The sequence below is a fragment of the Salmo trutta genome, chromosome 20 (genome assembly GCF_901001165.1).
Source record: "Salmo trutta chromosome 20, fSalTru1.1, whole genome shotgun sequence".
In the NCBI taxonomy this organism is placed as follows: Eukaryota; Metazoa; Chordata; class Actinopteri; order Salmoniformes; family Salmonidae; genus Salmo; species Salmo trutta.
Genome location: NC_042976.1, coordinates 44,132,500 through 44,193,447, shown reverse-complemented (window position 1 = coordinate 44,193,447; position 60,948 = coordinate 44,132,500). Strand labels below are relative to the sequence as shown.

Sequence of the window (60,948 nt, the reverse complement as noted above, 5' to 3'; positions counted from 1 at the left end):
TGCGAGGACGATCAGCTGTCTGTCCTGTCTCCCTGTAGTGCTGTCTTAGGCATCTCACAGTACGGACATTGCAATTTATTGCCCTGGCCACATCTGCAGTCCTCATGCCTCCTTGCAGCATGCCTAAGTCACGTTCACGCAGATGAGCAGGGACCCTGGGAATCTTTCTTTTGGTGTTTTTCAGAGTCAGTAGAAAAGCCTCTTTAGTGTCCTAAGTTTTCATTACTGTGACCTTAATTGCCTTCCGTCTGAAAGGTCTTAGTGTCTTAACGACCGTTCCACAGGTGCATGTTCATGAATTGTTTATGGTTCATTGAACAAGCATGGGAAACAGTGTTTAATGGATTTCTACGAATTATCTTTGAAAGACAGGGTCCTGAAAAAGGTGTGTTTCTTTATTTTGCTGAGTTTAGCTACCAATCAGCTTAAAACCAATAGTTTTTTATGTTGAACATACATATTGCACTGTACACTATTTTCTGTACGTTGTGTCGCAGTAAAAGTGGGGTCCATTCTACTAAGGAGCACTTCTAGTTTCCAGCATTATGTACAGTGAAATATGTCCAATATGAAAAATGTACTGAACTAATTAACAATGGGATTTAAAAATGTTTTCTAAAGTTGATTATTATAATCATATTATTAATATTGATATTACTAGTATTAATAGGAGAATTATATAAAAAAGTTACTTTTAAAGCTGTTAACAATAAAATCAATGCTATGATATAATTTGTGCCATAAAGACAATTAACTTTTCCCTTTTTTTCATATTGTTAAACAAAATTCTAAGTTTGCTAACATTTCCACATAAAATGTAATGAAATTCTACAATTTTTATAGATTTTTTACGAGCGTCATGGCGGGACTTTTATTTTGAAGGGAAATCGCGGAGGTCACGGCCTTATTCTTGCTGGTGGAAGGGATCAAATTAGCGCCTTCAGACCTTTGGCATGTGATTGGCTGTTTGGAAAGTCCGTTGCATCCCCACTGTGAAGGAAGCAAGGATTTTTATTTATTTATTTTATTTATTTATTTCACCTTTATTTAACCAGGTAGGCAAGTTGAGAACAAGTTCTCATTTACAATTGCGACCTGGCCAAGATAAAGCAAAGCAGTTCGACAACATACAACAACACAGAGTTACACATGGAGTAAAACAAATATACAGTCAATAATACAGTAGAAAAATAAGTCTATGTACAATGTTAGCAAATGAGGTGAGATAAGGGAGGTAAAGGCAAAAAAAAAAAAAAGATAACTAAAATAAGATAACTAAGTACATCCGGGTCATGGATTTTTTAACTCCTTCAGAGTAAGAGTTATGATCTGTATACTTTGTCAATTAATAAAATGACAAATGTGCAGAATTACTCATATATTTTATACTAGCTATCATACAAAGAATAATTAAAAGTATTTCCATAAGATATGATGTGATTCATTTGTATATTTTTTCAAGCCTAAATGGTCACAATCTTTTTTTGTGTGTGTGTGTGTATTTCTTAGAATTTATTGCACCTACATTGTGTCACAGTAAAAGGGGGTTCCATTCTACTCAGTAGCACTTGTAGTTTCCAAATCCACAGAGTTTATACCCCTAGGAGCGTTGCTGCTGATTTTGCCAATCAGTTTAAATGCAGTACTTTTTTTCATATTGAACATACATATTTCACCATACATAATTACATAATTGCCTGTGTGGGGGTCCATTCTATTCAGGAGCACTTCTAATATGTCATTCATACCATACATAGATTCTGTAGAACCTACTAAGTACTCCCAACCCCACTTTTACTTCGGCACATATAATAGCTTTTTATTTTTTCAGCCAATGTGTAATTTATAGGCCTGTAGGGGCCGATTCCGACTAAGGAAATGTAAGCCTTTTCTATGCACGCCTTTCCTCAGCACTTCTCAGTAGTTAGTATTCAGACACCTTATGCAGGTGCTTAACGGGCTTCGCAGGCGTGGTTCCCTTAAGCGCTGAAGACATTTCATTCATCACTGAAAATCCCCCACTTGCTTGCCAACAGATTTTCTTGTGGCATTTTCATTCAATAGGGTTTTCAGTACATTTATCTTAAGCCATCCCTATAAATATGGTGTACCTTTAATTAGAATTTTGTCAACAGACTCACTAGAAGACATCGAGAGAACAGTGTCAGAATATAGGGATCGATGAAAGAAAGCCATCTAAATATATGCATATTCGTCTCCGCCTCAGTACCAACTGGTAGATTTAAAATACTCTGATCTTGTAGATTATTTAGGCAAATTTGAAGGTTAGGAAAGTATGTATGAATGATAGAAAAAAATATTTGGAGAGACTTTATACACTATAATATATTGAGGAATAAAAAATACAGTGGTTTGAATTCATCCAGACTGTTATCATATTCAAGTTCAATCCATGGAACATTAGAAGGTGGATAAAAGTGTACAATAGCGGTTGAACAATAGTCCTATAAATCTAACCTAATTGTCACTAATCATGGAACTGTATGACAACGGTGTAGTTGTGAACCATGCACCAGGTTTCATAATGATTCCATAATGATTCAAATTGGCTGCACGTCCCAAATTATTGCACAATGTTAGCATAATATGATCCACTAATGCTAGCGACCCTCAGGAAAAACAAAGAAAGGTAAATGGAATAGAATAGAATGATGCAAAAAGATAAGCTACAAATTGAAGAAAACAAACACTAAAGTGACAGTTATAAATGTATGTGGGTATTACTGACGGTGGCTTCCTGAAGTGGCTAACATTTAACATGATACAAATTGTAAAATAAAATAGAGAAAAGCCTGGGCATAGGCTATAATTAAAACATTCTTAAGTGCATACATCCTCTCAGCAGGTTCAGCCCAACAGAAGCCTATAGCTAGGGTGTCCGAATTTCATCCACGCAAATTATGAGGGCACACAATTAAAATTCTGAATAACGGCACAGCTATTTACAGCCTATTTCACAGTGGAAAATATGTCATGTTGATATTATTTTCAATTTGATTCCATATGGCTGGTTTCACATTCATCTCCAGAAATCATAAGGAAAATGTCTCTAAAACAATTGCTATGTGTATTTACAATCCTCTTTACCTTACTAATTTACCTAGCTCTTATCAATAGCTTGTATTATTAAGGTGCATGGAGAATGCTGTTATTTATATCAGAAAAAATAAAGTAGATACCTTTTCCCACTTGGAACCGGCCGGTTCGCGCTACCTTATTCATGGTTTCCTTGTGTGTAAATGTGGTGGAATTATGAGGACATTAAGTCAAGGTCAGAACACAGCTTATCTGTAGACACCTCCAATTCCTAGATCTCCACCAAGAATCAATAGCGGGTGAATAACTCAAACTTAAATTCAAGGTCAGAATACACAGAGAGAAAAGTGCATTATAGGGAATAACGTTTCATTTACGTGCGCTTAACTCGGGTCGGAATCAGGGCCATAGAGAAAAGTGCATAAAAAGTGAATTATGTTCCATTTATGCACTGCTTAACAAGGGTCGGAATCGGCCCCATAGTGTTTTGCTTCGGACCAATGGAGTGGGTGGAGTAGAAAGTGCTGCTAGGTATTTAGACCTCAATCCCCCAAGTAATGACACCATATATATATATATATATATATATATATATATATATATATTCTACAGACCCTACTGTGTAATCCAAACCCTACCTTTACTTCGGCACATAGAATAGTTTTTTTTTCTCTTATAAGCCAATATGTAATTTATAGGCCCATAGTGTATCGCATTGGGACCAATGGAGTGGGTGGAGTAGAAAGTGCTGCTGAGTAGTTAGACCTCAGTCCCCATGAAATAACTGCATGTATCGATACTACAGACCCAACTGAGTATTCCCAACCCCACTTTTACCTCAGCACATAGAATCGTTTTTTCTCTACAGCCCAATGTTTTGAACATACCAATCTGAACATTGTATTTTTCGATAGTGGTCTTATTTTAATTTTATTTAGGAGACTATTTGTATAATTGTTTCCATAAAGTCCTCCTTGCATTTGCTTATACGCACAATTTTTTAAAAAAAAGACATTGATTCAAATGTAACATCTTTGAATGAGTTATCCACATTGCAATGTTTCGAAAGGCTTTTTTTTTTTTAAAGGATTCCTAATTTCAACTCAAAAGTGACGTCATCGTTTGTGCCGCTAGTGAAGGGGAGCTTGGCCTTCTGTCGTTCTTACTGCCACGTTTAAAAACCGATTCATAACAAGGTACTCCGGTAAGTACATGGCCATATCTGTGTTGACTGTTTGTTAAAATATTTGATAACACTATTGATATGCAAATATTGTGACTTACGTATTCCTATTTTCACGAAAAAATAGCTAGCTAGCAAGTTAGCAATTCAACTGGTGTTGTTTCAAGCGCACAACACTTCACTTGACTTGTTGAAAGTAGCTGGAGCTTGGCTGTTGGCTAACGTAAGCTAGCTACTTAGTTTCCAGCTGAATCATTAGCTGACACTTAAAGAAAGGTGAACGTAATGGCAGTTACCTAGCTAATGTTAGCTAGTGCGGCTTAGCTAGCTAAGCTAACTAGAAATTAGCCATTGATCGTGACTCTCAGTTCCATTGCATTAAACATAAGTCATTGGCTGAAGGCATCTTCTGCACGGGGGCGTTTTGTTAAGAGCCCCGACGCTCGGTCTGAACATTAATACGCATGGCTTGCGCTACAGTTTTGGAAGCATAAGGATCTTATCTTTCATAGCAGTCAGAACCTTTTGTTTTTTGAAAAGTATTTAAGTTGATACACACCTTTTTTATAGGGTTAGTGTTCCCACATGGCCATATCTCCATGTTACAGCGCTTTGTTTTAATGGAAAACAGATGGGAGACAGGCACCACCTGTGCTAATTCGCTATCTAACGTTAGCATGATCGGATGGGGGCACCCATAGCTGTATGGATCTGTGCAAAACTGCTACAATATCTTCTTTTATTTGATGGATTTTGTTTATCTCCGATGAAAGATGAGGGCCATATTGACATGTATACATATACTTATAATACATCAGACTTCATATGTTTATGGAAAATGATGAAAAAATATATATAAAAAAAAATGCATACAAAGCGATTAAAAAACCACCCCTTAGTACCGCAGATCACAATACATCTAATCCCAGCCTATTGCACCAAACTACAACGGGAAGATGTGGTTAAGAAAGTGGTCAGAAAATGTGAGAATGATGCCAGTGAGACCTTAGAGGGCTGCTTTGACTGTGCAGACTGGAGTGTGTTCAGAGGGAGCAAGTCTTGAGGCCACAAATTCTGTGAGGATATTATTGTTCCTTCCAAAACTTAAAAGTTATTTTCTAACAACAAACCCATGATCACAAAGGATCTGAAAATAGCATTTACCACTGGCAACAAGATTGAAGGTAAACTAATTCAATCCAAATTAAATAAACCGATGAAATGGGCCAAGAGAGTGTACAAGGAGAAGGTGGAAAGGCTCTTTCAGGAAGGTAAAGCCAGAGGTGCTTGGAGGGGTGTTTTTTTTTTTTGTAGATTTGACCAATAGTACTTTGCAATGGAAAAGGAGCTGATCTCTGACCTATCTAACATGTCACACACTGTAACAAATGTTGTGCTTCAACCAAAAGATGAAGACGCTGTATTTAAAAGGATAAAGTACCTTGGCCAGACAACATTAGTGGTTGCCTACTAAAGATTTGCCATAAGCAACTGTCAGGTGTTTTCTGTGAGCTTTTTACCCGCACTCTGGCAGAACACTCAATATGGAAATCATCCACCATATACCCAGTACCTAACAAGAGCAACCCCTACTGCAACAATGACTACCGCCCTGTAACTTTAACATATTTGGTGATGAAGCGCTTTGAACGGCTGATTCTCCCTCAGCTACAAAAGGAGGTATGCTCTTATACAGACTCGCTCAAGTTTGCTTACACAGGGGTGTTGATGCAGTTCTGTCCCTACTGCACTGTGCCTACACCCACCTGGAGAAACCCAAGACATGCGTCAGGATGGTATTTGTAGATTTCTCGAGTGCCTTTTAATATAGTCCTCACTTAATGGGTTAAAAGCTCCAGAACATGAATGTCAATCCATATCTGATTCTCTGGGTCCTCTCCTTTCTGACAAATAGAGAACAGCTGGTCAGATTTAATTGTCTCATTGCAGCTTGTCCAGAACCATCTTTACAGGATCACCACAAGGTTCCGTCATCTCACCTGTTTTAGGAGCTCAGACCCAGAGATGATGTTCATCAAGTATTCAGATGACACGGTAATTATGGACACTGCAGGCACCTCCAGGCTGAATTGGACAAGTTTTTACTGTGGTGTATACAGAACTACCTGGACCTCAATGGAACCAAAACCAAAGACCTGGTCATTGACTACAGAAGAGACCAACCTACCATCCCCACCACTGGAGATTAACAGACAGATCATTGAGCGAGTGGAGGACTACAAATTCCTAGGAACCATCATTGGCAACAAGTTAGCTCTCCTTCAAAAGAAACATTGAACACATTCACTCAATGTCAACAATGCCTGTTATTTCTATGGAAATGGAGGAAGTTTAATGTACAATCAAGCCTCCAAGCATTTTATGCAGTGCGTTCGAGAAGTATTCAGACCCCTTGACTTTTTCCACATTTTGTTACATTACAGCCTTATTCTAAAAAGGATATAACCCCCCCCCCCCTCAAATCTACACACAATACCCCATAATGACAAAGCAAAAACAGATTTTCAGACATTTTTGCAAATCTATTAAAAATAAACATACCTTATTTACATAAGTATTAAGACCCTTTGCTAAGAGACTTGAAATTGAGCTCATGTGCATCCTGTTTCCATTGATCATCCTTGAGCTGTTTCTACAACTTGGAGTCCACCTGTGGTAAATTCAATTGATTGGACATGATTTGGAAAGGCACACACCTGTCTATATAAAGTCCCACAGTTGACAGTGCATGTTAGAGCAACAACCAAGCCATGAGGTCAAAGGAATTATCCACAGAGCTCCGAGACAGGATTGTGTCGAGGCACAGATTTGGGGAAGGGTACCAAATCTTAGTCCCGGGAGGTGACCAAGAACCCCATGGTCACTCTGACAGAGCTCCAGAGTTCCTCTGTGAGGATGGGATAACCTTCCAGAAGGACAACCATCTCTGCAGCACTCCACCAATCAGGCCTTTATGGTAGAGTGCCAGACGGAAGCCACTCCTCAGTTAAATACACATGACAGCCCGCTTAGAGTTTGCCAAAAGGCACCTAAAGACTCTCAGACCATGAGAAACAAGATTCTCTGGTCTGATAAAACGAAGATTGAACTCTTTGGCCTGAGTGCCAAGCGTCACGTCTGGAGGAAACCTGACACCATCCTTACAGTGAAGCGTGGTGGCAGCATCATGCTGTGGGGATGTTTTTCAGGGACTGGGAGACTAGTCAGGATCGAGGGAAAGATGAACGGAGCAAAGTACAGAGATCCTTGATGAAAACCTGCTCAGGACCTCTGACTGGGGGCGAAGGTTCATCTTCCAACAGGACAATGACCCTAAGCGCACAGCCAAGACAATGCTGGAGTGGCTTTGGAACAAGTCTCTGAATGTTCTTGAGTGGCCCATCCCGATCAAACATCTCTGGAGAGACCTGAAAATAGCTGTGCATCAATGCTCCCCATCCAACCTAACAGAGCTTGAGAGGATCTGCAGAGAATGGGAGAAACTCCCCAAATACAGGTGTGCCAAGCTTGTAGTGTCATAACCAAGAAGAATCAAGGCTGTAATCGCTGCCAAAGGTGCTTCAACAAAGTACTGAGTAAATGGTCTGAATACTTATGTAAATGTGATTTCATTTTTTTTTTTATACATTTGCAAAAAATATATATACTGTTTTTGATTTGTCATTGAGGTATTGTGCGTAGATTGAGGTAAAAAAAATACAATTTAATCAATTTTAGAACAAGGCTGTAATGTAACAAAACTTGAAAAAAGTCAAGGGGCCTGAATAATTTCTGAATGCACTGTATGTTTTATAGAGTCCATCTTTGCCTATAATATTACGGGTTTTAGGGAACATTTTAGGGAATGTTGTTTGGTGCTCTAGGGACAGATCAGAACCCATGTAACAGGGTAATAAGAGTCAGTGGGAAGGTCATCAGAGCAAGCAAGTGTCTGCCATAGCATTGTTGCTGCACTTTTCAAATGAAAAGCCTCAGTGCAGCTGCTTTTGAATGCATGACCCTCATGGGACATTTGCAAGTGAATAGGTTGGTTTCCCCTTTGATGCTTGAAAGAGAAAATGCTACACACTTTCTCCAAATGGCTGAGATACCAGCTAACCCTATTCCAAGCATACTGTTATATGAACAAGGATAGCTACTTGCCCACAGTTAAGTTTTTCGACATCACCATTATCAAGAACTTGAGAAATCTGAGAATTTATGACGCAACTTCAGACTTTCAATCTCAAGCCAACCAATGGTCTGAAAAGCAACTCTCAGACAATTAAAGTCCAAATAGGTTACATATGTCATGTTGTGGAAAGCGTCATTTTAATGATTTGTCTGAAAACAACAGCAAGAGGTATTGTTGTGCAAGAAAGGTGAAAGTGTACTACATAGCCTAAGCAGATCATGTTCATTATATTTGCGTAATCTATCTTGTACCTGCAGGCTATGAACTTTGTGTATTGCAGTAGTAATTGGCTCCCTGTTGGGATAATTTATGAGTGACACATTTTTGTGATGTTTTCAAAGGAATAAGGTGTATTCATCAGTAACACAATCCTCATACTTCTCTTGTTCACAGAAACAAAATGAATGTTGGCGTAGCGCACAGTGAGGTGAACCCCAACACTCGGGTCATGAACAGTCGAGGGATCTGGCTCACCTATGCCCTCGGTGTTGGAATGCTTCACATTGTGCTCTTGAGCATACCCTTCTTCAGTGTACCTGTGGTGTGGACTCTCACAAATGTTATACACAATTTTGTAAGTCATTTCTCTTCTCACGCTTTAATAACCTATTATTAGTTTGTTGTTCTTACTTTCAGCCATATCATGGTAACCCCCCCCGTCAAAGTTGGTGCCTAGACAATTGTTGCTTCCTCAATGCACTGGCCTCTCATTGTTCCTTGCACAATCTGTTGAATAAAGAAGCAAGGTCACTGACATGACAACTCACTAAGTTTAACTGTTGTCCCCATATTGGTAAAGTCTTCTGTATCATAGCCATAAGGAAGGCCATTAAAAGGGAACCACAATATCCTGCTATTTTAGTTCAGCAGCTTATTGTTTACTGTATCTTTTGCTTGCCATGAACTGCTAGTTCAGCTGGTATATGAAGACTTTTCACAGAACCCTGTTATTTAATAGAATGTAGCATTCTCATTCAAATGACCTGATGTTCTCAGTGCCAAGTGTTGTAAAGGAACTTAGGAAGTGAATAACCAGAACATACTCACTCCAATGTCCCACTTATGACCTAGTAGTTAATAAAGTATCAGTTGAGGTAATTGTGAGAGGCTTTGCACCAGTAAGCAGATTTCACACGCACTCCACTTCTTATCATAAATACAGTTCTGATTCTATCCCAGCTCATTCCAAGGAAGGGTGAATTAAAATAGCTATTTCCTTTTAATGAACCAAAAGGACACATATTTGTGCTGCAACATCTACACTCAGTCTCAGGCTCCATTTGCTACTTTATGATTAGTTTTGTCTTGTCTTAGTGGACTGTCTCTCGCCATTCAAGATTTGGACTCATTCACTGTATGTCTGTGTCTTGCAGGGGATGTATGTCTTCATGCATGCAGTGAAAGGCACTCCGTTTGAGACCCCAGACCAAGGCAAAGCCCGGCTCCTGACACATTGGGAACAGTTGGACTACGGCGTGCAGTTCACGTCATCCAGAAAATTCTTCACCATCTCCCCAATAATTTTGTACGTCGCCTCCCGTCATTTAGAACAAGAGGTTCCATTTTTGTCCATTGGCTTTAGATACCCATTTAGCATCCAATGCAGAAATAATTGCAAACTGTATGGGACGGTTTCCCGGACACAGATCAATCCTAGTCCTGGACTAAATACCACTTAAATCCTCCATTGAGAATGCGTTTTAGTCCAGGATAGGCTTAATCTGTGTCTGGGAAACCGGCCCTATAAATTCCAACTGTTGACCATGTTGCAGAGCTTTTTTTAACTGACACATTTGCTAACTTGTCTTATTTTTTTCTCCCCCTAGATATTTTCTTGCAAGTTTCTACACGAAGTACGACACAACACACTTTGTCATAAACACTGCCTCCCTTTTGAGTGTGCTGATCCCCAAATTGCCACAACTACACGGAGTCCGCATCTTTGGCATCAACAAGTATTAAGCCGAGTGTTGAGGGTCAGTGGTGTGACAAACTCTCAAAGGAGCTATTGGCTCATAGCAAGATGAATAGTTAACCCTATTTACTCTGTACCACTGGAGTTTGTACTGAGCAGTTTTGTACAGTATGTGTAATTGTCACTCAATGTTTAGAGACGCCAGGTTAAACTATAGTGGGAGACTTAGAGAGCGACGATAATTCCATGTGCATTACTAACTTAAGTAAATATTTAATTATTATTAATTTTTTTTAATCTACATAGACCTGGGCTGGCCCATGTTTAAAAAGTGGAGCTTTTTTTGTTCTGTTTTTGTTTGCCCTCACTTCACACAGTGACACAAAGATTGCGTTCCTCCTTGTTACAATAAATGTTTCTCATCGTAACCGAAAGCCTTGGAAATATCAGATGCATTTTTGAAGATAATTTCTCCATAAAAGTAGGGGCCTATGGTTCAATGTTTGACACTTATTTTTAGATGGGTTATCATTGCTGAAAAGAACTGAACAATATGAAATACACATTTTGCATGATTTCCTTGGTATATGAATCATTTCTCATTGTTACTCAGTTATATAGGGCAGGCATTTTTTTCAGTGTATATAGTTGTATGTATAGGTTCATGTCTTTCTAGATGATTTTTCATAAGATGTGTTGTCAGATGAAAGTGTTTACTGAGACGGGTCTATGGTTTGCCTATGTACCTATATTCATGTAGCTGTACTTGTTTAGGAGATCTCCTGGACGGTATTACCAAGGCAGCTAGTCCTGTTTTGTTTGGTCATGGCTTATCCACGGTATTCTTGGAGCTTTGTCAGCCCCTGTATCTAACATCATTAAAACATTTGTGCCCTTAAAAGCAGTGTATGTCTTAACTGGCAAAATTTATTGAGGGAAATGGATGGAAACCATATTTTGACATGCACTGACTAAAAACAAGCTGTGAATGCTTTTAAGTGATGTCACAGTGGCAAAAGCTTTGTTACAGTTTAAAATGAAATGCAATAAAGTAAAACAATTTATGTAATCCAGAATGTCGTTACACCTTGATCTTATTCATAAACCGTGTGTGCATAGTAATCTGACATGTGAGACTATCCAATTATAAAGGTAGAGCATTCCTGTAACAATTATGTGAACCTTAGGAATTCATTTTGGTACTGTTGGCCCAAGACTCCTTTGAAAACCTCAAAGTGGTGAGTCTAATATTTCTGAGCATCGATTTTATATTTAGTCCCAAATCGGTAGAGGCTGTTCCATAGAAGACTGCCTATCCTGGACTGGACTAGCAGCATGGCACAAATAATACAAGGCTCTCGAGTTACATACAGGTTGTTCCCGGTGCAGATGTACGGCTGACCCCTCTCCTCTGCACTGTCCTTGTCCCGCAGGACCCTACAGGTTGGCATGGTGGTGACGCTATGTATTTGAGGGTATTTCAGAGGGTGAGGAGTCGGGCAAAACAAACTGGCAGGCGGGGTACTTATAATAGGTGTAGGCCCCACCACACTGCCCACGTGCCACAAGGTCAATGCAGACCATGACAGCGTGATTAAATGGGTGAACGCCTTTCCAGCAGTCATGTCCCACAGCAACAATCCTCTCTGCCTCTGGCTCAACGACTGCAGCCCCCACAGCCTCCATGCCTCTCCTGCCCTGCTCTTGCTGCAGCCACAGCAGCCATCATGTAGTCCTGCATCTTGGCTTTCATAGAGGAGGTGAACAGCTGGCCTTTTAGTGCCACCGTCACTTGCTTGTCCTCATAGGAGGTGGGGCAGTGTTTCTTGGCCTGCTCAAACTTTGATCTGGTCAAAGGAGGGCATGCTGGTGTCTTGACCAGGAAAGGTCCCCTAGACTTCCACAGTTTATTCTACCTGAGGACGACAGATCAGATATGTGCATGTCCTTACTGCAGTCAATGTCTGGTGCATCACTGGCAAGGCATACAATGATCTCCAGAGGGTGAGGTTTGCCCTTATCCTTGCATGCCTGTACTCTCTTGATGTGCGTCAGTCCAGGTAATGGGTACACTGTGGCTAACTCCTTTATCAAATGAGAGGTTTCTTTCTTGTTGATGATGGGAGCCGCAAAGGCCTCGATTAGCTCAGCGTCATGTGAGTGAACGTTGGACAGCACAGGATAAGCGACCCAGGAATCTATGTCACACTCAGATTATTTGATGCGTTTGGACTGTGGTTCCATTTCATAGTACCTGTGTTAAAATCTGGTCAAAGAACTCGGATCCAGACAATGTTACATAAATGGGTGATTCTGCAACTTTGGGCACTTTGGCCCTGTTAAACTTATTCAAACACCATTTTACCAGTATTTTAATTGTCTTTGATTTGTCTAGAAACAATATCTGATAATTGCTGCATTTGTACTATTTTTGTCATTTTTCCCAGACAGCCAGACAAATGTAATTTCCATCATGTCATTAATCATCCATTTTAGTTGAAAATGAAATGAACTTATTTTTAACACATTTCTTATGTGTACATGAACTTGTATTGAATATTACTTTAAGTGATTAAGGTTTTCCTAAAATTAATAATTCAACACGACGCCTGAATGTATAAACTTGCCTTGGCGACAGCTGAAAATATTTTGCATTAAAAATATTTCCACCCAACCTTTTTGTGAGATTATGATAACAACCATATGATTTCCCTGTCTAAAACAAATCAATCAATGTAAATTATACATAATATACTAATTTACCTCAGAAATATGTGTTGTGGTGGAAATGACATATAAAAAAAGAAACTTAGGAAAACAATATTTTAATGCTAACATTTTGAACCACAACCATTGTTAAACAAATAATATAAGACAAAGTAAGATTCTAAAACACGAACTAGCATCTTTTTAACATGAGAACAACGTTTTGTCTTTGACAACACTTAGATGCAACAACTAGAACTTCCAGCACCTATATATTGAGGGAAAAGTTAATTGAGAGCTGCACGTTTTATTTAATGCATGATTTTATGTCCTGCTTTCTACTGTATATGAGTATCTAAGGCTTAGAAATAGAGCCACATTCCTCTCAGACCAACCATGCTCCATTTGCCTTTTGGTCACCGGGTCGGATTCAGGGGCAAGTCCAAGCACATGCTGTGGTCTGTACCATATGATGTTGTCTCTCATTGGCCCCAAAAAAACGGTTGGGGCCAACGCGACTCATGGTTTTAACAAGAGCACCACTCTCTGTGTGAACGTCTTGCACGATACCAGGGTAAACGTCCTGATCATACTCCACCACACACCACTTTCCAATCAATTCTTCACTTAGATCTTCAACGGGCTGGAAGGCGCTGTGAGATGTGTTGGATTTTCCATCTTGGTCTGCCTCTATTTTTTCAAACAGAGTCACAGTCTGTGGAGTGCAGTGATGTGAAAAGGAACAGAAGCAACCGAGTATCCTGTGGACCGTCGGTGACGATCTGGAAACAAGAAATTCGAAAAGTTATGCACATTCAAAATATGTAATGATAGCATAGTCTAGTGATAATGTTTGTATAACAAATGTGAGATTTGACATAAAATAACCCACAACTATTACCTGGTGTATCTTCATTGTCCCACAGATTGTTTCCAGGTGATCTGGTGGGAAGGCCTCCAATGCTCTTTATCGCCTTTGAGATATATAAGAGCTTGACAGCTGACTGAACTTTTGACAATTCCTGAAATACAGTTCTTCCATTTGGGAGGTCCTTGCCTTGTGCCACAATTCCATCTGCTCTTTGTTTCACATATGCTCCTACCCCATCAGCTGGGCCTTTTCCATGTCCGGCTTCTAGGAAATTCCATGTGACACTCTGGAAGCCCATTTCAAACGGAAGGGTGGAGCGATAGTATAAAAACAATGTTGACCTATACTGGGTTGTAGGCCCATCACTCACAAAGTGTACAGCAGTAGCCGATGGGCAGAGCACAAGAAAGTTGGCCAGTGATTTTGAGAGATGGGCCCAGATAGCAGAGGGGTCATCGAAGAGCTCAGTGAGCAAAGTGAAACTGTATAATTGTGGTATATCCAACACAGGTGTGGACAGTCACCTGCTTGTATGAATCACCAAAGTGAACTGCCTAGATTTCACTGGTGTCTTTACACAGGTAGTTCTCTGCAAAGTCAATATACATGATGATCTCCTCTTTCTCCAGATTCACTTTTCATTCTCACCAGTTTTGAGTATTGGTGTCAAATGTTGTGCACGTGTTTCCCCAACTTCTCTTTCAATCCTTTGGAGAAGTCCTCCAGTAGAATCTGCAGTGTGCCACACACCTTTTCTTTTACTGTCAAATGTCTTTGTTTTTCCTCTCTCTCTCGTCAGCATTGTTTTCCCACTCAAACCACCATGTCTGATCACCAGATTCAAAGTCAAATGTTTTTAACTATTTTGCTAGACAAAGGGAGCACACTGTGTACATGCACTCTTTCTTCAGGTTCTCACAGCACAAAGACTCAATAAGGTTCTCAATGTTGCTGCAGCTGATCACTTTGTGATGCTGTAGTTTGTCCGCCATGAACTGGAGGTTGGCGTGGGTTTTGCAGAGGCATGTGTCCCTATTCTGGAATGTTGGCTTGACAACCCAAAAAGGATGTATTTTGCAGAATGGATAGTAGGAAAAGGTTCTGAATTATGCCATTAAAGAAGCGCTTCTGCTTTTTCTTCTTGTTCCTTCTTGGTGTGTCCTTATCCCGTTGTTGCTCTACTGTTGTCATCACGTTCATAAAATCAAGTGATTTTCTCTTCTGTGGCTGTGCTAATTCTGTTACACTGCTTTTTCCTGGAGTATTGAAGACTTGTTGGCCTGTTTTCATTTGCCCTCATTGATTTTGTTGAAACTCCAAATAATCTGTTTGCGGCTTTGACCAGGCCACACTTTCTCAGGATGTTGCCTCTGAGCATTTTTTAAGCCACTTGTTTGTCCTTGGCAATGCACATTTTTTGATATTTTTGCTTTAACTCTGCAATGATGGCATTTTGAAACAAAAAAATAAAATCCTTCTCAAGTTCTTCAGAGTTCCCTTCAGTTCCCTTTCTTTTTGTCTTTGAGGAATCTTTCTCCCCATTTTCTTCATCAGTTTTTCTCAGCTTTCCGTAATGCATTATCAGGTTTGACATTGTCATGCAAAGATCTGTGTATGTTTTTGAGCGACCTCTTCCAACCTTTTCCCTTCCAGCAAGTATTTGACTTCTCATTCCTGCTGCAGACGTTGAGGAAGGGGTATCAGGGTGTGCATCAGGGGCAGGTAAGTTAGGGGCAGGTATGTTAGCCTCATGTTCTGGCTGCAAGTCATCTGGTGACTGAGGTGATATGTTGCCTGATAGGTAGGTCTCCATTGAAACTGTTCTCTTTAAAGTCTGTCTTCTATTCCGTTGGTTGCATTTCCATTGCCTTCTCTTGCTTCTTTGTTCTCGCTTTGTCAGCTCAGAGATAGATTTCACTTCTCCTTTCTCCTTTTTCTTCCAGCATCTCTCCCTGTCTTATTGCAAATGTTCCTGGTATCATATAGGATCATTTTTTTTGTCATGTCGGTGACCTCTGTGCTGTTTTACGTGGCATCTTCTAAAAACAAAGAAAAATACACACCTTGGAGAATTTTCGAGATTAAACAAATTTAAACAGGATTAAATAAGCCTAAAGTTTAAAACGAATAAGAGAATGTTTTTTTGTCATTTCCACCACTGTTATGTTTGTAAAAGAAATTACTGATGGAAATTATGATTCTACAGTTTTAGGAGAAAAATGACAGGCTGCTTAGCATGCTTTCACTAGTATTACAGCTAGCATATAGTTTACACTAAATACATCAAATATGAAAAGAAAATCTAAATACATTTATTTTTTTAAGTATAGCTTGTTTGGAAATGACTGACAATAATAATATTCTGTACACAAGCAATATTTACCTAGATTTTTCTTCAACTTCTGGACATCACATCTAGAACAACTGTAAGCTGCAGCCATGTGCTTCAGTGTCACAATAAGTTTCCATGGTAACTAAATGAAGTCTTTTGAAAAAACTTTATTAATGAGGAATTTGTCCTCAGTGGTGGAAATTACACGACTACCAACGGACAGGTATATTTTGTGTAAAAAAACAAAAACAATATAAAAGGGCATACTCACAATAAATATTGATATAGATTTCATTTCATTGACTCTTTCTCTAGTAGATAACATTAATAATTACACATTATACAATGTTTTCCCATAGAAAAACATAGTAGAAGCTCAACATTCTGGGTCAGGGACAAGGGCAAAAGTGAAATGTAGGTATAAAATACATCTGAAAATATGCTAAAATACTTGATAGAGAGGTGTTAAAAAAGGTATGGGGTGATTGTCGTGTTAACTTAACATATAAAGAATTAAAAAATTCTATAAAATTCAAAAAATGTATTACCCCAAGGACATAGAAGTGCCCGTAGTTGCAAAATCATCCAAATAAGATAAACATTGGATGCAGTGCCGCAAAGATGTGAGGATACTTTTACATCAGACAAACAAAATAAACAAGTACACATTTTGAATTCATATCGCATATTGACTGCCGAATTAAATGTGCCTTGTGGACCAGCTTTGATTAGAACTGTAAAAAGTGACATTTCATCCAAATAGCTGGCTCTACATTTCCGTCAATGCTTGTTGATGTCCAACTGCATATAATTTCCCCCTGAAACAAAGGCTATCACTATTCAGAGCCACCCACAGTTTTGTTTTCTAGGTTAATAAAAAAAGTAGTTATTCAATTAAAACAAATTCCTGTCGATACCCACAAAACATTTAAAATGTTCTTTCACATTTTCAACTCGGAAAAATGTAACTGGACCTAACTGGAAAACTATTTGATGTTTCATGGAGGAATTGTTTACATGTGACACAAGCTCCTCAGAAGTACAAGCGTGAGGTCGTGGACCTCCGCACAAAAAATAAAATCAGCATCGCAATTTGAGCTTTTGCGACAAATGCAAACGTATTTAATTGTCACCTGACAGTGGCATTGTCGTGACATACCTTTAGAAAATACTAATAGACCATCGTAATGGTCCCTGGTAGCAGAGCTATTTATCTCGCCTCTTGCGATGCTCTACGGATAGCGGTGCTTACCAAATTTCAGTAATTTAAACATGTACTTTGGCTAGTGCAGGACAATTGGGTTTAGTGAAATAAAATGTTTGCATTTAAAGCTTCGGCTCAACAGGGCACACGTATGTTTAGAGTCAAGATTTTAAGCAAATGTGCTTTTAGAAGAAAAATGAGTTCCAGGCTTGTTCTCGGCATTGAGACAAGCTGCGACGAGACAGGTGCGGCTGTAATAGATGAAACAGGCTTAATCCTTGGAGAATCTCTTCATTCACAAAAAGAGGTGCACATGAAGTGGGTACAATCTTGTATTTGTTTCATGTTCATTCGACAAAAGTGATTGTCTTATTTATCAGTGCAATGCCCCCTTGGTCAAGAATCAAGATAAAACCTTGCAAAGGACATCATGTTCTCCATTTGTATTTGATTGTAGGACTGGTGGGATTATTCCTACTGTTGCCCAGCGGCTCCACAGAGAGAACATAGGCCGTGTCGTCCAGGAGGCCATGGAGAGGAGTGGCGTCACCCAGAGTCAACTGTCTGCTGTAGCCACCACAGTGAAGCCGGGCCTGGCCCTGAGTCTGGGGATAGGTCTGGACTTTAGCCTGAACTTTGTAAAGCTACACCAGAAGCCCTTCATCCCCATCCACCACATGGAGGCCCATGCCCTGACAGTCAGGATGCTCCAGCCTGTAGTATTCCCCTTCCTCGTCCTCCTAGTCTCCGGGGGTCACTCTCTCTTGGCTCTGGCCAGAGGAATCGATGACTTTCTTCTCCTGGGTCAAACACTGGATGAAGCTCCAGGGGACACTATGGACAAGGTAAAGAGTATAACTTTGAGAAAACACTTATCAGAGGCCGGTGGGTTTTCTTGGCCTTGAATTTGTGACGTTTGTGTATTCACAGGTGGCGAGACGTTTGTCACTCATCAAACACCCAAAGTGCTCCATGATAAGTGGGGGTCAAGCAATAGAGCTTCTGGCTCGAGATGGAGACAGGTTGAAGTTTCTCTTCAAGCCACCAATGGGAGCGCACTATGACTGTAACTTCTCCTTTGCTGGTCTGCGAAATCAGGTGACGATGTCAATACAGAAAAAAGAGAAGGAGGAAGGTAATAAATAATTCATGAAGATATAATATGCATTTATATCATAACCTTTCCCTAATCAACTAATATAATCAGATAATTTAAATTGAAGGACAATTAGTCTATTGTTGATATTGGCCCAACATGTTTTGCATGTCAGCCAGCCATCAATGTTTCGAGATATATAACTTTCAAAATACAGAAGTCCCAGCTATATTTCTTTATTTTGAAAGTTATATATTGATCCTTGATTGCTGATATGCAAAACATTTTGGGACTATATCAACAATTGACTAATGAAACAAATACCAAAAGAAAATTTTTGTGTGAAAATGCACCTACATGTTTTTTTTCATCCAAGGTGTGGAGCAGGGAACTTTGTTGTCATGTGTTAATGACATAGCTGCTGCTACGCAGCACACAGTGGCCTCTCACATTGCCAAGCGCACACATCGTGCCATTTTGTTCTGTAAGGCCAAAGGCCTCCTGCCTTCCTGCAATCCAACACTGGTGAGTGAAATCCCATCATTGGATAGTGGTTTTCACAGCTATCAAGATGATCTAATCCACAATATTGCATTGAATTATCTCCTTCAGAAAGTATTCACACCCCGTGACTTTTTCCACTTTGTTGTGGATTTAATTGTCTTTTTTTTTTGTCAACGATTTACATAAAATACTCAGTGGAAGAAGAAATTCTAACATTTGTAAAAAATGAATAAGAATAAATCACTAATATACACTGAGTAAACAAAACATTAAGAACACCTGCTCTTTCCATGACATAGAATCCAGGCGAAAGCTATCCCTTATTGATGTCACTTGTTAAATCAGTGTAGATGAAGGGGAGGAGACAGGTTAAAGAAGGTTTTTTAAGCCTTGGGACAATTGAGACATGAATTGTGTGTGCACCATTCAGAGGGTGAATGGGCAAGAAAAAATATGGGTATGGTAGTAGGTGCCAGGCGCACTGGTTTGTGTCAAGAACTACAACGCTGCTGGGTTTTTCACGTGCAACAGTTTCCTGTGTGTGTCAAGAATGTTCCACCACCCAAAGGACTTCCAGTCCACTTGACACAACTGTGGGAAGCATTGGAGTCAATATGGGCAAGCATCCTTGTGGAACGCTTTTGACACCTTGTAAAGTCCTTGCCCCGATGAATTGACACTGTCCTGAGGCCAAGAGGAACTCAATATTAGGAAGGTGCTCCTACTGTTTGGTATACTCAGTGTACAATGAGCTCCAAAAGTATTGGGGCAGTGACACTTTTTGGTTTGCTTTGGCTCTACTCCAGCCCTTTGCAAGGCATTGGAAAACCTCCCTGGTTTTTGTGATTGAATCTGTATTTGAAATTCACTGCTCAACTGAGGGACCTTACAGATAATTGTATGTGTGGGGTAGAGATGAGGTAGTCATTCAAAAATCCTGTGAAACACTATTATTGCACACAGAGTGAGTCCATGCAACTTGTTAAGCACATGTTTACTCCTGAATTTATTTAGGCTTGCATAATTTGTAACAATTTTGAAAAACATAATTCCACTTTGACATTATGGGGTATTGTGCGTAGGCCAGTGACACAAAATCTCAATTTAATCCATTTTAAATTCCGGCTGTAACAACAAAATTTGGAAAAAGTAATGTGGTGTGAATATTTTCTGAAGGCACAGTATTTCTACAAACAATGGTATGGTGTCCATACGGTGTCCTAAATGTTTTGCTCTGTTAGGTGGTGTCAGGAGGAGTTGCCAGTAACCAGTACATCCGAAAGACTTTGAAAATTGTCACAGACACCACCGGATTACATTTGCTTTGCCCTCCATCCAAGTTTTGTACAGACAATGGAGTCATGATCGCATGGTATGTAGAAGACTATTAGTTATTTTGGTTCTGAAAATGTATAGTTAGTTTTATTGTCACATGCACAAGTACAGTGAAATTCTTAACTTGCATGCTCTACCCAACAGTGCAGTACTCAATATCAAAATAGTATAACTAATTTAAAAAAATATATATACACACTCATTCAAGGGTTTTTCTTTATTTTTACTATTTTCTACATCGTAGAATAATAGTAAAGACATCAACACTATGAAATAACACGTGGAATCATGTAATAACCAAAAATGTGTTAAATAAATTAAAATATATTTTATATTTGTCACGCCCTGACCATAGAGAGCCCTTGGTTCTCTATGGTGTAGTAGGTCAGGGCGTGACTAGGGGGTGATTTAGTATGTCTATTTCTATGTTGGTGCTAATATGGTTCCCAATTAGAGGCAGCTGTTTATCGTTGCCTCTGATTGGGGATCATATTTAGGTAGCTATTTCCCCACCTGTGTTTTGTGGGATATTGATTGATTGTTAGTGTGTTTGGGCACTACGTCCTCACGGTCTTTGTAAGTTTGGTTATTTTGTTAGTTTCCCTTAAATAAATATGTGGAACTATACTCAATCTGCGCCTTGGTCCGATCATTTTCAAGAACGTGACAATATTTGAGATTCTTCAAAGTAGCCACCCATTGCCTTGACGATAGCTTTGCACACTCTTGGCATTCTCTCAACCAGCTTCACCTGGAATGCTTTTCCAACGGTCTTGAAGGAGTTCCCAAATATGCTGAGCACATGTTGGCTGCTTTTCCTTCACTCTGCAGTCCAACTCATCCCAAACCATCTCAATTGGGTTGAGGTCGGGTGATTGTGGAGGCCAGTTCATCTGATGCAGCACTCCATCACTCTCCTTCTTGGTCAAATAGCCCTTACACAGCCTGGAGGTGTGTTGGGTCATTGTTCTGTTGAAAAAAAAAAGATCACCTCGCATAGTGAATTCTAAATCACCGTGTCACCAGCAAAGCACCATCACACCATCTCCTCCATACTTCATGGTGGGAACCACACATGCGGAGATCATCCGTTCACTTACTCTGCGTCTCACAAAGACACGGTAGTTGGAACCAAAAATCTAAAATTTGGACTCATCAAACCAAAGAACAGATTTTCACCGGTCGAATGTCCATTGCTGGTGTTTCTTGGCCCAAGCAAGTCCCTTCTTATTGGTGTCCTTTAGTGGTTTCTTTGCAGCAATTCGACCATGAAGGTCTGATTCATGCAGTCTACTCTGAACAGTTGATGTTGAGATGTCTGTTACTTGAACTCTGTGAAGCATTTATTTGTGCTGTAATTTGAGGTGCAGTTAACTCTAATGAACTTATCCTCTGCAGCAGAGGTAACTCTGGGTCTTCCTTTTCTGTGGCGGTTCTCATGTGAGCCAGTTTCATCATAGCGCTTGATGGTTTTTGCTACTGCACTTGAAGAAACTTTCAAAGCTCTTGACATTTTTCGGATTGACTGACCTTCATGTAATGGACTGTCGTTTCTCTTATTTGAGCTGTTCTTGCCTTAATATGAACTTGGTATTTTACCACATAGGGCTATCTTCTGTATGCCATCCCTACCTTGTCACAACACAACTGATTGGCTCAAATACATTAAGGAAAGAAATTCCATAAATTCTTTTAACAAGGCACACCTGTTAATTGAAATGCATTCCAGGGGCATCATTTATAAACGCTGCATAGGCACAAAAGAAGGCGTACGTCACTTTCTTAGCAAACTTTTTGGGGTTTATAAAAAACAAACTTGACGGGAGAATGTGCGGTCCTCCACAGACACTTTGACCCATACGTACGCACATAACCTGGAGAAATTAGAAACTGCAACTCTTGATGGCAGAAGGATGAAACTCGAAAAACTTGTAAAAAAAATCTAAATATTACCTCACATATGACGAGTTCCCTGGAGTGTACACAAATAAAAATACACAAAAAACATTTAGGATAAATATAAATGGAGATATGTTTTTGCAAAATAACCCCTCATGTTGTACAGTTTAATCAGGAATCATATTTAATTGGATCTGTCAAAGGGTGGCTACTTTGAAGAATATAAAATATTTTAATTTGTTTAACACTTTTTTGGTTACTACATGATTCAATGTGTTATTTCATAGTTTGTCTTCACTATTATTCTACAATGTAGAAAATAGTACAAGCAAAGAAAAACTCTTGAATGAGTAGGTGTGTCAAATGTTGACGGGTACTGTATATAATAAAAACGTAAGCTATAATACACAGCTTATATATGGCTTTGGAGTCCAGTGCATTCAACCACACTTTATTTCAGGAATGGAGTTGAGCGACTGAGGGAAGGAAAGGGCATCCTGTCCCATACTGAGGAGGTCAACTATGAGCCCAAGTAAGTAAAAAAGATGACTAACTTCTATTGATAACAGTTCTATAGCTTAATTGTTGCCCCTTGTGTTCTAGAGCTCCCCTGGGCGTGAACATAACAGCAGAAGTGAAGGAGGCAGCTATCAAACTTCCACCATTAAAGCTGAGGATTACGGACTGACGTTCACTTATGTGCATATCCATGATGCATATAATTCCTACTATTTACGATTAAACTTTTGAAATACATCCTGGCAGAAATGACTCCATTCTGTGTTAGGTGTTTCATTTCGTTTTTTTATTCAATTGACTTCCAATATATTATACCATTAAGTCAGTAATTTCCATTAATAATATAAATGTAATATATTCATCTTGAACATAAATAGAATGGCTCCCTGAGTCATAAGTTCACTACTACTTTAAGCTAGCCCAGTCAGGCTAGATCCTAGGCTGACTTCCAGGGTCACTGCCTTTGCCGGGGCCGCCCTTATCCAGCCTCAGTGACTCCAGGGTGGGCTGGGAGCTATGGGTTGGCCCCTCTCCCTGCAGCCTAACCTTGGGGTTGGCTGTCCTGCTCCTCTGGGGTTGAAGCTGGAGAACTGGGGCCGAGCTGCTCCTCCCAAAGTGGCCTGCAGACACTGACAGGCCAGGAGTGCGGCTTGTCTTTTTGGACAAACCTGACGTAGGTAGAGGCGACAAAGACGATTGCGACTTTTATATGAAATAGATTCAAATAATTATGTACAGCATAACAAAATGTACCTTTTTTGTTGCGCTGAGGAACAGGTGGGCCACCATTTATCTCCAAACTGTGTTAAAAAGGACAAATGATTGATAGCTAGAAATATGAAAGCATTGATTTTTTGGGGCAAAAAAAACAAACATACCTTAATGATGGCAGCCCCACTATTTTCTGCCTTTCGAACTCCGCAGTAAAAATGTGTGAGATCTTGGCGTCCTCGATGAGATGCTGGGTCAAAAGGTCGTACATAGATGGAGTGTTTCGACATTCCACCAACAAGAGGCGATGTGCGTGACGGTTAAAGGTGAGGTAGCCGAGGGCACTTGAAGATGCCGTTCGCACCTGAAAATATTCAAGATTTTATCACCATGCTTGTATCGAATCTGCACATCGTAACCTGAAATATGTAAAGTTGGATAGCATTTGATGGTTGTAGAATGAATTATCTTGATAGTCTGTTAGATTTCAGGCAATAGTCATAGACAGGAATACCACAAGTCCCATCCTTACCTCTTCCTCCTCAGAATACAGGTGAGCACATAGGTGACCAACAGCTCCCATGGTGACAATAGCATCAGGAATGCCTGCCCGGGTGTGAGCCAGACTGGCTAGCAACTGAGCTATGGCAAAAATGTATGCAGTAAGGTAAGACTAGTGTTCTATACTGAACAAAAATATAACATGCAACAATTTAAGATTTTACTGAGTTACAGTTCATAAGGAAATCAGTCAATTTAAATAAATTAATCTGTTGGTCACAGATACCTTAAAAAAAATGGGCCTCAGGATCTCATCATGTATTTCTGTGCACTCAAAACTGCACATTTGAGTGGGTTTTTATTGTCCCCAATAAATATTAATAATAAATAATGATAATAAGTAATGATCATGCCGTTTAATCAGCTTCTTGATATGCCACACCTGTCAAGTGGATGGATTATCTTGGCAGAAATTCTCACTAAACAGGGATGTGAACAAATTTGTGCACAAAATGTGAGAGAAATAAGCTTTTTGTGCGTATGGAACATTTCTGGGGTCTTTTATTTTAGCTCATGAAACCAACAGTTTACGTTGTTACGTTTTATATTTTTGCTCAGTGTATATAATGTTCTTCCCATACATAGTACTGGGCTGAAGTTACCTGTCAGGACCACAGTGTTGGGATTAGTGGACTGCAGAAGGTCTACAAGGACAGTCACCCCTCTGGCAGACAGAGTCACCTGGTCCGTGTCCGTGATCACTTTGGCCAGCACAACTATCTGGAGAGACCAGTTACCAGGAAACGAAAAGGTAGCGATAAAAGGCATTACCTAACGCTAATTTCGTGTCAAGTCGGAAAACACATAAATCAGCAGCTGCTAATGACTCATTAATATTACTGTGGCCATCAGGTGATTTTTTTCCCTTTTTTTTATGATCTGCTTCATGGCTACCTGAAAAGCAGCTTTGGCCCTCTCCATCTCGTTCCTGGAGTTCAAGAAGGGCTCGTACATGGCTATGGGAATGCCCCCATTCTGCAGGATGGCTGCCTGCTGGGTGGTGTTGTTGTAGGCAAACAGAGACAGGGCATAACCAGCCTCCAGGCAGATGTCCTGCTGGGAAAAGGCAAACATGACAAATTGCCATGGGGAATGCACTTTACGGAGTGTCTACACCCCTTAGTGCTTGAGCAGTCCTTGACCATTAGGTGCCAGTAGTTCATTGCACATTGAGATAACAGTATTGAATCTTGGATGCTTTTCTTTCAAATCTCTACTAGACCCATATCTTGTTCCACCTCATCTTGTTAGTGACTGTGTTGACATACCGAAAGGTTCTGGGCTAAAGTTGGTTTGAAGTAGCCCACACCTTTCAAATGGTTTACCTGATCTGGCACTCGCAGCAACTCTAGAACTGTTTCGTAGGTAAACTCCTCTTTTTCCCAGAAGGTTGTTTGTAGGTCCTGGTTTCCAAGCAGCACACAGGCCAGCGTTTGAGCCACTTGGACCTGAGGGAGAATCAACATGTCACCCAAGCCTCAATTTCTTTCAATGGAAAATTCTATTATTGGACACCCTTTGTTTGTGGGAGTTTTGTGGCACTACCAAGGACATTTAAGAGGAAAGAACGCATTTTTTTTGTGTGATCAATTTCCAATGTATTTACCTTGACCTGCAGTGATTCTTGGTGCTTCACAAGTTCTAACAGAGTTGGAATGGCTTGCTCCTCAGCTATGACCCTCTGGCTGTTTGGGTTATTGGTGTGTGCCCCTCCTAAAATTAGATGTACGAAAAATGCATGCACTAGAAGTCATGGTATATTATTAGCTTGTATGCTATGACCTGTTTCCAAGTCAAGTCTGAAAGCCATGTTACTACTGTAGCACTGTTAAAACATCAATAGGCAATAGTATCATGAAACCAAATCTCCCATTGATACCAATGCATGGTTTATGCAAACCTTTGAGTGCATGTACTGTGTGTTTCACAAGATAAGATTAAGGCTACAGTGAGAATGTACAAACCAATACACAGGATGCCCAGGGATCGTATAACGCTGAGGAGGGTACTCTCCGTGGTCCGGGACCCCCGTAGTAGACGAACCAGTGGGGGCACCCCATTTTCTTTACACAGCCCGTCCTGGTGGCTCCGACTGTCCCTGCTCAGTGCTATAACTGCCTGGCAGCCTGAAACACAATAGTATTTGTTTACACTTTACCAAGCTGAATTGTACGTAAACCTTGACTTGAATTCTTTCATAAGGGCCCTCTCTGGCCTGACCAGATCTGAAACCTCCACACCACATTTGACAATTGGTGGCAGTGCTGGGATGTGAGTGAGGGATGCCTTTATGGAGTGTCGGCCAGCAGGGGTGTCCATCAGTAAAGATGACAGGACGAAGGCATAAGTTGCTGTCAGCTCATGAAAGTCATGGCGGAAAATATTATCTAGGTAAGCTAGTTGGCTAGAGTTATCACCTGTCAATTAGTTGGCCCTAATAACAATGTTGGGTTAGCATAGTGTAAAGTTAGTCGCTAGGGCTGTAAGCTGACATTAGCGGTCATGACTGTTATGCCATTACTATGATGGCGTTATGTAGACTTTGTGACAAACGGTTCAATCTGTACATTCACTTTTTAAACCATTGGTCGGGGTGTTATTGTGGTCAGGCGCAGGCCTACCATTTCCACATCATTAACCTCAGTTCGTCTCCCTTTTAAGAGAACGACAGGCATTTTTTTTGTGAAAAAGAAGGCTGGAATTAAAGAACCATCTGTCGTCTTGTCTGGACAGAAACTATTTCAGAGGCTGCTGTACAGATGTTCTGTAGACATGTGTGACAGCCCGAGGACCTGAGGGAAGAGTAGAGGCTCTTAACATGTTACAGCAAAAAAAACACCCGAGAACACGTGTTCAAGGAATGACAGAGGTATGGAGAATGACCCATCCCATTCCAATTGATACCCCAGTTTTTCCAAATCAACTTTGGGATATTGAAATGTGTGTCACATTCAATTTTGTTTTCCTCTTATTTTCAAGGTGTTGGGATTCCCAATGGAGGGATAGACAGACAGGCATTCCTGACTGCATGCCTTCCTGTGCTCTGGCTGAGAGTGATGAGTCTAGCAGAGGAAAGCCGTCTGGGGGTAGGAGGCGGCTGATCTTGCGGTGACAGAGGTGAGCCTCGCTCCAGCACAAACCTCAGGGTGCCTGTTTATGGTACAGTCAATCATTTATCTGCGTCGCCTGTCAACAACGCATGGAAGTTTCGTTGTTTTACGACACTCAGTGTTTAGTTTCATCGATCCCCGGAGACTGCATCCCCTTGACTGAATAAAATGTCTGGAAAAGCTTGATGTCAGCGAGCCAACTCTGTCCATGAACCGATGATTGCCATTTAACATCCTCTTGTGAGAGAGATTACTTTGGTGTAAAAGACCTCTTTTGCGTAAGAGACTTAGCAAGTACAGAGCAAGTACATTTAAAACAAAAAATATGAGAAATGAGAGAACCTACCGACGTATTGCATCCTGTCAGAGGAGGAGAGGATGAGCTCGAGGATGAAGTGGTAGCCGATGTGCTCTGCCATGAGTCTCTGTTGCTTCAGAGTGTGTCCTGCCAAGGCCCATAGAGAGACGGCCCCCTGCTCCCTCGCCTCCACCTGGAACACCTGGGTCACGTTCAATAGGGAGAAAAAGATTGAAATGGGGAGGTACTATCTGAATTTGTCCCATAAGAACACAGATGTTCATTTTCTGTTGCAAAACAGTTTGATACAGCATGCCCTACTGAACTCAACCCTGAACATAGCCCAGGGGACACAAGTTAAAGTACATGAATATAAAATGTTCAAGAATTCCATAAGCATATTTAGAAATGAGGGAAACAATGATTTGACTTGCTCAGGTCCTACCTTTAAGAGTCGTAGGAGGTGCTTGGCGGCCGACTTCTTCAGAAAGCGGGCCTGTATGGCAGGGTTGTGATCGGCGATGGCCTCCAGGGCTCTGGCCGCCTTCACCTGCGCGGCCATCTTCCTCCCCCGCAGTATGAGCACCAACGGGGCCACGGCGCCCGCTCCACAGATGGTGTCCTGGTTCTCCCGGTGTCCCTTAGCCAGCTCAGCCAGAGCCGCGCACACCTCCTCTTGCAACATTTCTGGAGATACATGGCCAGAAAGACGATTCATCATCATGTTCTATATCATCATCGTCTTACTCATGATTTAACAGTGTACCTGATCTGACAGTCAAGAGCTCCACAAGTTGTGGAATCCCCCCAGCCAGAGCCACGGCCGTCTGGTTGCCGGGGCTATGGACACACAGCGCCTTGATGCACCGCACAGTGTTCACCAGCACATCATGTAGGTCCGAGCCCAGGAGCCTCACCAACGGGGCCACTCCACCCTGGACACACAGGAATAAACTGTCAAACACGCATGCACGAATCGTCAAACATACACAAATACAGACAGACACACACACACACACACACACACACACACACACACACACACACGTGTGCGCGCACACACACACCTGGTTATAACTGAACCCACCTATTAGTTACAGCAATACTAACCAGATGGGCTATGGGAAAGACTGATTATATCAGTAGTACTAACCTGCTGGGCTATGAGGGACTGGTACTGGTCACTGTGCCCTGCCAGGTCTGCCAGCATGAGGGCACAGCGGGAGTGGAGCTCGGCCTGCTGGCTGCCCAGCAGATTGACCAGCACCGGCACGGCACCATAGCGCACCAGGGCCTCACACACGGGCGTCCTCTCCGAGATGTGACACACCACGGCGGCAGCCATACGTTGCAGCGCTGGTCTTGTGCTGCGCATTAGCTCCAACAGGGCCGGGATCCCTCCTACAGAATAGGTCAACTGCTTTAGGGTCCTTCGATATTTTGATTCTATTGCAATTGGCCTAGCTTTGTATTCCGTAGTATAACTTTTTTTTTTTAATTATGTAAAGTTAATGCTGTAAGTATAACTCCAAGCATGGTTGTAAATTGGCAATACAAAGCTAGTATTCAAGGCTATAGTATAAAACAAGGCATTCCTGTCTGATATAGGCCCAAACCCTCCAAAAACTCACTCACCTGCATCCATGATATCCCTCCAGAAGGACTTGGCTGTGACACACAGAGCTTCCAGGCAGCGTATGGCCATCTCCAGCCTGCGGTGGTCCTCGCTGTGCAGCATCTCTGCTCCATCACACACACACACACACACACAGGCCTCCGTATCAGTGCAGACTCATCGAACGAATACAACCTGCGACCCAAACATTGGCCTCGCTTAACCCTCGCTCGCTAGCTAATTCCCCATCTCCATCTTTTCCACCAGGCAGCGTACCTACGAGGATCTTCCAGACAGGCAGGTCCGGCAGGCCCAGCGAGATGAGGTGTCTGAGGACTTTGGGGTGGAAGTAGAGGGCGGCCAGCTGCACGACGTCGTTGCCCTTGCTGTCCCTCCTCCGCCAGTCGGCTCCTGCGGACAGCATGTAGTCCAGGGCCTCCACGGAGCCCGACGTGGCCGTCAGGAGCAACGGGCAGCTGCGGTACCTGAGGAGACAAAAAAACAACACCGTCAACCTGTGTGCACGTAGAAGATGCATCCGTACCGCCTCCGGTGCATTTTGTGGTGTCTGTTACTTGTATGTCAGTGGAGGCTGCCGAGGGGAGGGCGGCTCATAATAATGGCCGGAATGGAGTCAATGGAATGGTATCGACGACATGGAAACCACGTGTTTGATACCATTCCAATGACTCTATTCCGGCCATTATTATGAGCCGTCCTCCCCTCGGCAACCTCCACTGTTGTATGTGCTGATTACAGAGCAATGTCATGCTAGTGTTACATTAAAATGACACTGAAATCATCTGTGTAACGGTGCCAGTGGCCTGCTGTTGCATCCTATTGATCCTTGTTAGACATGTCATGTATTCTAAACCTAGAAGTGTCTCCTCACTCACTCGGCAGTGGTTTGCATCTCCACCAGCTCTGGGTCTTTCCTGCAAAGGGCCTGTATGCAGGCCACCTGGCCGTAGTAGGCAGCAAAGTGCACAGCCATCCAGCCCCTGCGGTCCACTAGCCGGTGGTCGGCCTGCAGAGCCAGCAGACAGCTGATGGCCTCCAGGGAACCACACTGAGCAGCCAGGTGCATGGGAGTGGAGCCTGGAACAGGTACAAACAAAGAGTGGAAAGCCGTGTCTGAAAGCCCTATTTCGTTACAGTAGAGTGAGGCTGGCATGTTCACACTGGTATGTGCTTACCAGCTCCTTTTGGGGGCCCAACACCACCTCCAGATTTCACTGCAAAATAAAGGTGTTTGTAAACAGTTTTGAGGACAGTGTGTAAATGAGAGTAAGGGAGAAAGAGGCATGTCTCTGACCTGTGCGGCTGAACCTGCCGCTGCTTGTCTGGTTGAGGTTGACCCCGGTGGTGGCCAGCTGGCAGATGATGTGTGTGTGGTTGTGTTTGGCGGCGTGGTGCAGCAGGGAGTAGCCCTGCTCGTCCAGGACTCCCAGGTGAGATGGAGAGTTCCGGCGGCACAGCGAGTAGAACACAGCGGATAGGCCGCGCTCTGCCGCAGCACGCAGGCCGAATGGCACACTCTGACCCCAGTGAGAAATAACACACACGATCATACAAGCCTTTTACATTTACCTAATACTAAAAAAATAAGAAAAAAAGAACATTCCTATATTGCTATATCTTCTTTTTCATCATCACCTTGCAAATTATGGCCTTTTTGTAGCCAAATGTCTTCTTGAACTGCTCATGCAGCTGAACGTCAGAGAGAGGCAGTCTCTTCCCTCTCAGGGTTTTGACGGCAGTGTTGAGGGCCTCCCACCATGGGACCACGTTAGGCTGAGGGTAGAATGAGCCCACCTCAATGGAGATCACATGATAGCTGCCAAAAGACATCAAGCAGCGCGTAAGAGCCTGACCATTGGACACTGAAAAGCACGGGTTTGTGTTCTCTTACAAGTGCATCTGTGTGCGAGTGTGTGGAGTACAAGGCCGCCGTGCTCAATGTAAGTGAGATGTGTGTGTCTATGCGTGCATGTTAAGACAGCTTCTCTGCAAGTGAACTTAACATACTTATTGCCGTTGACCTTGTGGACTGGTACGGGGAAGTGCTCTTTGTAGGTGGTGTCCTGACTTCGCAGGTCTCTTAGGTGACCCACTGCAAGACTCTGCAGTGCAGCAAAGGCCTCCTGGAGGGAACCACAAGACAACCTGATTTCATTATGAAACTACGGCCTCACTGTGGAAGTCGATAGCTCTTAAGTGGATTGTGACGGCTCACTAGTAAGTGAATCTAACTCTCACCTTTGTTTCTTCAGAGACCTCCTCTAGCTGAGGGGTTCCGATGTCAACTTCAATCCCACCGTGAAGGTGAAAATACTCATCTGACTTGTACGGAAAATGTTTACAGGCGAACGCAGGTCCAAGGAGCAACGGCGGTAATTCCCTCTCCGTCTTCAGTTTATCATCTACAAAAACAGAATGAAAACAACGATAAACACATCTGTTGCAACCCCAGAGTCAATGGTATGATAGCCATAGGGAACCTAGGCACGAAACGTGGCAATGCCTTCAAATTATGTAGGCTTCGCCACACGCATTAATGTTAAAACATTCCAAACAGTACCTACAAGTCAGAATGTTGAATAAACATCATTTGAACTTACTCTGCCGATTGTCTGTGGCGTTGGTCCTTCAGTTGGTTGAAATGTGAGGTAATGTCCAAAGGAAAGTGTTATTAGCCTCTCTGTGTGTGTGGCAATTAAGATTTGTTTGCTTGTGACCAAAGGCATGTGCACAAGGCGGAAGTACAGTAACCGAAGTCTGCAGGTGTTTACATGGTTTTACACGTGTCAGGTGATATACATTTCGACAGCAGTACTGGCGCTCTAAAAAAAAAGTTGTGAAACAATGCTGTGCTGTGGATATTTTGTCAAAAGTTTCGAGCAGCTGAAGGACCAACCACACAACCGGTAGAGTAAGTTAAAAAGGAATTGTAGTCAACATTCTGGCTTATAAGGAAAACTATTTTGCATTGCTATGTTTCAGACTGTATATTAAGTATTGGTATAAAAGTCTGATTTATTAGGCAACAGGGAACCTAGTTGTTTCAGTGACAGAAAATTGGCCTCAGTCTAGAATTCAAATAGCATTATGAACACAGTAAGTAAGTAGCACAGAGATGTAGCTAGTGTTGCTCATGGAGATCCTGTAAGTTATATTTCATTGTTGCGCTGTAGCAACCGACCTGAGTAAGCCGGCAGCATCTGCGCCAGGTCTGGGATCTTCATCCTCTTCTTTAGCCCTACCAGGAAGGGCACCAGGAAGGTGAGGAGGCGCAGGTAAGCCAGGTCTCTGCACACCTCTGCCTTCCTCTCCAAGCAGCCCCTAACCAGGCCTGCCTGTAGACCCAGCCTCTGCTGCAGCCTCTGGTAGGTGGCCAGCTCCAGCCTCTCCTCAGTCAGCCTCACCACACTGGCCAGACTGTGGGCGCCCTCGAACACAAACAGGTTGCCGTGCTGTCGGGCAGAGGACAGGTAGGATGTGAGCTTAAGCAGGATGCTCTCCTGGTGTTGGGAAAAAAGGCTCTCCTCCTCTGCACTGTTGGGGTCGTAGGTAGGATCCACACTGACTTCCATGTTGTATATGCCCTGGTAACAGGGCTCCTCTGAGATGTCCTGAAGACCTGGAGGATGGAACAAGCATCACCAGTTGAGGGGAATCTTATTTCTAAAGTAGGCATGTTCAATTGAATCTAATCAACATCATTATTAAAAAGAACGGACACAATTTTGCCTCAAAGTTAGGGCATGCGTTTATCTATGTCAGTATTGATCTTGCATTACATTACATTTCTCTGTCTGTCACCCAAATACCTGCAGTGAGAAACTCTGCAAACACATCTTTCTTCGTCTGGGGTACTCCATTTGAGTCGACACCCATGCTGCTTCTCCAGAGTTCAGAGAAGCGAATGCGATTTTCTCTAGGAATATAGGCTCCATGCCAAAGAGCCTTGATAGTGTAGTCAATATTAACCAAAATTTGACCTACTTTCGTATCATAATACGCTGGAGACAGTTGGCACGAGGTGCTCTGGTCAAAGTTTGGCTCAAGACTTATAAATGGCACTTGGTTGAAACAATAGATGCCAACTGTGAGCTCTCGGACTATTTGATGGACCACCTTGTAATCAAGAGGGACTCGGGCATCCACAGGTGCGAGAATGATGCAGTTTGAGTCGGTGAAGTTCCTCATTTGTTTGATTATGCCTGGCGGCATTTCAACTGGCTGAGTGAAGTCATCGCCACCCAGAAACCAGTTACAAGAGGTCAGGCTCAGCAACTCCTGAACTTCACCCTTTTCGTACTTCTCAAAGAAAGCGTTGGCATTTCTTTGAGCTGTCAATGCAGCAAGGTAGGCCGTGTCATCCTTCTCCTCTTCAACAGAAGAATGTTGTAATCTGGACGAAGAACTGGATGTCAGTGAGCGCGACATTACTTCCATAGCTTACGTTAGCTAGCAGGCTATTTGAACCTTTGCTTACACTCTAAATGACTTGCATAGACCGTTTTAGAATAACGGGTGAAACGTGTTGGTACCATCACAGCACATCGTTGCCTCAAAAGTCCAAATTAATGTGTAAGATTCTTTGCTCTTGGCAACCAAGACGCTCTTCCTTGGTTACGGGCGCGCGATGTCTAGACAGACTTGGGGTGCGTTCGTAAATTCGTCAGTTATTCTGCTCTCTGGCATACTCAAAGAGAGTGCTCTGAAATCGTAATAGATAGCCAGAGGGAGTTTCCGAACGCACCCCTGATCTCCTCATAAAGTTTTCCAATGTATGACATATGGGGGCGCTGTTCAATTACTTTTGAAGACGTTGCTTTGTTGAGACTTTGTACTGTAACCTTTACCCCCCCAACAAATATTTTACGTCGTGGAAGAATGAGATTCTGATTGATACAGGTTCGTGTATTCACTATTGCACACAGATGTGAAGTCGTATGTTATAATTGCTGCTTTGAGACGTTTACTTGACCTATAACTCACTGCTTTTAGGTAACTGTTTACAGCAACATTTGAACTAGCGTCTTATTTAGCCACCTAGCTAAATAAGTGACTGACGCTAAGTAGCCTACTCTGGCACGGTTGTTTAAATGAAAGCGGTTATTCTCGCTGCGGGATATGGAACAAGGTTGCAGAGAGATGTCGATAACGACACGAGCGGAAGATTCAAACATCTGGCTGGCATTGCCAAGCCACTGCTTCCTGTGGGGCACTGTGCCTTGATATCTCACTGGGTCCAAGCTTTGACTACCACTGGATGCGTGGACACCGTCTTTGTCATTGTAAGTATCAAAGTACATTAAGAGTATTTTATGTGAATTATTTTTACTCCACGTGTAACTGTACCTGGCCAACATTTTGAACCTTCATCAGTTCATTGGAAAGTAAAACCCAATAAATATTTTAAGAATTTCGAAATACCTAAATTCATGTTTAAAGGACTGAGATTATGATGTGTGGTGATAGTCATCGTTGACATTATCTTTTTACCTTATCAGACCAATGCCCTTCACCACAAAGCATTTGAGGAGTGGGCCCTGGACTTCCCTAATGTCAAAGTCCTAAGTGATGGAACAAAGAGCAATGAGGTTCGTCAGCTTGCATGATTTCCCCTGGGATAGTGTTGTCTCATGTTGATCCATGTGCATTGTCCAGGTCAAATATGAATTATACATTTGACCATTTTTATTCCACAAGGACCGTCTCGGTGCTGTCGCCTGTCTTCAGCTAACAGTCAAGCACTTCAAGATCGAAGACCATGTAATAGTTATCGGAGGGTATGTTTGAAAAAGCCTTCACTGACTCAATGTAGAAAACATTTACTGACTCATGCTGACAGGCTCTTCTCCACACAGAGACACTTTGTTCAAGGAAGATTTCAGTCTCATTAAAGTTAAAGAGAAGTTTTCTGACCTGCAAGCAATGTGTGAAGACAGCAGTCTGGTTCTTTCCTACCAATGTAAAGATGAGGGTGAGTGAAATGTCAGATTGTGTGCTTTTGAAGTTGTCATGCTGGCTATAGCCCCAAAGAACTCAAGAAAAACTATTTTGTATCTCTATCCTGTTTTTTTTTTACACTAAAACCTTTCAAATGCTGCACTAATCACACGAGTTGTTTGAAGCACATCCAGCTGGATAACATTTGTGAGCGATTATCATTACATATAATAACATTACATACATACTGAGTATACCAAACACCTTCCTAATGAGTTGTATTTCTGTATTTGCTCCCACAGAGACACAGAAGTATGGTATTTTGGAAGTCGATGAAGACCTTCAGGTGCTCTGTATGAAGGAGAAACCTCTTCCCTCTGAGACAAAATCAAGGAGAGCAGTATGTGCAGACTAACACTTTTCTGTCCCTTCCTACAATATATACCCAAACTCAAGACTTTTCTTGCTTTGGAATGTTTCTAATTGCAACGTTAAACACAGCAGATAAACCTTTGGTTTATGTTAAGGGATCAAACTAGGAGCAAGTAATCTATTTGCTGATAAGCGCAAGAAGCATTCGACTTGCTACTAAACTCCCCAGTTTCCCACCGTGTTTACATATTCACCTATTGATAGTGTCTGCCTTCTTTTTTTTGCAGTGTCCATGTTTCTACTTGTTTTCTAAGAAAATCCTTCATCTATTGGATGCCTTCCTTGATGAAAATAAGGTAAACAGTAATTTCCTTAATATCTGCTGGTCATCACTTGATATTAATCTAAACTAAAGCAGCTCTTTTTTCAAAGGAAGCACCAATCGAGGAAAAGGACGCACCTGGAAACTTTTTGTCATGGCTCATTTCAAGGTACTATTTCAAAATTGATGATCAACATTGATGGCTGCAAAAACAATGCTTTCTCTCAGTACACTTTTCCTTTTCCCACCACAGAAAGCCTGTGTATATTCATCAGATTTCTGGACGTTTTGATGTGGGAAACCTGCCCTCCTATGTTGAATGTGACCGGTACTTCAGAGAAAATCTTCAAGATGTGAAGTCTTACATGATGTAGCGCACAGAGCCATGTTTGAGATTGGCAATGTGAAGAAAATGGGAACTTTATAATTGTGCCTTGAATATTAAACATTTTGAAAAGATTCAAATTATATTACAATCAAAATGTGTATTTGTATATTTATCGGATATTAAAACATGTTCATATTGTGGCTCACTGTGACCCTAATTAAGAGCATGACTTAGTTGCTTTATGTCAATACAGTGTAAAAAAAACAAAAAAAACATTCCTGATTAAATGTTATGCAGATCTAAGGTGTGAGGAGTCTCTTGCACTTGTCTGAGGCCTTCTCGTGGCTGTTTTCCATCTTTGCAATGCGGGAACCAAACTGCATGGCTCTCTTAGGCAGTAGAGCAGAGGCCCCCAGACCCAGTTTCTTGGCAGCCAGCCTCAGCAGCAGTTTCTCCCCTACACCTCGAGGCAGGGACAGATCTGCCTTATCAGACACTGGCAGGGCATTCAGGAAACACACCACATCCTCGTCCAAATAGGGAAACCTATACAAAGCCAACAAAAAACATCCAGCATATCACCATTAATTCAAATACAGAAAAGTATGTGGACACCCCTTTCAAATGAGTGGATTCTGCGATTTCAGCCACACCCGTTGCATAAAATCGAGCACGCGGCCATGCAATCTCCAAAGACAAATATTGGCAGTAGAATGGCCTTACTGAAGAACTCGGTGACTTTCAATGTGGCACCGTCATAAGATGCCACCTTTCCAACAAATCAGTTGGTCAAATTTCTGTCCTGCTAGAGCTGCCCCGTTCAACTAAGTGCTGTTATTGTGAAGTGGAAACGTCTAGGAGCAACAATGGCTCAACCGCAAAGTGGTAGGCCACACAAGCTCACAGAACGGGACCGGCGTGTGCTTTAGAGCATAAAAATCATCTGTCCTCTGTTGCAACACTCACTACCGAGTTCCAAGCTGCCTCTGATAGCACCTTCAGCACAAGAACTGTTCGTCTGGAGCTTCATGAAATGGGTTTCCATGGGCAAGCAGCCGGACACAAGCCTAAGATCACCATGCGCACTGTCAAGCGTCAGCTGGAGTGGTGTAAAGCTCGTCGCCATTGGAATCTGGAGCAGTGGAAACGTTATCTGGAGTGATGAATCACGCTTCACCATCTGGCAGTCCAACAGACAAATCTGGGTTTGGCGGATGCCAGGAGACTGCTACCTTCCGAAAGCATAGTGCCAACTGTAAAGTTTGTTGAAGGATGAATAATGGTCTGGGGCTGTTTTTCATGGTTCAGGCTAGGCCCCTTAGTTCCAGTGAAGGGAAATCGTAACGCTACAGCATACAATTGCATTCTAGACGATTCTATGCTTCCAACTTTGTGGAAACAGTTTGGGGAAGGCCCTTTGCTGTTTCAACATGCACAAAGCGAGATCCATACAGAAATGGTTTGTTCAGATCGTGTGGAAGAACTTGACTGGCCTGCACAGAGCCCTGACCTCAACCCCAGCGAACCCCTTTGGGATGAATTGGAATGCCGACTGCGAGCCAGGCCTAATCGCCCAACATCAGTGCCGACCTCACTAATGCTCGTGGCTGAATGGAAGCAAGACCCCATAGCAATGTTCCAACATCTAGTGGAAAGCCTTCCCAGAAGAGTGGAGGCTGTTATAGCAGCAAAGGGGGGGGGGGGACCAACTCCATATTAATGCCCATGATTTTGGAATGAGATGTTTGACGAGCAGGTGTCCACATACTTTGTCATGCAGTGTATTTTTGGTACTGGAAAATCTGCTTGCTTTTAATGTCCGAGACTTGCCTAGCCTCCTTCCCGTGGTCCCCTATGATTCTGTCATCTCGACCCAGATTCCTTGTGGAGATTCTGCCCAGCTCCATGGCCAGCTCTTGGACCAGACCCTCTTGCCCAGAGGTCTTGAAGCGGACTCGGTGTCTGGAGTACCCTGCCAGCTGCTCATCCGCTCCAATACCGGTCAAAATCACCTGCCGTCACAAAGCAGTGGAACAGACAATTACTTGAAAGGTTGTTAAATGGGTCTGATTTATACCACTGCAAAGCTAACAATTTTCAACAACAAAAAAAGGAGTTAGAATATGAAACAGACTTTATTCACAACTTGTAAATGGCATGTTCCTTGTTATTTTACCCATTTGATACTCTACCTTGGCAGATGATGTGAACCCCCTCTCTTCGTTGCCTTCTGTGAGGAAGCCGGTTCCTCTCGCCGCAAACCACACAGCACATCCAATGCTGTCATCCAGCACGGTATCCAATGGGTGCACCAGGTGACAGATGTGCTCCTGGCGCATTTTCTGCAGCTCTTCCCGAGAAATGTTGATTTCAACAAAATTCCATCTTCTCTCTGGGTTCAAGTCTTGAAGCTCTTGCAGACCTGCTCTACCAGTGATCCTGTCTGGAACGCCGAAGGGGTTATACACATTGGAATCAGGAATGTCCGTTTTAGAATCCATTGGCTTTGTTTTGTGCTTTTTGCTTTTTTTGGTAGACTCCTTCACAATTTTTGGTTCCGGCAGTTTGAATGCCACATTCAGAAGGTCGATTGGTTGGTGGGTTGGGATGTGGCGGTCGGCCAGGGCAGCCAGAACCATGGAATCAATCCCTCCTGAGAAAAGGATTGCAATTGCTGCCTTGTCATTGGTCAGTGGTGATGTCACCTGTGTATCAAAGGGAAGACATTGCACACGCCTCCGTACTGCCTCACTGAGAACATCAATGAGACGATTTACCACAGGCTCTCTCACACAAGACTTTAGCAACACCTCCAGGTCTTCAACTGAGGACTGTGAGCTTGGATCATGTTCCATCTCCAACAACTGAGGGATTGACATGTTCAGTGGGCAAACTGGGGAGGTAAGGGAGAGACCTGAATTGTTCATCATTGCTGAGGTGCAACTTGGTATACCCTCCCACTTAGATTCATGACTAACAGACGATAGATTCTCGCCTGCGTGAACCCATGGATAAACCTCAAAGGTCAAACAGCCAGACTCTGCAAACGCCCTCAGATCAATCCTGTAAACACCAACTGCTGGAACCTCTTGCCACTGTGGAGGTCGGTCAGAGCCAGGGAGACAGGCAGCCACAGACGTCAGAGTCAAAGACTTCTCCTCAGCATCATATTGCCAAAGCAGGCTTCGCCGGCCAAAGAAGTCTCTCCCAAACCAAAGATAGTGACCAGCCTGTTGGTAATAAGTGAAAGCCCAGGGTCCTCGGACATTGGCCAGGACAGACAGGATCTCTGTAGGGCTATGGCAGGCTGCGAGGTGGTGGGAAAGAACATCAGTGTCATTCTCTTCTGGTCTCAATAACAGTCCTCCAAAAACCTCTCCATTCCACATCAATACATTGCTGTTACGGTCTTGTGCTGGCTGAGGGGCAAGGCAACCTCTCATGTGAAGTACGTGAGCAGAGAACAGACACTGGTAGTGGGGATTTGAAGCTGTTTTGGTCATGTTACAACTGGAGTTAGGCCCTCTTTTCCTTAGGTTTTCATGCACACTCTTCTCCAGCACAAGCTGGGAGGGGGACAAGCTCAGTACACAGCAAATACCACACATATTTATAGCTAGTAAGGTCTTATTTGTAGTTCCATCCCAGATTGAGTAGATTCTTCTACATATCCTTCTTCATGTTGTCGAGTTCCTCTGAGGGAAGAGAAGTTCACATGTAGTGTATCTAAAAAAAAAAATGGTTAAGAGAACACAAAACTTGTACACAAAAAATGGTATTCTTACTTTTGCATGAAGCAAGAGTCTGCCCTCTGTCTGCCAAGAAGAATATGTTACTGTTGGGCTGTTGAACATAGACCCTCTGAAAGGAATATGCATCAAGATTAGCATTACCTTCACAGGAACATCACATCTTAAGGAAATTAAACAGCTAGGTTTTACATTTTAACCACTTCTTACCCTATTTTTCTTCAGATTGGAGAGCTCATCAAACACAATTTTCTGTTCCTTGATCTGCAGAAACATGACTTTCAGTGAAAAAAAACATAGATAATATAGACATGAGTTCAGTTCAGAGAACTTTCATGAAAAGATGCCACAACCAAAGAGAGACGGCTATTAGCCTAAAGATTGACTTCACTGTCGTAATTTCCCTGTAAGACAAGCGGGTAAAAAAAAGCTCAGAATTAGCTTCTATTCAGTCAGAGCATAAAACCGCTTCGGCAGGCCAAATATACACACTACTTTCTTGAAACAATATCTTAACAGCCTTTATATCTATTATAGACATATTTGCGCAGTGGCGAACGTATAGGGCTTCAGTGTGTGACAGGTTTTTGATTCTGAAAGGACAGAAACCATAATACCAGCGCACTCATGTTTTCAGTGGGCATTGCATATGCTCACTGCTTAATCCCTACTGATGCGTATCAAAGTAGTCTAGTGGAGGAATATGACATATCAATTATGTAGTACAATAGAGAAATCATGCACAAAGTAGCATTGCCTTTAAAATGGTAGCATTGCCATTGGTAGCATTGCCTTTAAAATTGCTTAACTTGGGTCAAACATTTTGGGTAGCCTTCCACAATAAGTTGGCTGAATTTTGGCTCATTCCTCCTGACAGAGCTGGTGTAACTGAGTCAGGTTTGTAGGCCTTGCTCGCACACGCTTTTTCAGTTCTGCCCACAAATTTTCTATGGGATTGAGGTCAGGGCTTTGTGATGGCCACTCCAATACCTTGACTTTGTTGTCCTTAAGTCATTTTGCCTCAACTTTGGAAGTATGCTTGGGGTCATTGTCCATTTGGAAGACTCATTTGCGACCAAGCTTTAACTTCCTGACTGATGTCTTGAGATGTAGCTTCAATATATCCACCAAATTGTCCTTCTCATGATGCCATCTATTTTGTGAAGTGCACCAGTCCCTCCTGCAGCAAAGCACCCCCACAACATGATGCTGCCACCCCCGTGCTTCATGGTCGGGATGGTGTTCTTCGGCTTGCAAGCCTCCCCCTTTTTCCTCCAAACATAACGATGGTCATTATGACCTAACAGTTCTATTTTTGTTTCATCAGACCAGAGGACATTTCTCCAAAAAGCACGATCTTTGTCCCCATGTGCAGTTGCAAACTGTAGTCTGGCTTTTTTATGGCGGTTTTGGAGCAGTGGCTTCTTCCTTGCTGAGCGGCCTTTCGGGTTATGTCGATATAGGACTCGTTTTACTGTGGATATAGATACTTTTGTACCGGTTTCCTCCAATATCTTCACAAGGTCCTTTGCTGTTGTTCTGGGATTGATTTGCACTTTTCGCACCAAAGTACGTTCATCTCTAGGAGACAGAACGCATCTCCTTCCTGAGCGGTATGACGGCTGTGTGGTCCCATGGTGTTTATACTTGCATACTATTGTTTGTACAGATGAACGTGGTACCTTCAGGTGTTTGGAACTTGCTCCCAAGGATGAACCAGACTTGGAGGTCTACATTTTTTTGGCTGATTTCTTTTGATTTTCCCATGATGTCAAGCAAAGAGGCACTGAGTTTGAATGTAGGCCTTGAAATATATTCACAGGTACACCTCCAATTGACTAAAATCATGTCAATTAGCCTATCAGAAGCTTCTAAAGCCTTGACATTTTCTGGAATTTTCCAAGCTGTTTAAAGGCACAATCAATTTAGTGTATGCAAACGTCTGACCCACTGGAATTGTGATTCAGTGAATTATAAGTGCAATAATCTGTTTGTAAACAATTGTTGGAAAAATTACTTGTGTCATGATCTTCATTGTAAAGGGTTTAAACACTGTTTGCCATGCTTGTTCAATGAACCATAAACAATTCATTAACATGCACCTGTGGAACGGTAGTTAAGACACTAACAGCTTACAGACGGTAGGCAATTAAGGTCGCAGTTATGAAAACTTAGGACACTAAAGAGGTCTTTCTACTGACTCTGAAAAACACCAAATGAAAGATGCCCAGGGTCCATGCTCATCTGCGTGAACGTGCCTTTGGCATGCTGCAAGGAGGCATGAGGACTGCAGATGTGGCCAGGGCAATAAATTGCAATGTCCGTACTGTGAGACACCTAAGACAGCGCTACAGGGAGACAGAACGGACAGCTGATCGGTACATCCAAACATCACACCTGCGGGACAGGTACAGGATGGCAACAACAACTGCCCGAGTTACAACAGGAACACACAATCCCTCCATCAGTGCTAAGACTGTCCGCAATAGGCTGAGAGAGGCTGGACTGAGGGCTTGTAGGCCTGTTGTAAGGCACGTCCTCACCAGACATCACCAACGTCGCCTATGTGATCTTCACTGACGAGTCGCGGTTTTGTCTCACCAGGGGTGATGGTCAGATTCGCATTTGTCGTCGAAGGAATGAGCGTTACACCGAGGCCTGTAGTCTGGAGCGGGATTGATTTGGAAGTGGAGGGTCCGTCATGGTCTGGGGCTGTGTGTCACAGCATCATCGTACTGAGCTTGTTGTCATTGCAGGCAATCTCAACGCTGTGCGTTACAGGGAAGACATCCTCCTCCCTCATGTGGTACCCTTCCTGACATGACCATGCCACCAGCCATACTGCTCGTTCTGTACGTGATTTCCTGCAAGACAGGCATGTCCGTGTTCTGCTATGGGCAGCGAAGAGCCCAGATCTCAATCCCATTGAGCACACCTGGGACCTGTTGGATCGGAGGGTGAGGGCTAGGGCCATTCCCCCCAGAAATGTCCGGGAACTTGCAGGTGCCTTGGTGGAAGAGTGGGGTAACATCTCACAGCAAGAACTGGCACATCTGGTGCAGTTCATGAGGAGGACTGTAGTACTTAATGCAGCTGGTGGCCACACCAGATACTGACTGTTACTTTTGACCCCCCCTCCCTTTGTTCAGGGACACATTATTTAATTTCTGTTAGTCACATGTCTGTGGAACTTGTTCAGTTTATGTCTCAGTTGTGGAATCTTATGTTTATACAAATACTTACACATGTTAAGTTTGCTGAAAATAGAAGCAGTTGACAGTGAGAGAACGTTTCTGTGCAGTCATGAACCACTTGGATTATTTTGTTGCCTTTTTAAATGTTTGCTAAAATTCAAAACATCTACTTTGTAGATGCTGAAACAGCCTTATTAATTTCGAGCTAGATTATTATCTCTAAACGAAATTAACACTTTCTAATATTTGTTTGGCTGTCTTTTGAGGAAGTGAAGTGGGCAATATAGAATATATAGCGGAAGGGAGAATTAGTGATTAATCACTTCATGGATGTATAAACGGAGCGCATCCGTAAATGACATGGACAACGGCAGGGAATAAACTGGTAAATGTAGAGCGTGTCAATTACAAAATAAACGGTGCAGAGAAATAACATTACATTTGTTACCAGGACGGGGCTAGCGAGTTGTTTTTTAAACATTTGACCAACTTGAGCACTGAGATCTCAGTTTACTAGATAGCAAATCCAACCAAATACACCTTAACAATCATTTAACAACACAAGTACTTCGACCGATTTCTCTGTAAAACAACGTTCGATCCAGTCTATGACATTAGCCAGAAGGCTCTGATGCTAGCAACCAGTCAGGTCTATGGAAGAGGCTAGCTAGCTAGCATCAGGTTTGCAGTGGTTATAACTACTACTATGTTGAAACAGTTGAAACACTCGTTTTAAAATGTCCTTTTAAATTATGTGAATATAATTTAGTAATTCTAACGAATTTAACGAGATATCCTCCCTGTTGGTTAATGCCTGGCGCACCGGAAACGGCTCCCCCAGTAAGAGGGCTTGGAAAGTTCGAGCGTGTAACGTGTATTGAGGCAATTTAAAGTTTAGATGGAGTATTTGGCTGCCAGAAAGTCCGATTCTGACTAATTTAGCTGGCTATCTGCTAATTTCTCACACCAACAATCTGGCATTATCTAACGTTACCTTTTTGTTTAATTCCTCCTTCAGCGTAGACTCTCCCTCAGCAATGTTTTCGTTCTCTCGCTGGTTCTTTGCGGACATTTTGATAAGGTAACACACAGCGAAGATAATATCTTATGTATTACCTAGCTAGCACTAGCAGACGAAAAGCATTGTACAAGCAAGAGACGTCAACGAGGACTGAGTACTTTTATATATCATGGCGATCCGCAAACAACCGTTTAAGGTGCATGCCGCCACCTACTGTGTTGGAGTGTGCGATCAATCATGTTCTGCCTAATTCTGCACTACTACGAAAATAAAATTTAAAAAACAAATAAAACTTCTACCCACCCGGGCGGTTGATGTCTTCGATTATCTGTTTTTCCACTCTGTGATATCAGTTGCTGTAGGTGTCCTGGAAGGCAGGCAGTGTGCCCCTGACAGGATGCTCTCAATTGTGCATCTGTAAAAGTTTTTGAGGATCTTAGGGGCCAAGCCAAATGTCTTCAGCCTCCTGAGGCTGCCATGAATGGAACGTATCAAACATATGGAAACCAAGTTTGACTCCATTCCGTTGGCTTAAATGCTCCATTCCAGCCATTACAATGAGCCTGTCCTCCTATAGCTCCTCCCTTTGAATTATTCAGCATGTCAATAACCATTTCGACATTAACATATGTTAATTAATAATTATTTTGCCATATCCACTATGATCTTCAATCTGACATTTCTGCTTTCCACATGTTGATAACCTTACCAATGAAAGCTATGAAGTTAACTTTATTCACTATCAAAGTGTCCTCTGACACAGCACATTCATGATCTCAAGATTTCTGAACAGGTCTCGAAAACATGCCAGGACCAGCAGAAGCACCAGCCCCAACAGTAGGTCCACTTAGAACAGGAGCAGCCATGGAAGCGCCATCAGTCCGCACTGTAGTTCCACCAATGTGTCTTACAGCCTGTGCATATGATACGTCATGACTGATTCTATATCTCTGAGCCTCTCTAGCCTCTCTCTGAACCTGGCATCCACCAAATGCTGCACTATTCCCCCCCCCCCCCCCCATTACAACACTTAACCTTCACATTGCTCCCACATTCACCATAATCATGTTGCCCTCCACACTTGGCACATATTTACTTTCCTTTACACTGAACATGTCCCATTCTTTGGCATTTGAAACACCACACTGGGAATGAGAGAAATTCTCTGACAATGAAACTAAAGAATCCTATCTGTACTTTTCCAGGAAAAACCTTCTCAAACCTCAGCAGCTCTGATAAACTTTCACTTCTTTGACACTCTTTCCTACTGATCAACCTTTTGGCCTCAAACATACAGAATCCCCCTGCCGAGGGTGCTGTGGGACTAATTTCCAGCGCATGTTGTTGTTTATGTCTGGCTGGAGCTGCAGTGTCTGACTCTCACCCGTCCTCACCCTTTCTCCCACTCACTATAGAGATCGATATCTCCTCCAGCTCATGGCTTCATCCAATCGGACAAGCCATGTGTCTCACCCCTGTGCACGCCCTGATTGGCCAGCCACCCTGACCCATGCTCTCAAAGGAAGTAAATATTGCCCGTACATGAACGGTATTATTCCAGTCTTTGAGTAGACATATGTGCATTGAATGTGTGACTATAAAGTAAGCCGGCCAGAGGTAGGCCTGATCACCGACAATAATGAGACAGCCTATAGGGAGGAGGTCAGAGACCTGGCAGTGTAGTGCCAAGACAACAACCTCTCCCTCAGTGTGAGCAAGACAAAGGAGCTGATCGTGGACTATAGGAAAATGAGGGCCGAACATTAACATCGATGGAGCTAAAGTGGAGCGGGTTGAGAGTTAAGTTCCTTGGTGTCCACATCACCAACAAAAACTATTATGGTCCAAACACACCAAGACTGTTGTGAAGAGGGCACGACAACACCTTTTCCCACTCAGGAGACTGAAAATAATTGACATGGGTCCCCAGATCCTCAAAAAGTTGCACCATCGAGAGCATCCTGACCGGTTGCATCACCACCTGGTATGGCAACTGCTCGGCATCTGACCGTAAGGCGCTACAGAAGGTAGTGTGTACAGCCCAGTATATCACTGGGGCCAAGCTTCCTGACATCGACCCGCTCCACTTCAGCCCCATTGATGTTAATGGGGGCCTGTTCCCCAAGAACACAGTGGCCTCCATCATTCTTAAATGGAAGAAGTTTGGAACCACCAAGACTATTCCTAGAGCTGGCCGCCCGGCCAAACTGTCGGAGGAGAAGGGCCTTGGTCAGGGAGGTGACCAGGAACCCGATGGTCACTGACAGAGCTCCAGAGTTCCTCAGTGGAGATGGGATAACCTTCCAGAAGGACAACCATCTCTGCAGCACCCCACCAATCAGGCCTTTATGGCAGAGTGGCTGGATGGAAGCCACTCCTCAGTAAAACGCACATGACAGCCCACTTGGAGTTTGCCAAAAGGCACCTAAAGGACTCTTAGACCATGAGAAACAAGATTCTCTGGTCCGATGAACCCAAGATTGAACCGTTTGGCCTGAATGCCAAGCGTCATGTCTGGAGGAAACCTGGCACTATCCCTATGGTGATGAATGGTGGTGGCAGCATCATGCTGTGGGGATGTTTTTCAGCGGCAGGGACTAGGAGTCTAGTCAGGATCGAGGCAAAAATGAACGGAGAAAAGTACAGAGAGATCCTTGATGGAAACCTGCTCCAGAGCGCTCAGGACCTCAGACTGGGGCGAAGGTTCACCTTCCAACAGGACAACAATCCTAAGCAACAGCCAAGTCAATGCAGGAGTGGCTTTGGGTCAAGTCTCTGAATGTCCTTGAGTGGCCCAGCCAGAGCCCGGACTTGAACCCAATCAAACATCTCTGGAGTGACCTGAAAATAGCTGTGCAGCGACACTCCCCATTCAACCTGACAGAGCTTGAGGATCTCCAGAGAAGAAAGGGAGAAACTCCCCAAATACAGTTGTGCCAAGCTTGTAGCGTCATACCCAGGAATAATTTAGGCTGTAATCGCTGCCAAAGGTGCTTCAACAAAGTTCTGAGTAAAGGGTCTGAATACTTCTGTAAATGTGATATTTCAGTTTTTCTTTTTAATACATTTGCAAAAATGTCTAAAAGAATGTTTTTTGTCATTATGGTGTATTGTGTGCAGATTGATGAGGGAAAAAGACAACTTAATCCATTTTAGAATAAGGCTGTAACGTAACAAAATGTGGAAAAAGTCAAGGGGCCTGAATACTTTCCGAATGCACTGCATGTTCATCTTCTCCTTTGTGTGATTAAAGTTCCTTTGTGTGTTAACACTTGGGCTGCTTTATTCCTCTTTGACCTGGGGCGGTGTCAGTAAGTCACAAACCAGTAAAATACGTAGAGCCAGGTCGCTCTCTTTCACAATCACTCTGCCTCCCTTCACATTTTCTTTAATATCATCTATGGACATATGGCACCAACGGAGATGGCAGCATCACGACTAGCTCTTAGGAAACTTTGCAGTATTTTGTTTTTTTATGTACTAGGCTCTCCAGAGGGTGGTACGGTCTGCCCAACGCATTACCAGGGGTAAGCTACCTGACCTCCAAGACATTACTCATCTCATATGTATATACTCTATTCTATACTATTCTACTGTATCTTAGTCCGTTCCATTCTGACATTGCTCGTCCATATGTAAACTCACCAAAAAAATAAACGTCCTCTCACAGTCAACTGCGTCTATTTTCAGCAAACTTAACATGTGTAAATATTTGTATGAACATAAGATTCAACAACTAAGACATAAACTGAACAAGTTCCACAGACATGTGACTAACAGAAATGGAATAATGTGTCCCTGAACAAAGGGGGGTTAAAATCAAAAGTAACAGTCAGTATCTGGTGTGGCCACCAGCTGCATTAAGTACTGCAGTGCATCTCCTCCTCATGGACTGCACAAGATTTGCCAGTTCTTGCTGTGAGATTACCCCACTCTTCCACCTGGGGGGAATGGCCCTAGCCCTCACCCTCCGATCCAACAGGTCCCAGACGTGCTCAATGGGATTGAGGTCCGGGCTCTTCGCTGGCCATGGCAGAACACTGACATTCCTGTCTTGCAGGAAATCACACACAGAACGAGCAGTATGGTTGGTGGCATTGTCATGCTGGAGGGTCATGTCAGGAAGGGTACCACATGAGGGAGGAGGATGTCTTCCCTGTAACGCACAGCATTGAGATTGCCTGCAATGACAACAAGCTCAGTCCAATGATGCTGTGACACACCGCCCCAGACCATGACGGACCCTCCACCTCCCGCTCCAGAGTACAGTCCTCGGTGTAACGCTCATTCCTTCGTCAATACATGCGAATCCGACCATCACCCCTTGTGAGACAATACCGCAACTCGTCAGTGAAGAGCACTTTTTGCCAGTCCTGTCTGGTCCAGCGACGGTGGGTTTGTGCCCATAGGCGATGGTGTTGCCGGTGAGGTCTGCTAAGGACCTGCCTTACAACAGGCCTACAAGCACTCAGTCCAGCCTCTCTCAGCCTATTGCGGACAGTCTGAGCACTGATGGAGGGATTGTGCGTTCCTGGTGTAACTCGGGCAGTTGTTGCCATCCTGTACCTGTCCCGCAGGTGTGATGTTCGGATGTACCGATCCTGTGCAGGTGTTGTTACATGTGGTCTGCCACTGCGAGGACGATCAGCTGTCCGTTCTGTCTCCCTGTAGCGCTGTCTTAGGCGTCTCACAGTACGGACATTGCAATTTATTGCCCTGGCCACATCTGCAGTCCTCATGCCTCCTTGCAGCATGCCTAAGGCACACTCACGCAGATGAGCAGGGGTCCTGGGCATCTTTCTTTTGGTGTTTTTCAGAGTCAGTAGAAAGGCCTCTTTAGTGTCCTAAGTTTTCATAACTGCGACCTTAATTGCCTACCGTCTGTAAGCTGTTGATGTTTCTATTTTTGCTGAGTTTATATAGTCTTAATTCATTCCTACTTAGATGTGTGTGTATTGGGTATATGTTCTGTAATTTGTCAGATATTACTTGTTAGATATTACTGCACTGTCGGAGCTAGAAGCACAAGCATTTCGCTACACACAATTAAATAACATCTGCTAATCACGTGTATGTGACCAATAAAATTTGATTTGATTTGAGATATTGGAACCCCAGTGATGACTCCCCTCAACCTAGCATCAGGGACATGGCTTTTAATCTTCTTCCCATTAAGCTTCCCATTTTGGGCTCCCGAGTGGCGCAGCGGTCTAAGGCACTGCATCTCAATGCTAGAGGCGTCACTACAGACCCTGGTTCGAGTCCAGGCTGTATCACAACTGGCCGTGATTAGAAGTCCCATAGGGCGGCTCACAATTGGCCCAGCGTTGTCTGGGTTTGGCAGTAATTGTAAATAAGAATTTGTTCTTAACTGGCTTGCCTGGTTAAATAAATAAAATAAAAAAGCTTTTCCATTTGCAGAATCTTCCCTTGCTGAGCCTGGCTACCACAAAGTATTAATAATCTACTATTTCCAATGAACCGGGCTAGTTTGACTTCACCTATCTCTTCCTCTACGGCTTAGTTAGTTGGATAGGGTATAAATGAGACCCTGTGGTCTCATCAAACACCATCACCACTTTCCACTCCGACACATTATTACTCTTACTTTGTACCTTGACCTTCTTTATGCTTTCTTTATTAGACGCTCCACTGCTTTCAGTATCTTTTTCCTGTCTTTCCACTACAGACCATTCAGGTCCTTGACCCTAATCCTTCTGCTCCATATCATCAGAACTGACACCCATATTGTTCGCATTCCAACACAGCTCGTTTCGCCAACCTTTCCCCCATTTCTTCGACACTGGAGAACTGATGACGTTGCACACATGGGACCTTAAAGGGCCAGTGCAGCACTATTCTTGAGTGAAATAAGAATGTTTATTTAATTTACCTAGCTAATAAAGTAGTGATGAAAAGATTAGAGGGATTGCGTTCTAGATTAAAAAGGTTTCCACTCACTGATCCCTATCTAGATACAGTATGTGGCCTGTGGAGCGGACACTTAGTTTTTGATAAAAACTTAATTTTACATGATGTTGGAGCTCCAGTCCGCCCACACTAAAGAGTCATATTTTCTCGAACATCTACCAAGTTTCAATACCGGGAATATTTCAATATTATATTCAATATCAATATTCATATTTATCCAGAGTCCTGGGAAATACCGGCAAAATCGTGCCGATTTAAAGCATTTAAAACCAACATATGGTCACTTGTATACTGACTACATTGGCATTAAATTGATTGTGAGTTAATGGACGTGTCAGATTTAAAGCTGCACAGGTTGTCCTTTCATAAGTGGGTGAATGAGTTGTTGAATATAAAGTATGGAAACATCTGGTAATATTTTCATTTTAAGTGAACTATCCCTTTAATCCTGTCATGGGACATGATTTGCTGCCCTTAGATAGTACCAAGTTGGAGATCTACCCCTATAATCCACTAGGCTACCTCTTGAGGGAAGTTTCACACACAACTTTGGATGGCCCATCTACTTCCATGCACTAAGATAAATGGGATATAAACTTACCTCTACAAATTATTATTATGATATGCAGAATTATTAATCAGTAACTGATCAATTTAAACATGAAAAGTCCATCTAAAGAGCAACAAGTGAACTTGGCTATAATCATTCATTAATGATGCATGCACAGCCATGATTGTTGAGTCAAGGACTTTGAAACCATATCTACAGCTCCAACTGCTTATTTAACCCCTAATTCACCTTCCCCTTTCAACTAGACTGCTTGCAAAAGAGGAGATATATTGTGATCTCATCATTCCATGACTTAGTTCAAAGTCAACTTGTGTAAAAAGCCCCTTCATATATGTGGTTCGCTATTTGCTGTGCTGCTTACTCAAAAATGGCTGACGATTGTGGCTGTTTGCTCTGCCATTACTTGCTAGAAATGTTGATTTTGATCCACATGCAACGGCATGAGAGGTCAAGCACACAACCTCTGCTCTCAGCTGGCAGTAATGTGACAAACACTTTGGCTTCATTTGTCTGCTGCCAGATGAACAGTTTTCTTTATCGATCAGAAACACCTGTCAACACTAAGACAACGGTGGGTCTAATCCTGAATGCTGATTAGTTAAAACCGTATTCCAGCGGGTGTCTATTCCACAAGTTAAATCTATGACGTTAAAATGCCTATTTACTCTGTTCCATCTGAAGGCGCAATTCACTATCTCATCAGCCCAGCCAGGCAATTTCTAAACTTGATCTCCACTATAAAAAGCATCTAGACAAAATCACATTTCTTTTAGTCTAACATTTCGTTTAACAGTGGAGATTTGTATAAACCTTGCTGTCTCTCCGACATTTGCAACATTGTTTCAATATACAAATTCAATCTCTGGCTGTCACATTGTAATGAACTGTAACATATACACAGGGAGTCAGGAAGCAGGTGCGCAGAGGGTGAGTTTAATAATAACCATGACGATAATACAAAAACAAGAGAAGCTTACTGAACGTAACCAAAACCAATACTGCCTGAAGACTGAGGGGTGGTGATGAAGTCCAGGTGTGCTTAACGATGGGGAAAAGGTGTGCTCAATGTGGGTTGCCAGGACCGGTAGTTAGTAGAACGGTGACGTTGAGCGCCGGAGTGGGAGTAGACGTAATATGAACGTGTTGGGAGTCGGAATGATACAGACAGGCAGGCAGCTTTCCTCAGCAAGTCGAAATCCCGAATCAGCGTAATTTTTATGGATATACTGTATACAAAGAAATATCAATTGAAAAAGGTCAAGCGAAATGAAGTGTTGTTGGCTAGCTCCTCTGAACAACAGTGTCGAGAGAGCACATTTTCTATGCCAGGTGAAGTCGCGCATCAATAGCTCATTGTTATGGATGTATCCAAATAAATTTAACTAGAAAACAGCTTGAACAAATTCAAATGCAGATACTTTGTTATTATTCTGGCTGCACTGGTTATCATGACTGTAAGTTAGCCATAGTTGGGTAGCAAGCAAGCAAGGGATAAGAACATTGCCAGCCAGTATCGCAATAGCACACTTAGAACAAACGACAGCTTCCCTGTGGCTCAGTTGGTAGAGCATGGTATTTGCAACGCCAGGGTTGTGGGTTCGATTCCCACGGGGGGCCAGTATGAAATGAAATGTATGCATTCAGTACTGTAAGTCGCTCTGGATACGAGCGTCTGCTAAATGACTAAAATGTAAATGTAATACAGAACAAAAAGACTTAACGACTGCCGCGTTTCTGGCAACTGAACCGATAGAACGAACGACCAGCCGGCTTGGGTCGCAACCCTAGATTTGTGTTGGGACTATATCTTGTGGAAGGATGAAATACCATAGGCCGACCCAATTCTTATTTATAAGAATTTGTTCTTAACTGACTTCCCTAGTTACATATAGGTTTTATATAAAAATAAAAAAAAATAGTATGAATAAATTCAGCCAAATATTTTTTTCATGAAAATATGTAAATCAATATTTGAATATGTTGTAACATGTGTAAAAGTGATCATCCCTACAAGCAGGTGTCTGGAGGATATATTGACACCCGTGCCAATATACACCGGCTTCTCAGGCATTATCACTTAAATATTGAAAAACTGGTCTACAGAGAAAAATAGAACAGTGCAATTTGAGGCCATATGAGATAGTTAAGTGATAATGCCCGAGAAGCCGGTGTGACTGGTTGTGGTGGGAACATGTGGGTCTGAGCAAGTGTGATGTCATTGATGTTTATTGAAATTTGTTTGTCTTTTGTTTATGTATGTAGGGCTGGGCGATAAGGCCTAAAAATCAGACTGCAACTTTTTTTTAACTTATGGGCAATGATCACTGATCTGGCTTTCAAGTCTGTCTGTGAAAATGCAATTTTTGTTACAAATTTAACCTGAACCATGCACATACACTAATAGTGGCAAACTTCTTGTAGCAGGCATTATAGAAAATTAACACAGGTCTCGTGAACAATCTCTCAAGCACAAGCCCATGTGCTAGTGAGTAGCCAGCTAACATTAATATTTACATTCTAGCCAACTTGGATCTATTTGCTTTCTAAAAAATGTAGAACAGTTGAATTGTTATGAACAAACCCTCCTGTCGGTCTCCATCTGTTGAACATAGCCTGTTCACTTTGTTAAGATATTGAAATCCAGTGGCCCACCTGGATAAGAAGATGCTTATTTCTCAGAATGAGAATGAGTTGCCAGGGGTCTGCTCTGTTCTACATTTTGGGAGTTGATACATAAAAAAAGATACCGTTACAAAGGTTAAGTTCTCGTCTACTACAGTAAAATAATGTCTCTATGCGTTTCGGTGACCATATGACCGATTCTGTTGGGCCAAACCTCAAATGCAAATAGCGAGTTTAAACTGGTTGTCAGAGAGGAAAAGGTTATCTTTGGTGGTTTTTGTTGTGAGTGGGAGGGTCTTGGTGTCTGTGTGTGAATGGGATGGTGCACACTGCATACAGCACAGAAGGAGCGAAGGAGCCCTATATGTATGGTTGTTATTGTTTTAAAAAAAAGAATAATCATCCAACAAAAAAAGAAACCTGTCAGATGTTTACCCCTCTATTTCCTGGAAGATGTCCTGTATTAGATGTTATGATGCCTTGTCTCTAACTCTTAAGAGCTGTCTGATATCCACATTCAAACAAAATAAATTGTGGAGTAGGTGTAAAAATTTTAAAATGCAACTTCTGTAAAAAAGGGGGGAACCTGTAAGCCTCAGTTCAGAAACTCAAAAAAGGGGGAAGGATATATGCTTATACAGCAAGGGCTGCAATACATTACCCAGATCACTTACAAACATTCAGACTAACTCAGAGCAACGACCTGAAACAACCAAATGTAATTGTGTGTCCTTGAGTAACAGGGTTAGATATGCTTCCACTTGATACTTCAGAGAAAGATCTGACCTAGTGATCTATTGGCACTGTCTGTGTTTGGAAGTGACCTAGGTAAATTAAGTGTTTTTACAACAATGTGAACATAAATTAAATAATGGTAATAGGCTGCCTTTATGAAAAGTAAGCGCATAGGACACTTACTACACTGTAATATATAAGCAGGATGCAGGTGCAGAAGGTGAGTTGAATAATAATAAACATGAAGAAAATACAAAACGTACTGAACGTAACCAAAACCAATACTGCCCGATGACTGAGGCTACAGAGGGCTATATGAAAGGAGAGTAATCAGGGTGGTGATGAAGTCCAGGTGTGCTTAACGATGGAGAGCAGGTGTGCGCAAAGTGGGTTGCCAGGACTGGTGGTTAGTAGACCGGCGACACACGGCTCCAGCCAAAGGACGACGCCGGCCAGGAGGACGGCCCCAAGGGTGAGGAGCGGTCCGGTCTGGATGGCGGACAGGGAAATCCCAGGTGATGTTTGGGTCCAGGATGTCCGCCACCGGGACCCAAGAGTGCTCCTCAGGACCGTACCCCTCCCAGTCAACCAGGTACTGGAGCTGACCCCCATGACATCAGTAGTCCAGAAAGAGGGATAGACCAGAGAGAAGGATAAAACGGCAGGATTTAGAGAATCTGTAAACAACAACCAGAATAGTTTTAAAACTATCATAAAGGGGGAGATCCATTACAAAGTCTATGGACAGATGTGACCAAGGCCGCTGAGGCACGGGAAGGGGAAGTAGCTTCCCTCCTGGAGTGCGCAGGGGAGATTTGGACTGAGTACATACCGAACATGAGTTGACATAGTGGGCGACGTCCTAAGCCAAGGTGGGCCACCAGTATTTATCGGAGAGAGATTGGATGGTGCAGGTGATACCTGGGTGTCCAGCGGCAAAGGATGTATGTGCCCAGGTCAACAGCCGTTCTCTCACCCCCGTGGGGACGTAGCTGCGCTCTGGAGGGCAGGTAGAAGGAGCGGATTCCCTCTCCAGAGCCTGGTGGATGTCCACATCTACGTCCCAAAACATGGGGACAATGATACGGGAGGACCGATTGATGGGCTGGAGGACACTCACAGGACCCTCCACCGACGTGGAACCACAGGGTGCGGGAAAGAATGTCCTCCGGCATCCTGGTCCCCAGGCAGTGATTCTCACCTTTGACCAGGAGATGGTGGGGTTATTAAGTTAGAGCCACGGGAGACAGAGCATGACTTTGTGTATGGGTGCTGTGATGTTGAGTAAGGGAAGACTTTCCTGGTTCTTGGGTCCCACGGTGAGGGTGAGTGGTGCTGTGACGTGCATAATTGTGCCGGATCCCAATGGTTGCATATCCAGGGCTTGGACAGGAAAAGGAGAGGGGAGCGGGTATGAAGTTAAGTTCAGGGAGGAGGCAAGGGCCTGGTTGTTAAAGTTCCCCGCTAGAGCTGTAGAGACAACACTTGAGGGACAGCCGGCCAGTGAAATGGGAACCAGATAATAGAATATTCACGCCTACCCTGGGAGACGGGAAGGGCACAGGGTAGGCGTGGACCCGAGGTTGGGATGCACTGGACACCTCCTGGCCGCAATAGTGACAGAGTCTCAGCTGTCTAAGGCGACACCACTTTGACGTGTAGAAGTGTGTGGCCCCTACCTCCATGATTTCAGGCTCTGTCTCAGGACAGCCAAAGGAGGGAGGTGAGTGGCAAGGTGGACACCAGCACTCCCGAAGAAGGTTATCCAGACGGATGGCCATCACGATGAGAGCGTCCAAGGATATTTTGTCTTTCTGACATGCCAACTCCATCTGGACCTCTTTGCGCAGTCCACTATAGAATAGCGTACAGAGCGCCAGCTCCTTCCATCAGCTGGAGGCTGCCACAGTCCAAAAGGTGAGGAGGTACTCCGCAGTGTTCTGGGCACCCTGCTGGAGTTGGGAAAGTCACTCACTTCCCTCTCTGCCCTCTGGAGGATGGTTGAAGACCGCCTGAACGGAGCCATTAACCTCTCATAGGAACCCAGGTCCTCCTCTCCTCTCTCCCAGATGCCGTAGCCCACTCCAACACTGGTCCGGTCAGCAGAGAAATGGCCGTGGCAACCTTGGACCTCACGGTGGTGGGGGCTCCCATCTGATAGGCGAAATAGAGGGAGCACTGGAGTAGGAAGCAACAGCATTTCAATGGAGTGCCTTTATACTTCTCCGGAAGGGACAGTCGGGCCTGGGTGGACGGCTGGGTAGGCTGGGGGACTGGCTCACTGTGACGACCTGTGGTAGGAGGCCCTCCGTCAGAGGTATGGAGTAGAGGTCGACCGATTGATCGGAATGGCCGATTAATTAGGGCCGATTTCAAGTTTTCATAACAATCGGTAATCTGCATTTTTGGACACCGATCATGGCCGATTACATTGCACTCCACGAGGAGACTGCGTGGCAGGCTGACTACCTGTTATGCGAGTGCAGCAAGGAGCCAAGGTAAGGTGCTAGGTAGCATTAAACGTATCTTATAAAAAACAATCAATCTTAACATAATCACTAGTTAACTACACATGTTTGATGATATTACTAGTTTATCTAGCTTGTCCTGCGTTGCATATAATCAATGCGGTGCCTGTTAATTTATCATTGAATCACAGCCTAATTCGCCAAACGGGTGATTTAACAAGCGCTTTCGCAAAAAAAGCACTGTCATTGCACCAATGTGTACCTAACCATAAACATCAATGCCTTTCTCAAAATCAATACACAAGTATATATTTTTAAACCTGCATATTCAGTTAATATTTCCCGCTAACATGAATTTCTTTTAACTAGGGAAAATGTATCACTTCTCTTGCGTTCTGTGCAACAGAGTCAGGGTATATGCAGCAGTTTGGGCCAACAGGCTCGTTGCAAACTGTGTGAAGACTATTTCTTCCTAACATAGAAAGCCAACTTCGCCAAACGGGAGATGATTTAACAAAAGCGCATTTGCGAAAAAAGCACAATCGTTGCGCGAATGTACCTAACCATAAACATCGATGCCTTTCTTAAAATCAATACACAGAAGTATATTTTTTTAAACCTGCATATTTAGTTAAAAGAAATTCATGTTAGCAGGCAATATTAAACTAGGGAAATTGTGTCACTTCTCTTGCATTCATTGCACGCAGAGTCAGGGTATATGCAACAGTTTGGGCCGCCTGGCTCGTTGCGAACTAATTTGCCAGAATCTTACGTAATTATGACATAACATTGAAGGTTGTGCAATGTAACAGCAATATTTAGACTTATGGATGCCACACGTTAGATGAAATACGGAACGGTTCCGTATTTCACTGAAAGAATAAACGTTTTGTTTTCTAAATGATAGTTTCCGGATTTGACCATATTAATGACCTAAGGCTCGTATTTCTGTGTGTTATTATATTATAATTAAGTTTATGATTTGATAGAGCAGTCTGACTGAGGGGTGGTAGGCAGCAGCAGGCTCGTAAGCATTCATTCAAATAGCACTTTACTGCGTTTGCCAGCAGCTCTTCGCAATGCTTCAAGCATTGCGCTGTTTATGACTTCAAGCCTATCAACTCCCGAGATTAGGCTGGCAATACTAAAGTACCTATTAGAACATCCAATAGTCAAAGGTATATGAAATACAAATGGTATAGAGAGAAATAGTCCTATAATAACTACAACCTAAAACTTCTTACCTGGGAATATTGAAGACTCATGTTAAAAGGAACCACCAGCTTTCATATGTTCTCATGTTCTGTGCAAGGAACTTAAACGTTAGCTTTTTTACATGGCACATATTGCACTTTTACTTTCTTCTCCAACACTGTTTTTGCATTATTTAAACCAAATTGAACATGTTTCATTATTTATTTGAGACTAAATTAATTTTATTTATGTATTATATTAAGTTAAAATAAAAGTGTTCATTGTTCATTCAGTATTGTTGTAATTGTCATTATTACAAATATATATATATATATTGGCCGATTAATCGGTACCGGCTTTTCTTGGCCCTCCAATAATCGGTATCGGCGTTGAAAAATCATAATCGGTCGACCTTTAGTATGGAGAACCTTGCTGGTGGTGTCGAGGCGGTGGAGAACGCGGAGGATTTTCTTCATGGTCGTACCCAGTAGAGCCAGCTGGTTGTGGAGTAGATGACCCTGTTCCTTGTTTTGCCAACAATTGTGGTATTACAAAGAGAAGGTAAATGAAGTAAAATGGGAAAAATTGTTTGATAATTAATATATTGTTTCAAACATGTTTAAAATATAAGATGTAAAGAGACCATACTCTCACTTGTTACAATAATCTGCTCTGAGTGGATTGTGAAGCATGAAGCAAAATGATTGGAGACACTTTTTGCCAAGTCATCCTTCGTTTGTGTTCCTGCCAGGGGTGTATATTTAGATGTAAACTGAGATGTTGTTCCACAGCTAGCCTGGGAGAGGTGCTCAGTGAGGCATACCTGCAGGTCATGTGATTCCAACATGACACAGCAAAAGCCTTACTACTGAACATATACACTGACAATAACAGCCCACTAATGGGACCAGGTCAGATGTTTTTACTGCTTTGAATGAGTGGTTGAATTTAAAGTATGGAAACATCTGATGTTTCAATTTTGAGTGAACTATCCCTTTAATCCTGTATTGGCACATGACTTGCTGCACTTACATAGTACCAAGTTGGAGATCTACCTCTAAAATGCACTAGGCTACCTCTTGAGGGAAGTTTCACACACACCTTTAGATCCATGCACTAAGATGAGAAGAGGGATATCAATTACCTCCTACTTTACAAATTATTGTTATGATACGCAGAATTATTCATCAATTACTGACCAATGTAAACATGACAAGCCCATTTTAAAGAGCAACAAGTGCACTTGGGTATACTTAATTAATGATGCACGCACAGCCATGATTGTTGTGTAAAAACTCTCAAGGACTTTGGAGAAATGCAGGAGATCTGCAAAGGAGATCTGCAGCTCTAACTGCTTATTTAACCCCTAATTCACCTTCCCCTTTCAACAAATATACTGCTTGCAAAAGAACAGATATACAGTGAGCTCCAAAAGTATTGGGACAGTGACACCTTTTTGGTTGTTTTGCCTCTGTACTCCAGCACTTTGGATTTGAAATTATACAAGGACTATGGGGTTAAAGTGCAGACTGACCACTTTAATTTTGGGGGGTATTTTCATCCATATTGGGTGAACTGTTTAGAAATTACAGCACTTTTTATTTTTTTATTTCACTTTTATTTAACCAGGTAAGCTAGTTGAGAACAAGTTCTCATTTACAACTGCGACCTGGCCAAGATAAAGCAAAGCAGTGTGACCCAAATAACAACACAGAGTTACACATGGAATAAACAAGCGTACAGTCAATAACACAATTGAAAAAAAGAAAGTCTATATACAGTGTGTGCAAATGGCGTGAGGAGGTAAGGCAATAAATAGGCCATAGTAGCGAAGTAATTACAATTTAGCAAATTAACACTGGAGTGATAGATGAGCAGATGATGATGTGCAAGTAGAAATACTGGTGTGCAAAAGAGCAGAAAAGTAAATAAAAAACAATATGGGGATGAGGTAGGTAAATTGGGTGGGCTATTTACAGATGGGCTATGTAGAGCTGCAGCGATCGGTTAGCTGCTCAGTGTCACGTCCTGACCATGGTAAGCTGTTATTTTCTATGGTAGAGTAGGTCAGGGCGTGACAGGAGGGGGGGTGTTCTAGTTTTGTATTTCTATGTTGGGCTTTATTTGAGATGATCTCCAATTAGAGGCAGCTGGTCATCGTTGTCTCTAATTGGAGGTCATATTTAAGTTGGTGTTTGTCTCACCTGGGTTTGTGGGAGATTCATTTTGAGTAGTGTGTGTTTTCACCGCTGCGTCACGGTTTGTTGTTTTTTGTCATTCAGTTTATTTATGTATTGCATAGTTTCACAGTATAAATAAAACGTGGAACGACACACACGCTGCACTTTGGTCCGCTTCTCTTTACGACAACCGTGACACTCAGATAGCTGATGTTTAAAGTTGGCGAGGGAAATATAAGTCTCCAGCTTCAGCGATTTTTGCAATTTGTTCCAGTCATTGGCAGCAGAGAACTAGAAGGAAAGGCGGCCAAAGGAGGTGTTGGCTTTGGGGATGACCAGTGAGATATACCTGCTGGAGCGCATGCTGGTGGGTGTTGTTATCGTGACCAGTGAGGTGAGATAAAGTGGAGCTTTACCTAGCAGACTTATAGATGACCTGGAGCCAGTGGGTCTGGTGACGAATATGTAGCGAGGGCCAGACGAGTAGAGCATACAGGTCACAGTGGTGGGTGGTATAAGGGGCTTTGGTGACAAAACGGATGGCACTGTGATAGACTGCATCCAGTTTGCTGAGTAGAGTGTTGGAAGCTATTTTGTAAATGACATCGCCGAAGTCGAGGATCGGTATGATAGTCAGTTTTACGAGGGTATGTTTGGCGGCATGAGTGAAGGAGGCTTTGTTGCGAAATAGGAAGCCGATTCTAGATTTCATTTTGGATTGGAGATGTTTAAAATGAGTCTGGAAGGAGAGTTTACAGTCTAGCCAGACACTTAGGTATTTGTAGTTGTCCACATATTCTAAGTCAGAACCATCCAGAGTAGTGATGCTAGTCGGGCAGTGCCCAAAGAAGGGCCAGATGTATACAGAATGGTGTCATCTGCATAGAGGTGGATCAGGGAATCACCAGCAGCAAGAGCGACATCGTTGATATATACAGAGAAAAGAGTCTGCCCGAGAATTGAACCCTGTGGCACCCCCATAGAGACTGCCAGAGGTCCGGACAACAGGCCCTTCGATTTGACACACTGAACTCTGTCTGGGAAGTAGTTGGTGAACCAGGCGAGGCAGTCATTTGAGAAACCAAGGCTGTTGAGTCTGCCGATAAGAATACGGTGATTGACAGAGTCGAAAGCTTTGGCCAGGTCGATGAAGACTGCTGCACAGTACTATCTTTTATCGATGGCGGTTATG

At 42.7% G+C, this 60,948-nt stretch overlaps 6 protein-coding genes, 1 long non-coding RNA gene and 1 pseudogene across 8 annotated transcripts; 3 read left to right on the top strand and 5 right to left on the bottom strand.

The window, feature by feature from the left end:
* Window positions 1-4,146: 4,146 nt before the first annotated feature.
* On the top strand, window positions 4,147-11,423 carry LOC115156147 (ORM1-like protein 1). The gene is made up of 4 exons (XM_029703466.1): window positions 4,147-4,261; window positions 8,829-9,009; window positions 9,809-9,960; window positions 10,262-11,423. The coding sequence occupies exons 2-4, from the start codon at window positions 8,836-8,838 to the stop codon at window positions 10,395-10,397; spliced, it is 462 nt and encodes a 153-aa protein (XP_029559326.1). The 5' UTR covers window positions 4,147-4,261; window positions 8,829-8,835; the 3' UTR covers window positions 10,398-11,423.
* Window positions 11,424-11,489: 66 nt separating this feature from the next.
* On the bottom strand, window positions 11,490-12,710 carry LOC115156380 (probable inactive tRNA-specific adenosine deaminase-like protein 3; annotated as a pseudogene).
* Window positions 12,711-13,159: 449 nt separating this feature from the next.
* On the bottom strand, window positions 13,160-17,153 carry LOC115156149 (uncharacterized). The gene is made up of 3 exons (XR_003868193.1): window positions 16,311-17,153; window positions 13,958-15,966; window positions 13,160-13,838 (listed from the first exon to the last, which is right to left on the bottom strand). It is a non-coding gene; the product is annotated as an uncharacterized LOC115156149 (long non-coding RNA).
* A 126-nt stretch (window positions 17,154-17,279) lies between these two features.
* Window positions 17,280-23,053, top strand: osgepl1 (O-sialoglycoprotein endopeptidase-like 1). The gene is made up of 7 exons (XM_029703464.1): window positions 17,280-17,781; window positions 17,921-18,308; window positions 18,394-18,598; window positions 18,936-19,084; window positions 20,305-20,435; window positions 22,758-22,829; window positions 22,901-23,053. The coding sequence occupies exons 1-7, from the start codon at window positions 17,576-17,578 to the stop codon at window positions 22,983-22,985; spliced, it is 1,236 nt and encodes a 411-aa protein (XP_029559324.1). The 5' UTR covers window positions 17,280-17,575; the 3' UTR covers window positions 22,986-23,053.
* A 27-nt stretch (window positions 23,054-23,080) lies between these two features.
* Window positions 23,081-33,902, bottom strand: ankar (ankyrin and armadillo repeat containing). Of its 2 annotated transcripts, none has more exons than XM_029703461.1 (23): window positions 32,942-33,902; window positions 32,314-32,751; window positions 31,371-31,534; window positions 31,140-31,255; window positions 30,768-30,948; window positions 30,427-30,649; window positions 30,308-30,346; window positions 30,008-30,209; window positions 29,388-29,596; window positions 29,132-29,236; window positions 28,650-28,897; window positions 28,263-28,431; window positions 27,942-28,183; window positions 27,545-27,698; window positions 26,053-26,214; window positions 25,695-25,801; window positions 25,414-25,536; window positions 24,983-25,144; window positions 24,691-24,808; window positions 24,060-24,169; window positions 23,695-23,891; window positions 23,570-23,616; window positions 23,081-23,484 (listed from the first exon to the last, which is right to left on the bottom strand). In XM_029703461.1, exons 1-23 carry the CDS (start codon window positions 33,567-33,569, stop codon window positions 23,246-23,248), a joined length of 4,383 nt encoding a protein of 1,460 aa, XP_029559321.1. In that variant the 5' UTR covers window positions 33,570-33,902; the 3' UTR covers window positions 23,081-23,245. The 2 variants fall into 2 exon arrangements, with proteins under 2 accessions (XP_029559321.1, XP_029559322.1); XM_029703462.1 differs by having other exon boundaries at window positions 24,983-25,141.
* A 56-nt stretch (window positions 33,903-33,958) lies between these two features.
* On the top strand, window positions 33,959-36,239 carry zgc:136439 (mannose-1-phosphate guanyltransferase). The gene is made up of 9 exons (XM_029703465.1): window positions 33,959-34,031; window positions 34,125-34,414; window positions 34,631-34,720; window positions 34,830-34,909; window positions 34,988-35,103; window positions 35,372-35,469; window positions 35,729-35,797; window positions 35,874-35,932; window positions 36,017-36,239. The coding sequence occupies exons 2-9, from the start codon at window positions 34,223-34,225 to the stop codon at window positions 36,135-36,137; spliced, it is 825 nt and encodes a 274-aa protein (XP_029559325.1). The 5' UTR covers window positions 33,959-34,031; window positions 34,125-34,222; the 3' UTR covers window positions 36,138-36,239.
* On the bottom strand, window positions 35,908-39,719 carry asnsd1 (asparagine synthetase domain containing 1). The gene is made up of 3 exons (XM_029703463.1): window positions 38,284-39,719; window positions 37,922-38,103; window positions 35,908-36,637 (listed from the first exon to the last, which is right to left on the bottom strand). The coding sequence occupies exons 1-3, from the start codon at window positions 39,697-39,699 to the stop codon at window positions 36,391-36,393; spliced, it is 1,845 nt and encodes a 614-aa protein (XP_029559323.1). The 5' UTR covers window positions 39,700-39,719; the 3' UTR covers window positions 35,908-36,390.
* Window positions 39,634-44,165, bottom strand: asdurf (ASNSD1 upstream open reading frame). Its single transcript, XM_029703468.1, has 4 exons — window positions 44,029-44,165; window positions 40,051-40,104; window positions 39,877-39,952; window positions 39,634-39,786 (listed from the first exon to the last, which is right to left on the bottom strand). The coding sequence occupies exons 1-4, from the start codon at window positions 44,104-44,106 to the stop codon at window positions 39,755-39,757; spliced, it is 240 nt and encodes a 79-aa protein (XP_029559328.1). The 5' UTR covers window positions 44,107-44,165; the 3' UTR covers window positions 39,634-39,754.
* Window positions 44,166-60,948: the final 16,783 nt, after the last annotated feature.

Excerpts from the sequence above, each read along its gene's own strand:
- LOC115156147 (XM_029703466.1), top strand. The coding sequence starts at position 8,836 with ATGAATGTTGGCGTAGCGCACAGTGAGGTGAACCCCAACACTCGGGTC. Across the intron at positions 9,010-9,808 it reads CAAATGTTATACACAATTTT|GGGATGTATGTCTTCATGCA; the intron begins GTAAGTCATTTC and ends TGTGTCTTGCAG. Across the intron at positions 9,961-10,261 it reads ACCATCTCCCCAATAATTTT|ATATTTTCTTGCAAGTTTCT; the intron begins GTACGTCGCCTC and ends TTCTCCCCCTAG.
- osgepl1 (XM_029703464.1), top strand. The coding sequence starts at position 17,576 with ATGTTTGCATTTAAAGCTTCGGCTCAACAGGGCACACGTATGTTTAGA. Across the intron at positions 19,085-20,304 it reads CTTCCTGCAATCCAACACTG|GTGGTGTCAGGAGGAGTTGC; the intron begins GTGAGTGAAATC and ends TTGCTCTGTTAG. Across the intron at positions 22,830-22,900 it reads GAGGTCAACTATGAGCCCAA|AGCTCCCCTGGGCGTGAACA; the intron begins GTAAGTAAAAAA and ends CTTGTGTTCTAG.
- ankar (XM_029703461.1), bottom strand. The coding sequence starts at position 33,569 with ATGGAAGTAATGTCGCGCTCACTGACATCCAGTTCTTCGTCCAGATTA. Across the intron at positions 30,949-31,139 it reads CACAAGGTCAACGGCAATAA|CTATCATGTGATCTCCATTG; the intron begins GTATGTTAAGTT and ends GTCTTTTGGCAG. Across the intron at positions 30,347-30,426 it reads CGGCAGGTTCAGCCGCACAG|TGAAATCTGGAGGTGGTGTT; the intron begins GTCAGAGACATG and ends TTTATTTTGCAG.
- zgc:136439 (XM_029703465.1), top strand. The coding sequence starts at position 34,223 with ATGAAAGCGGTTATTCTCGCTGCGGGATATGGAACAAGGTTGCAGAGA. Across the intron at positions 34,721-34,829 it reads ATGGAACAAAGAGCAATGAG|GACCGTCTCGGTGCTGTCGC; the intron begins GTTCGTCAGCTT and ends TTATTCCACAAG. Across the intron at positions 35,104-35,371 it reads CTACCAATGTAAAGATGAGG|AGACACAGAAGTATGGTATT; the intron begins GTGAGTGAAATG and ends TTGCTCCCACAG.
- asnsd1 (XM_029703463.1), bottom strand. The coding sequence starts at position 39,699 with ATGTGTGGTATTTGCTGTGTACTGAGCTTGTCCCCCTCCCAGCTTGTG. Across the intron at positions 38,104-38,283 it reads GGTTCACATCATCTGCCAAG|GTGATTTTGACCGGTATTGG; the intron begins GTAGAGTATCAA and ends TTGTGACGGCAG. Across the intron at positions 36,638-37,921 it reads GACCACGGGAAGGAGGCTAG|GTTTCCCTATTTGGACGAGG; the intron begins GCAAGTCTCGGA and ends GGCTTTGTATAG.
- asdurf (XM_029703468.1), bottom strand. The coding sequence starts at position 44,106 with ATGTCCGCAAAGAACCAGCGAGAGAACGAAAACATTGCTGAGGGAGAG. Across the intron at positions 40,105-44,028 it reads AGGAGGAATTAAACAAAAAG|ATCAAGGAACAGAAAATTGT; the intron begins GTAACGTTAGAT and ends ATGTTTCTGCAG. Across the intron at positions 39,787-39,876 it reads GACTCTTGCTTCATGCAAAA|AGGAACTCGACAACATGAAG; the intron begins GTAAGAATACCA and ends CTCTTCCCTCAG.